General features: G+C 31.7%; 2 protein-coding genes across 4 annotated transcripts; one reads left to right on the top strand and one right to left on the bottom strand.

Annotated features, from left to right (window-relative positions):
* Nucleotides 1-13,834: 13,834 nt before the first annotated feature.
* LOC145968518 (uncharacterized) lies at nt 13,835-18,196 on the bottom strand. Of its 2 annotated transcripts, none has more exons than XM_083094054.1 (5): nt 17,962-18,196; nt 17,356-17,503; nt 17,202-17,233; nt 16,273-16,414; nt 13,835-15,303 (listed from the first exon to the last, which is right to left on the bottom strand). In XM_083094054.1, the coding sequence occupies exons 1-5, from the start codon at nt 18,025-18,027 to the stop codon at nt 15,095-15,097; spliced, it is 597 nt and encodes a 198-aa protein (XP_082950180.1). In that variant the 5' UTR covers nt 18,028-18,196; the 3' UTR covers nt 13,835-15,094. The 2 variants fall into 2 exon arrangements, with proteins under 2 accessions (XP_082950180.1, XP_082950172.1); XM_083094046.1 differs by having other exon boundaries at nt 13,836-15,303; nt 17,202-17,284; nt 17,962-18,194.
* Nucleotides 18,197-20,552: 2,356 nt separating this feature from the next.
* On the top strand, nt 20,553-41,045 carry LOC145975998 (ATP-dependent DNA helicase DDX31). 2 transcript variants are annotated; one of them, XM_083106813.1, is made up of 10 exons: nt 20,553-20,720; nt 20,904-21,378; nt 21,472-21,737; nt 21,811-22,077; nt 22,161-22,381; nt 23,665-24,259; nt 24,358-24,588; nt 32,509-32,851; nt 37,119-37,317; nt 40,745-41,045. In XM_083106813.1, the coding sequence occupies exons 1-10, from the start codon at nt 20,646-20,648 to the stop codon at nt 40,881-40,883; spliced, it is 2,811 nt and encodes a 936-aa protein (XP_082962939.1). In that variant the 5' UTR covers nt 20,553-20,645; the 3' UTR covers nt 40,884-41,045. The 2 variants fall into 2 exon arrangements, with proteins under 2 accessions (XP_082962939.1, XP_082962928.1); XM_083106802.1 differs by having other exon boundaries at nt 20,904-21,737.
* Nucleotides 41,046-72,089: the final 31,044 nt, after the last annotated feature.

Here is a 72,089-nt window from a genome sequence, read left to right as displayed (position 1 = left end):
CGACAAGTGACTAATGTCATTCTTATCTTTAAAAATAAATTATTTTTTGTTGAAACTGTGTAATAGTCGTTGGATCAAATCGATGAAATATTTCCGGTTGCTATTCAGTTGATGCGCGAAAGCCTGGTAGTGATTTTTCGCGCTAATTTCGCAGCACGGCATTGAGCGTAACGGCGATGCGCCATTGAATGGTAATTAAAATTGCCGCTGAATATTCAGAGCGACCGCTTTAAAGGTGAATTTGCCGTCCGGACACGCCGCCCCATAATTTACATCCATATAAGTGCGCGATATTGTGCGGCCAATTGCCAACAATTACCAATTACGTAGTGCGGTAACGAGGCGGAGCGCGCGCAATTGCTCAAACCGCTGCAAACCGACGTACGTGCGAGAACGTCGATGCAGGAAGTCGAAGGAAACTCATTTCGAGCAGTTCTTTCTCGACCAAGGATAACGATTGCGGCAATTTAGTCCAACGTTGCAACGCAATCTAAATCTTGATGTAAGTATCGAGTGAGTATTATACTGTCGATACACGTACAATATACATCAAGATGTGATACTTCCTTGTATTTGAACAAAGAAACAAGTCATTTCTTTTCTACACTGAGAAAAAGGAATTGTTGAATTAAATAAATAACTTTAGTTGACTTCTATTTTGTTAATTCAATGCTAAAATTGTCTAAATAATAAAAAATGTGTTTTAATTAACAAAATAAGTGATTGGGACACTTGAATCAATTAGTTGAATGGGTATAGTTGCATGAACACCATTATGTGTTACTGGAACTAAAAAGATATGTTGAATAAACTGAATCAAAATCTGAGTAACTGCACATATTGTTAAACTAAAAAATTTGGAAAAACAATTTTGATGGATCGAAACAATCAAATATTCCATTTTATTAATCTTGTTCGCATGTTACGATGAACTAAATCTTCAGTTAGATACAAGATATATTACAACTAATAGTCTGAACTTGATGTAACGAAATAATGATTTGAGAGAAATCATAAAACAATTAAATACAATTTATACATTTGTAGTTAATTGAATCAATTATTGTATTTGTAGTTAATTGAATCAATTATTGTATTGAATTTTCTCGACATTGTTGTATCATTTCAAGACCAAAATTAATTGAATTAAATACGATAATATTCATATACTTCCACGAGCTTCACGCCTCGCCTCTAGATGGCGAAAAGGAAAACGCCTAACCCGAAAGTGACATTCATCTAAGACAGTAATATAAGGCCGCGACACAGGTCCCACGAATCACGGCTTATCGATTAAAGAGCGATATTATAGCCGCATCTCCTATAGCTTTTGCAAGGAGCTCCAGAGCTCCATGTAATTAAGCAAACGGTTAATTTTTTTTTAATTTCATCATATATGCATCTATATACAGAGAACACCAAATCGATCAAGTTTTTGAGAAATGAGATTAAAATAAAAATTTTGTAGTTAGCTAACTTGACGAAAAATTATTCTGTTTTTAATGGATATATTGTCTGTCATAAGGATTATATATTCGCTCAAAACATTAAAACATATACACAGAAGAACAACTCATTTACTTCGCCCAAACAGATTTCTAGTTCTCACTATATCTATTTCAGTTGATCTAAAATAATATTTAGTTCAATTAACTACTTTTCATTATTTCAAACAATTATGTAATCTTATTATTCAGCCTGTATATGCTGTTGGCAGCCCGTGACCGCCGGATTTAGTTAATTCAACAAAATTTTCAATGTTTTTACAAAATTTTTTTCTCAGTGTACGGAATAGTATAAGTATTGCTCTAAAATTTACAGCAAATTAAATCCGAATATTTAGAATTGTTTAATTTAAAATATATATAATATTTATAGTATATTTTTATAATGTTATATTTATGATATATAAAATGTTATAGTTATAAAATATTTATAATTTTAAATTTACACTTATTTAATTTCTTTAATATTAATCATGATAGTAATAAAATTGAAAATGTCTATTAATTCCTATAAATATCTATTAAAATTTCAATATGTATAGTTCATACATCAAAATGTGCAACTTCCTTGTATTTAATATATAACAAAGAAACAAGTTATTTCTTTTTTGTGAAATAGTATAAATATTGTTCAACAATTTACAATAAACTGAATCCAAATATTTATAATTTTTAAATTAAAAATTTGTAATATATTTAAAATATTATATATTTATATGGCATATTTTTTTAAATTCCTTAATGTATATATATATATATATATATATAAAATGTATATATATGTATATAATATGTTTCTTAATTTTAGTCATAATACATGCAATTTAAAATATCTGTTAGTTATCGGTGCGATTGATAATTTAATTTTTATCATCTCACATAATACAGAATAAGGTAAATATTGGGGTAAGGAAGAACTCCTGCACAGAATCTTTTTCAAGCTTATATCAAAAGATAGGTCTTGATGGGAGGACTCGAGGTATACTACTCCCACTTTTTAATTCCTACTTCAAACAAGATTATAGATGAAAAACTGAAGTCACTTGAAACGTGTATGTTTGCATCGATCTTGACAAGTACAGGACTAGGAACTATTGCTCTGTATCCCGGATAGACTGAAGACCGTTGCCCACCCTTCACCTGATCCCGGAGTCCCTCGTAGGGGGATATCTATGCAAGTACTTTCCTTGTGAAGCGAAGTCCGTCCTACCTTTCGGACACAGGTTGGGTTAGGTTATATCTTCCGGGGGGAAATGGATCTTCCTCGTAAGGGGGGGTGGAAGTGATCGCGTCAGTACAAGAGGGGCTCCACCACTTCCTCTCCATCCCTTCGAAAAAAAGTTTCCGTTTGTACAATTCCGTTGTACAATTTGAAAATACAATGCAAAAAATTTGAGCTATACATTGTGTCCGATAATTTTTTGCACATCCGAAGTGTGAAAGTAGATTGGCTCAAATTAAGAACGAAACTTCTCTACCATTTTGTGATTTTCGCAATAATTAATAAAAAATTGATTAAAAAAGATCGACCAATCTGCGTAAGTAGCGCATGGCGACGAGAATAACACCAGGCGCGCAGCAAAGCGATGAGTGGGAAAGGAGTGGTGAGTCCGGGAAAGGCTTTCCCGGAGGGCAGGCTCCATTTCCGGAAGATATAACCTAATCAAACATAATCGATTTTAAATAAAAAATAGGTTTGGGTTAAATTAGCTTTTGCATCACATAAATGCATCACATAAATGCATCACATAAATGAATGAATCAAGATGAGGTCAATTGTTCATTTTATGAAACGTACATAATGCCCGAAAATTACGTAAAATTTGTGAAATTTTTCTTTCTAATAACTTTTTAATAAACAACGAGCAATGGCTAAAACTTTTTGTGAGTCACTCAGGATAATGATCTTGACAATATATGTCAAGATCAAAATTATTGATGGTAGATAAGTTAAAGTAATAAATATTTACTCACTCAGAATAATAACACAAGCCTGCGAAATTTTAGGTTTGGTTAGTTACAAAAAGCAGAGTAGGTTAATTTGGTAGATTTTTTGACGCTGAAAACGAATCTGGCCGCAGAATTTCCCCAGCACGTCAAGTTTTTGAATAATGTGTGCTTAAATAGTCCAAAAATATTTCGACAAATTTCATGAATTTATTAGGAAGAAACCTAATTTTTTGAAATATTTTTGCCAATGGCATCGTATAGTATTAGTCTTCACCTCATCAAATTCATTTTTTATTGCTGCCGTACGATTTTTTTCAACACATTTTTTGTAATTTGTAAAATTAAAATATCACTACACAATTGTTAAAAAAAAATAATTCATTTATTATCCCTCAAGAAATGTATAGCTAAAAAATATTTATGGATGAATCTAAAATGTTGCTGTAAATCTAATGTAACTTATATAGAGTATAGAAATCAGTATATTCTGTATAGAAATCAATTTTGTATAAATACTATGTAAATTACGCAATATAAACAACACTATAAACTATGAAATAAAAGTAAACTATAAAGATTCCTTCTTTTAAAGCGAAAAAAACATGTACTCTTTTACATTGCATATAAACGTAAAATTTCTATCCGGAAAGTGAGAAGGGGGGATAGATATTTCTCGATAGCTATATCTAAAGAGAAGTTTGTCACGGCGATCACAATTGAGGTCATTCTCCGATGTGCTTAATGTACTATTAAACGCAGTCATTGTGTCGATGGTCGTCCATTGCATTCACAAATTTATTTCCGTTGCCTCCTCTTTCTATCCATCCATCCCTCCTGTCTCCCCCCCTTTCGCGTTCGTTCATCGAAGGACAAGACCACGTGCCACCCTCGTTCCGAATGAGATATACGAAAGAGCGATCCCTCTCGCTCCCTTCGTTCGTCAGATCTCCGGTCATCGGCATTCGTGTTTTCAAATCTTTATTCTATCAAGGAAAAAAAAATCATACATTTCACCAGACAGAGGTGGCATTCATATGCTAAGGCGTTTTGGTCGAAGATCCTTTTGGACGATCCTCAACTTTTCAGCATGGGATTCGCGTAATTCATCCCCTTTTATGGATTGAAAATTTTCAATTTCTTTGTAAGGCTTATATTTATAGATCATTCTTTGATTTTTATCGATACCGATCTCTTATCTTATACTTTTCTCATGGGTGTTCTTATATAACAAGTATTTTAAATAAAATTTATAGAAACAAATAGAAGTCAAATCTTTTTTTTTAAGATTATATACAAAGATTATATATATTATCAAAATATAATGTAATTTATAATCCTTCGTCACATCAATTCGTCACATTATACATATCTCGAAACGTAATTATTATGATTAATTTCCTCTCACGATGAAAGATTCGTATGAATATGAAAATGATTATTTATTTATCAAAATTTTAAATTTTTCATTGATTTACATGTCATTTCCCACTTTTGGAATGAGTGCGTACACACAAATTTCTAGTAAATCAAATAACAAAAATTCATGATTATATCAAATTATTAATTAATATGAAAGAATAAAATACTTCTTATGGACTTATTTTGCGATAAATATTTCGTTGCGATAACGAATTAAATCGATATGTTTACAAGTAATTTATCAATTACACGAATTGATACTCGCTAATTAAAAGAAACGATCTTTTAATATTATTTGTCATAATCGTATTTAGGAAATATTGAAACTACGAGCGGCTCGATACTTACCACGCGAATGGCAAGATTACAGTGAATCTCGTCCGTGTATATATATATATATATATACAGGGTGACCCATTTTAACTTAGGCAGCCAAATAACTCGAAAAATAAGCAAGATAGAGAAAAATGTTTTAGACAAAAGTTGTATGGTTTCGAGGGGGCCATAATATGGTATCATTGGTTTGACCTTGAAGAGTCATTTGAAGGTCACGTGAAGGTCACTTCAATTTTTTTAAATGGAATACCCTATATATTTTTGTACATTCTTGTAGCTTATTTCGAGAGCTTTCCAAAACACTATAATTAAGTACCTTTCCGTTAAGTACTTTTTGAGTTATGATGCTTGAAATAATTTCTTAATTTTACATAAACCGTAAAATATCTTGTAAAATATTCATTTTTCGATTATCTTACCTTAATACTTTTATGTACAAAATAATGAGAGGAATCAATTGGTGTAAAGAAAACACATAGTTGTTTTTAAGAAAAAATATGGAATTGTTAATTGCAAATTACATATTTTTTCTTCGAAACAACTATGTGTTTTCTTTACACCAATTAATTCCTCTCATTATTTTGTACATAAAACTATTAAGGTAAGGTAATCGAAAAATGAATATTTTACAAGATATTTTACGGTTTATGTAAAATTAAGAAATTATTTCAAGCATCATAACTCAAAAAGTACTTAACGGAAAGGTACTTAATTATAGTGTTTTGGAAAGCTCTCGAGATGAGCTACAAGAATGTACAAAAATATATAGGATGTTCCATTTAAAAAAATTGAAGTGACCTTCACGTGACCTTCAAGTGACTCTTCAAAGTCAAACCAATGATACCATCTTATGGCCCCCTCGAAACCATACAACTTTTGTCTAAAACATTTTTCTCTATCTTGCTTATTTTTCGAGTTATTTGGCTGCCTATGTTAAAATGGGTCACCCTGTATATATATATATATACAGGGTGTCCCATTTTAACTTGGACAGTAAATCTAGTATCTCAAAAACTAAGCCCAGCAAACAAAAATGTTTCAGACAAAAGTTGTATGGTTTCGAGGGGGACATAAGATGGTACCATTGGTTTGACCTTGAAGAGTTATTTGAAGGTCACATGAAGGTCACCTTCAATTTCTTAAACGAAACCTACTATTTGTCATTGCATATTCTTGTAGCTTATCTCGAGAGCTTTCCAAAACACTATAATTAAGTACTTTTTCGTTAAGTACTTTTTGAGTTATGAGACTTGAAATAATTTCTTAATTTTACATAAACCGTAAAATATCTTGTAAAATATTCATTTTTCGATTATCTTACCTTAATACTTTTATGTACAAAATAATGAGAGGAATCAATTGGTGTAAAGAAAAAACATAGTTGTTTTTAAGAAAAAATATGTAATTGTTAATTGCAAATTACATATTTTTTATAATTACAGATTATCAATTCATGTGATTGATTAATTCCCATTTATAAATATATTTATAGAAAATTATAATTACAAATCATTTTGAATTTAATGATAATTATTTTTTAATCTCCTATATAGATATTTGAATATATCTAGTGTTCCTTTTTGCTTTAAATATAAACACTTTTTGATTTAAACATAATTCGTCTACATTCATCTCGAACCGAGACCATAAAGTAATACATCGTATAATGGAAAGCCGTGTTACATTATTCCCAGTAAACACTGTTACATTAATATTATATAAAAGCAATAAAACGCAATGTTACAAATAATATACATTAATGTTATCGGTAACTTACTAGGTAATTGTAATTTCCCATTCATAAATGAAACATGTAATATAATAGATAATATAATATAATAGATGTTATATCGTAGTTACATCGCTGTTACATCGTAGTTATATTCCATGTAAAATTTTAGTTTATATAGAATATTGATCATATATAGAATTGTTTAAGTAAAATGAATAAATAAAATAAATTATATGTAACTCTTATAAATTACATATACACTTTTGTAAATTAATATACTTTTAACGTTCTGCGCCACATTTACTGTGCTTGACTCATATTGCCATATTAAACTTGTTATTTAAATTATGTGTATTTAATTTATAAAAGATTCGAGATTTTTTTTTAATTTATTTAGAAATTTGATTTTGGTAAAAGTTTACTTTAGGTTACACAGCTCGAAAAATTTTTATTTTCACATATGTTGTAGAGGATACGTTCCTAAGTAATACACCGTTTGAATTTTGCGGCGATCTCTTTCCGTTTCTGAGTTATGCACTTTTGAAGTTTCATACTTTTATGTCATATTTTCGTTATCCTATTTATATGTTCACATTTTTTGTTTACATTTGCTCATCATGGTTCATATTATATTTTACTTGTGTGTTTATATTTTTTTGTTTACGTTTGCTTGTTGTCGCTTCCATGTCGCTAAACTATAGAATTATTGTTTAGTTTCGCTAGAAATCTTGAAGCCAGCATAACAAAATGAAGCTGTACGAATTTCTAGCCATTACAGAAAACAAAGATAAACTTACCGATTATCTAATTCAACATCGTGGTTACCTAAACTTTTAATAAGTATTTGTATATAACTTCTTTCGTTTTGCAAAGTACACGTGTGGATCGTATGTTCCGCCCCCCTCTCCTATGGGGGGGCTCCACTTTCGGAAGATGTAACCTAACCCAACTCGTGTCTGAAGTGTGGAATATACCTGGCTTCGCATAGAAAGTTGCAAACTTATATAAACTCATGAACCATATGAACCATGTGAAGCGAAATATCATATGTCAAGATATTTCCTACACTTCAGACACAAGTTGGGTTAGGTTATATCTTTCGAAAGTGGAGCCCCCCCCCGAAGAGGGGGCGGGACACACGGTGCCCACGTATGTACTTTGCAAGACAAAGCAAAGTTTACAAATACGTATATTCTATTAAATATATTTCTTCTTAAACATACATAATGTGATAAAATTATATTCTATTCATGAAATTTTTTTAATAACTATTTAATAACAATTAAATTATTAATTTAATAACTATTAAATAACAAGCGGCTAAAACCATTTGAAAGTTATTCAGAAAGATGACCTCGGTATATGTGAACAGAAAAATATAAACATATTTAGAATGTAACGAAAAGATGATACAAGTAAGTATAAAATTTCAAAATCGCATATCTCAGAAACGAAGATAGACCGCCGCAAAATTCAAACGGTGTATTACTTAGGAATGTATTCTCTACAACATATGTGAAAATAAAAATTTTTCGAGCTGTGTAACCTAAAGTAAACATTTACCAATTATTTAATATTCGAATTCTTTGTTGTGGGATTATATTAAAAATTAATATAAATACTGATAAAAAAAAGACCTTGGTCCATATTCCGAGTTTTCTTTTATTGGTAAAAGTGCTTCTAAAAGTTACTTGTAGCCAATTAGAAGACTTATAGAGTGACTATCTCTTAGAGATACTTTTATCGATAAAAGAGGACTTAGAGTACGCGGTCTTTGTGTGGATCTTAGTACCCGTTTTTTATATCTAATTCATGAGAAATTAAATACGAGTTAGTTAAGTCTGGTTTCGTCGCGGGTAAAAGTGCATAAAAGGTTACACAGCATCGATTTTATCGCCGTTTGGATATGTTATAGAGAAAGTTGTCCTGAATAATTCCCCGCGAAAAATAAGTGGGGGATGGCATTAGTTTAGAAGATATAACAAGTTAAAGTTTGATAATTTTAACGCTATTTTTACGCATTATATAGACTGTTCTTCGACATTGAGAACATTGTATACGTATATAAGGTTTGTTTACATCCTAATCTATTTGACATCTTCTACAGTATGTATATGCGTGGACACAGTGGGTTCCGCCCCCCTGCGGGGGGCTTTACTTTCAAAAGATATTCGCTTTAGCCTCCTTGTCGAAATTTTCTTTAAGGAAACGCTTTTGACGGAAAAAATATGATTTTTAATGCAAAATAAAGTTTTTTGCATTGTTACAACGGATAAGAATATTGCACGATAGCGGCATGACATAGCGCCGTAGCGGCGGAGCGCTCACGTACACTATCAGGCGCGCGGCTCACTGATGTACGCCCGTCTAAAGGTCGGTGCTTATTGGCGCAATTTTACTCAATAATTACCGCGTTATTAAGTATTATAGAAAAAAATGGTTCAGGACTTTTCGACTCGATTTTTAATCAGGAATAACGCTATTTGCTCCGTGGGCGCTTTTTCAGTTACACCCTGTAAATATATATATATATATATATATATATACACACACATATATATATTGCTCGTAATCTTTTAGATATAAATTTGCTTCATATCAAATTGCTTGATATAATATTTATTTATATATTGTATGTTAATAAAATTAACAGATTTTTTTCAGCTATTCAATTGCCTTACTTTACTATTACTTTACGTCAAAAATCCCACTATTGATTCGAGAGATGAATGTATTATCTTTCTTTATGGTTTACCTAAATTTAATGATATTCAGTTCAGATTATCAATTTAGCGGCAAGCGACGCGCGATAAAATTTAAATAAGGGACAGTCGCGTTCGGAGAGAAAGAGAGAGAGAGAGAGAGAGAGAGAGAGGGGAGAGAGAGAGCATACCTCTTGCCATCGTTACTGGCAGTTTCCTGCGATAACCCCGGCATTATATGTATTCGTCCGTGTCCCCGGCGAACGGGGAGCTAGCTCATAATGGTCCACAATGACTGGGCCAACATTACAAATTAGGCTCGGTTACGCGTTTATTGCCGATTCCGGTTCGGGGGCAGCGGCGTCGGGTGCACTTTTCCACGTCGACGTCAACATCGGGGTGTAATCGACGACCGGGCATCTGCGACGCCACTGCCGAGACGAGAAGTATTAGCATTGGTTAGCTTTATGGAGCGTTCAGTTCCGCCGTTTTCTTTCTCTTTCTCTCTCTCATTCCGATTTCCTAGCCCTCACTATTTCGACACAGCGAGATAAAGAGAGAGAGAAGGAGGGAGAGAAAAAGAGAGAGAGAGAGAGAGAGAGAGAGAGAAAGAGAGAGAAGGAGATAGCCGCCGTGGTGCAGATCAATAAAATCTGTCTGTCTAGAAAAGTAATACCAAATCGGTGCTCCCCAGAAGAAATGCCACAAAAGAAGCGGAACAACGAGTAATGGTTTAAACTTCGTCGCTAAGTTGCCGATTTCACTGTCAAGTTTCCGCTGCTCGCGGGGAATTGCGGAAATGATTATCTCATTCGAGGAAATATTATCAAAGGGGAGAGAAGAAGAAATATCGAGATTATATTCCGAAAGGGATTTTCTTAAACGAAGTATTCGACCGAATGCACATAACATACACACACACATACAGATGCGCACATACATATAGTATTTACACAAAAATAGTACCAGCTACAAACATTGAGAAAATAATAAGAGATTGAAAATATATGCTGTCTGAATAAAAAAGAAAATTAATCGCCGCCAATTTAGATAATGAATAAATATTACGTGGAATATTCGGAGTCCTTTTGCAAGATTATTGATGTACGAATTCTTTTTTTCTTTCCCTTTCTCCTTGGAATGACTGGCGAGAGTCCGAAGGGGAGGGTGGAAATTGGAGCGCGATTATTAATCAATTTCCGTATTAATTGTTTTCTGGACGGCAAGCTTAAGTGGTATGTTGTGTTCTGGTTCTTGGCAAGCTATACCCTGTAACCAGCTAAAGTGTCATGCGAGAAGATTAATTACGTCTACGACTACGTTTTACGTGTGTCATACGAACGGATACTCTTCTTCGGCCGTTCGAACTACGAAGTAGGCGAGGTCACGTAAAATCAGTTTTCAAGAAAATCATCTAAGGAAGAATGCTTTGAGAGACGTAGAATATAATTAGATATATGTTGAAAGTTTTGGGGGTGCAACGAGTAGAGACGTAAACAGAAAATAATTAATAAATTATGTAAATATGAACTATAATGTAAATAGAAGAAAACAAATATTTTTTTATAAAAAATAAATAAATGATTTTTTTGTGAAAAAAATAAGCCTCGGTTTTTTCAAAGTTTCATTTTTTTCCATATTTAACATCTTTATATTTTGATTGCAAGAATGATTTTTCATTATTGTATATAATAACTTTTTATTATTTTTCATTTTTGATGATAAGTTTGAATTAATCATTACTATTTTAAATATAGATCTAGAAATAGATAGATCTAGAAATGTAGATTCTAATTGACTATATAACTATGTAATTACTAGTTTTATAATTAGGCAAATTCTTCAAAAACAAATCAAAATTAAACTTGAATGGATTGTCTTTATGATAGATACAAAATAGTTTATAGTATATACATAGAGTTTATAATTTTTAAAAATGTATTTTAGTTACTCTATTTTAATATAATAAAAAACACTAAAGTTGAAGTTCTTATATTTTTAACTAATTTTTTTTTTTAAATAATTTCAATGGATTAATGAGATTTTTGCGATTAAAATGATACTAAACATAATATAATTCGATTAATTTTCAATTAAATGTATAAAAAAAAATTTTGTTACACATTTAACTAAAAATTATTCGAATTTTATCGTATTTGATGTAATTTACCACATAATCTTCTTAATTCATTAAAATTACTTTTGAAAAAAGATAAATAAAAATATAAGAATTTTAATTTTTTTATCATATTAACAAAAGAATATAAAGAATGTAATGTTATATTTAAAAAATAATGAAAAAATCAAATCTATTTTTCTTTCAATGAAAAGAAATATTTTTTTTTCAACGGTTGTTTCCCATTAAAAAAATGTATCTCGCCGCTTTTTTTACATCTCAAGCGACGAGATACATTAGATCTAAATTTATATCGATTGTAATGAAGAATTAAAATATGTAATATAAATATTAATAATTTAGTACGATAAAATACTTATATATAAAAACGAGAACCATTTTTTTTCGTAATTGAATCTATCATCAATTCACAACGAGCATCTTTAATATATTTATATTCTTAACATCCATATTAATTACAGAAGAATTTGTTTGAATAATATGTCGTATTAAAGTATCTAAAAAATGATAACAATATGCAATTTTATATATATATATATATATATATATATATATATATATATATATATACACTGAGAAAAAACTCTGGTTGTATTAATTAGAAATCTGGTAGATTCAACCAGTATGTCTGTTGGAAAATAGACGAATCAGAATTCCTTTAGGAATTGCCAGATGAGTATGATTAATTTCGTCCTGTTAAATTTACCAAATTTTCTTAGTGATAATACTATATTTACAAAAAATGGCATCACTGTGTCTACGTTTAATTAATATAACAAGACATTTTATAGATTCAACTAGAAAATACTAATTAAATTCTTAAAACGTCCATAAAACGTTCTAGTTATAAAAAATCGAGTCTTATCGTGATAACTAGAAATTCTACTTAATTTAATCAAAATGTTTTCTATCAGATACGTCTTATATGGTACAATTAAACGATTTTTCTTAGTGTATATATATATATATATATATATATATATATATATATATATTGTGTGTATTTTTCTAAACTAGAATGGAAACTGGCTAGTCAGGGTAATGATAACGGGTTGCGATACTTTTGGCAACTAAGCATGAATCTTGTAAGGCAAAGGTCTCTCATCAAGCGTCTTTCTCAAGGCAAACTTTATCATTTCTCCGAACAGACATGACTCGTCGATTGTACTTAACAACTGTCGGACTCCCTCTTTTGCAAGGGAGGAAAGGGGGAAAAAGGGTACATGAAAATAAAAGAGATCCGCGGGAATGAAATTTTACCAGTACTCTCGAGCCACGCGAAAGAGCCAAGTTAGTTTTATTTTACAATCCATCGGTTCCCGCGACACGCAGGGGTGGGCCTCGTCCTTTGGTGATGGCGCGGTCGAAGAGAGACAGAAGGGAAGGGGTGGGAGAAAAAAAGAGAGAGAGAGAGAGAGAGGGGAAAAGGCAGAGGGAGAAATCCTTCAGGATGGTTGGCCGGGGGTGGAACGGCTGTCAACTAGTGTTTTAAAAGTTTGCGACAGCCTACAAATTGACTCGCTCAGTTCTTTTTAAAAGCACCGGCAACCAACCACGTCGCGCAAGCCCCCGTGTCCCTGGCATCAGGATCGTGTCGACGACTCTGAAAAATCCAAAAGTATTACCTCACCGCGTAGTTAGACGATTTTCGTTCAACAAATATATTTATTTCTGTCTTCTCTTGAACTTATTTCAATCTATTCTCTTTATTAAACTAATTTAATGTATTTGATCAATTTTCTTGGTATAAAAAATTTGTTTGTGCGATAAATTCTTAAAGATAAGACAATTATATTACACAAATTTTGCACTATATGCAAAAATTTTATTTTATTTGCGTATCTTGCAATATCAAATATATCATTAAAAATATGTACGTATACAAACATTTCTATTTCATTTTTAAATTTATATTAATTTATTATTAATTTTGAATACATTTTAAGTTACAATTAATTAAGATTTAATTAAATTCCTATGTTTGAGGATAAAATAAAAAAGACTTGTTAAGATTATAAAAGTAAACTTTTATACGAAAACATATAAATAAACTTAGAAAAAGAGACACTTAAATATATATACAAAGTTGCGGAAAGTTTTATATCATTCTATACTTATTCTTGAAATACTGAATGAAAAATTGCCAATATATAATAGCTTATGTACCATTATTAAAGTATATATCTTTGCATAAATAACGAATTTATTATACGAAATCAATACGACAAAATATCTGTAATAAATTGTATCGAGAGTCTTCCTCTCCATCATCTATTGTACGCTCGATCACTATTCTTAGGAATATTGTTGAAAAGTTGGAGCTATTCTCGGATAAATCGACTTCCATCCGAAGAGACGATCGATCCTGCATAGTGAATATGTTTGCGTGCGATCCAAATCCAGGAAATTTAAAAGTATTTCGATGTAAAACGCGGCCGTTTCTCATATTTTTTATGCAAGTCGAGGGCGCGTTTGATACACTCTATTAGTCGCCTCTCCCGACTGATTTATGTGTAGTTTTACTCTCTGCATTATTATACATCTCCCTCATCTCTGGCTTACCGTAGCGAAGTTTAGTAGCTCGCGAATATTCCACTAGATAGAAGGAATGTATCAAATAGTCTGCCGATCTAAATTTTCACAGAAATATTGTAGCTTACGAAAATAGAGATAGATTAAAATAAACTCACAAACGAAATATTTCATATATATTTCGTATATTAAAAGATTTCTACATGTTTTATCTCTAGAACTCACACTGGACATTGATTTAAAATTAAATTCGAATTTAATTCCATTTATCTATATGTCTTTAATATCTATATGTCTTTAATAAAATTTTATTTTGCCCCGAGAGAGAGGGGGGGGAGAGAGAGAGAGAGAGTTATCTCATAGCAAACTTTATCATGTGGAATGGAGTTGCTATATGTCACGCAAAATAATGTTAAATAAATTTACAAAGTAGTAGTACTTCTGTGAATTTCGTAAAAAATATTTCATCAGTTGTATAAAAGCATATATGCGTGAATGAATTTATTAATCGACAATCTTTATTTATAATACAAAAAGGAGTCTAGAAAAAAATATGCTATATGTAAATAGCGCAATCTCTTTCGCGAATTATAATATCAATGAGTATTCACTCGTTATTCACGATCAAGGGCAAAATCCCTTGGCTTTTCTATTTCATATGCATTATGCGTTTCTTCAAACATCGTCCTCAATTTTATGAGTTTTGATAATAGCTCACTTTGTACGATTTTATTAAGATCCTTTAAGAATTATCCACAGTTCTTCTCGTAGACTTTTCCTGTTATTTGGATGGAATCGTTGGCGATCGCGGTGATTCGAACATGGAAAAATTTTGCGAGAGAAATGACGGTGACTTCAAACCACTGTTATTCATGGGTGATACTGATAAAGGATCCGACAGCCTTGGTTCGCACTCCACATGATGCTGCTGCTCCTCGTACAATTGTTTTCGAGCTGCTTGCACAACCGTCCACAAATAGATGCTTAAAACTGAAATTATTGTCAAGCGTACAAAATGTTCTTTTACGTAAAATATTCCGTTAATATTTAGAGCGCTTTATAAAATTTGAAATTAATTTGCCTTTATGAAAGAGATTTTTCGCACATTATTATCTTTAAAAAATTCATAACGGAGAGTAAATACTTTTTCTATTTAAATATTTGCATTATATAAATACACACACACACACATACACACACACACACACACATACATACAATTAACAATTACATTTTTTTTTCGAAACAATTATGTGTTTTCTTTACACCAATTGATTCCTCTCATTATTTTGTACGTAAAAGTATTAAGGTAAGATAATCGAAAAATGAATATTTTACAAGATATTTTACGGTTTATGTAAAATTAAGAAATTATTTCAAGCCTCATAACTCGGAAAGTACTTAATGAAAACTAACTTAATTATAGTGTTTTGGAAAGCTCCCGAGATGAGCTACAAGAATGTATAAAAATATATAGGGTGTTCCATTTGAAAAATTCAAGGTGACCTTCATGTATCCTTCCAGCGACTATTCAAGGTCAAACCATTGCCACCATTTTATAGCTCTCTTTAAACCAAACAACTTTTATTTGAAACATTTTTCTCTAAAATGCTTTATTTTTTAGATATTCGACCATTTCCGGACTTTTCGAAAACCCTGTATGTATGCAAGCATGTATATATTTACTTTAATGTTAATTGGAAACTGTAAAGTTTTGATTTGTTTGAATGATAATGATTATTGAATGATATTCTCTCAATTTTCTTTTTGTTAAAAATCAGATTGAGAACAATCCTTATTTGCATTTATAAATATAAAATTCATAAGGAATATAAATTCATAAGAATGATTTAAAATACATTTATGTTTAGAATTTAACGATAGGCAATTATGATTTAAAACCTTGAATTTTTTCACTAATTGTAGATAAGAAAAAATTAGAAATATATTTGTACTTACTTAAATAGATGCTGCATGCCATGGATTTAATTAAAGAAACATTTTGTCGATCCTGTATTATATGATCAGATAGCGCCACGATCTGATCTATTATGCTAATCATTTGCAAATACATCCAAGGCACGGCGTACTTATGTCTTCTCTGTGAACGTATGCGGAAGTTAGCGTAGTCGTTAGCAAGCTAAGACAAGGCTGTTACGTGCCCGAAATACATTTTGCGAATAAAGAGCGTTTGACAAATTTGTATTCGATCGGCGATGAGGTCGTTATTCACGACCTTTATCGCGAAAGAGAAATAATGAAAATCATACACATTCACTATAAACTTACTTATAAACAATGTATGCAAAAAGTTTCTTTAAAAGTTTCTTTAATGTTTAATATTTTTTTAAATAAAAAAAGCCGAAAATAAAATTTTGATAAATATTGTGAATAATATTTTTTACATAATATTATTCATGATATTTATCAAAAATCAATAATTTATAATCAAAAATTTATGATAATACGTTCAAAATTAGAGAAAAGAAGTAGAACATATGATATAGAGACATACATATAATGTAGACTTGTATAAGATGTACATGTGTATTTGTAAACAATGTATGCACAAAAGTTCCTTTAATGTTAAATATTGTTTTAAAATTTAAAAAAATCACAAATTTTTTTAGAATATTATTCATATGATATTGAAGGTTTATCTATTAATGGTTTATAGCGATACGTTCCACATTAAAGAAAAAATATCTCTCTATATGATAAAGTTTTCTCTTTCTTCTTTTTTACTCAATCATTTACTTGATCATTCGAGTCGATTGACTCATGAAAGTCAGATAACTTTCCGAATATATGTATATGAGATGTTAATTTAAATTCTTACCTAATTATAAGCAGTTAATTAAAAATCTATGATATTTTGAAATGCTTACCGAAATCAATCCCAAGGAGAGATACGCACTGGCTGTCAGAAACAAAATGATGTATATTAGAAAGCACACCATGGCTGTTTGCACTGAAACGTATGTCGTTATCATATTGTTTTCGTTTGCGGAATATAATTCAAGCATCTTCGCGTTTTTTTACCTTTATTCTGTAGATGTGTATATCTAAAAGCTTGCATCCAATTTAATCCTAGTATTGCCCAAGTTTTGACGGATTCGAAAAAATCTTCATCCTTATTCCTTGAGAAGAAGTTGCTTACCAATACGTTTATCATTAGAATCGAGATGGACTAACGATAAAGAGACAAATAAACATGTGGCAACGAAATATGTAAATTTTCAAAATAATATGCGCAACTCTGTATTCAAATATTCGAACTAGCATCAATAAATTCCGTACACCATTGTAAATTTAATTTTTTCCTTTAGAGTTGTTCCGTTCATGTTTATAAAAATTATTAAAGCATAAAATAACAACAATGAAATATAATTTGATAATATTTATATATTTTTGTTCACACATTAAAGTATAACTACTTCCTTGTTTCAATGAGCAATGCGGTACTTTTAACTGATACTGTAAATATCTTCGATATTTGCAATAAATATAGAATTAATGTTTCCCGAGAATACTCTTTTTTAATTACTTAGTCTTTCATACTGTCAATATTCATACAATATGCAAATCGAACGTGTGGATGTTACCTTCGAAATAAAAACGCACCAGATAAAAAAATCACTTGCTCACCATCGTATATGCTCCGATTATTCTCGCCGCTGATGATACGTCGATGCAGCTCTTGCGAGTGACCATGCCGAGAACTTTGAAAATTCTTTTAGTCCGATCGCGTTGCTTTACGAACACGAAATGTCCGATTCCATCCGGCGCGATGGCACTCTACGCATTACCTTGCAAAACAACACACCTACATGATACCCCATAAAAAATAAAAATAAACACGCTTGGTTGGAAGTAAATACTTCGAAATTGATTTCGCCGATAATTGTCAAACTGTTTGTTGACGATCATTGTGTTTTGATGTTCATGTACATACGTATGCATGTGTGTGTGTGTGTATATATATATAAGATTGTTATGAGTTTCTAATTCTCTCGCCTAGACTGTTTCAAAGAAGCATTAATGATTCATCGTCGTAAATAGTGATAATCAAGTTTGTCAGCATATTAACGCTACTTCATGCGAGTCTTTTCAACAGGTTTTATACAAAGTCCCTTTCCTAATGTTTATCAAGCGGTTTTCTGTTATAGGAGTATAAACATATTATTTTATCTGATTATATATCAATTTTTTGTATTTATGAAAATTAAATTTTAGTATATGTAAATTTATATGGAAATATAAACATATTTTTTTGTTATTTATTAAAATTTTATTTTTCAAAAAAAACAATATAAAAATTTTTTTACTCTTCTTACATTTATTTTTTTTTAAAACAAAACAAAAAATTCTAAAACAAAGATTATATAAAGAGGAGGAAACACACACACACACACACACACACACACATGTAATATGTACAGAATGTTTCATTTTAATTGTGCAGCTCGATTAACATCGTAGAAAGTGGTCGGATCAAAAAATGTCTATCTCGTATTTAAGTTTTAATCATGAGAATAAAGCTTGCAAAGTTCGACAAATAAGATAAAAGATGTACTACTTCAATTTAATTTCTGAATTTCTCAATGGGAACTTCAGATATTAAATTGATTTTATAACTCGGACAAATAAATGTTCAGCAAATAAATAGAAATGATGTATTCATTATCTACTTAAGATGTATAAAGTTCAATATGCATATAAATAAAATTAAAATTTTTAATTTTATATGAAATAGATAGAGGTTTATACAAATACAAAATACTTTAAGATTTTTGTTTAATAGTGCAAAATATAATTTTTTTTAAATAAGTATATTATTTTAAAATATTTGTATATTTTTCCATCTGTTTTCATTTTCTTTTAATGTAAATTAGAATTCCGACTGTCTTCTCTTTTATCATGTCAGGGATTAAAGCATGTCCACATAGAAAAAAAATAAATGTCAAATCAAAACTTATACATATATATACTTAAACTAACGCGTTCATTGTTTCGTATATACGCAACAATTTATAATCTTCTTAGAAGAAGATTTAATAATTGTAAATTTCCACAATATTATAGTCTTATTTTAATATTGTAATTGTCACCTCAAGAATAAATAATTATTTAATTCTACTTTAAGAAAATTATAATCTTTGATTTAAAAATATTATTTTCCATCTAACATTGTTTCTTTTCCATTCAAGGAAATTAAATCTTAAATCAGAAGAATATATTTTTCTTGATTGAACTATATATAATATAAAATAGCTTCATTCAAGTAAGCAATTATTCAAGCAATAATATTTTTCTTTAATTAACGCAATATACTCTCATTTCAAGATTTTCATGTTAAAACTAAATATATTTTCAAAACAAGAATGTCCTTTTTTTCTGTGCACCAATTTCATAAATGGATATATCGCGTCCGTAGAATATCCGAAAGACGTAAAACGGACGGTCTGGATACTTCAATATCCTTAAAGGATGTATTCGGATATTCGTCTGTCTGGGCGCATACTAGAATCTAAGCAAGCATTAAAAAATTAGTTTTATAAGTCCTTTAAATAAATGTATAAAAAAATAGTACACTAGGCGCCAATAATGCCTTAACATATGAACTTGGTCGCATTTGGGACTAATAATAACTAGTTATTATTAAGTTATTGTTAGACTCGAATGCGACCAATTTCATATAATTTAATCAATTATAATATTTATCCTATTAATGCATTGCTGATAGTGACATTGGTCCATATTCTGAATCCTCTTTTATCGATAAAAGTGCCTCTAAAAGTGGCTTACAGCCAATCAGAAGGCTTATAAGCCACTTTTAAAGGCATTTTTATCGATAAAAGAGGATTCAGAATATGGACTATTTTGTTTAATATAATAATAATTTAAAGGCATATAGACATATTAACATAGACTGCTTTGAGATAGTGGAAAACGGGAGGCATCCTCCTGAGAAAAAAGGATAGCATAAATTTACTTGTGTGTCTGTCTTCTTCCTTTGACGCACGCATAGTGCAATTTCAGGTTTTAAAGCCGCTCATACTGGTGTACAGGTACGTTCACTAGAAAAAGACACACAAGTAATTCACGCTATCCTTTTTCCTCAAGAGGATGTTCCAACTTCAGGCTGCTCTACTTCATAAACAGTTTATGTAAAGGCACCTTTAATTCGCGCGCACTGAAATGCGCGCATGCGCACATGCGCGCAGTTTGTCACATGTTCCGCAACGTGTTCGATGTGTTTCTGAATTACGTTACGTTTTATAATTGTTATATTGCCGAAAAGTGATTTGCTAATAAAATAATTGTTTTGTATGTACACAATGGTAATTCAAGACATGGATATTTCTTTAAATGTAATAGCGGGTCCAGCTTTCTCAGCGAGAACTGTAAGTACTTGATTATAAGTTAGTTTAGGTTAGGAAATCTCTGTAAACACGTGCACAGATGAGTACATATGAAACATGTGCAAAAATATAACAAATTTTGTATCATCATTAAATGAGGCTTGAATAAATAATATATAAGAAGGGAAAAGTAAATTAATTTTTCATAAATGTTTGTGCATTTAGAATAAACAGAGAAGAACCGAATTTTTGCAAACTTCAATTAAAAGATTGAAAAATCAATCCTTAGGCAAAAAAGGTATAGCAGTGAATAATAAGAAATCAAAAGAGATCAATACGCAAGACACAAAATCTAAGAAAAGAATTAGGCAGAAGTCATTATCAACTATTTTTGTCAAAAAATTGAAGGAAGCCAACACTATCGCTCATAATGCACAATCTCAAATTCCATCTCGTGTTAAAGATGTAACGATAAAAGTTCCAGAGTCAGGAAAAATTAAACAACAATCCGATGACACAGATAAGAAAGATTTGAAATTTAATAAAGTTTTATCTGTAGCAAACTCTAATTCTAATATTACAAATGAACAGATAGTATCCTTTACAAAAGTAACGAAACAACATATGGGTGAGACATTGTTGGCAAAAAGGAGAGATACTTTAATTGAACAGAAAAAAACACTTTCTGATATATTTTCAAGTCAGTTGAATGAATTGAATAAAATTGAATTAAATATATCTCACAAACATGACATTGATAAAGATAGTAAATTAAATGAAAAATTTGATGCAGTAACTAAGAAATCTCCTACCTTGAAAATAAAGCAGATCGGCATTTTGAATAAAAGAAATGAAAAGAAACACAAAGAAAAAACTGTAAATAATCACAGAGAATCAGATAATACTCCAAAATTAATGCGCAAAGGAGGTGGAAAAATCTCCTCCTTATTTGGCAATAATCCTGATGTACCGATTATAGGGCAGAGGCTTGTAAAGCCTGTAGATGAACCAGTTTTTACAAAGATCACTTTTGCAGATCTCGATATTCATCCATTTATGGTTAGTATTTTCATATTCATTTAAAATGAAAATTTTTGCGTGAAAGTAGTAATTTATATTCTTTCTCTCATAGATCTCAAATTTAGAACAAAACATGCATATAACCAAAATGACAACGGTTCAACAAAAAGCGATTCCTGAGATATTTTCAGCTAAGGATGTTTTAATAAGATCTCAAACAGGATCTGGGAAAACATTAGCATATGCTTTACCTATTGTTGAACTATTACACAAAATTAGACCAAAGTTAAATAGAAATAGTGGTTTATCAGCCCTTATAGTTGTACCAACAAGAGAATTGGCCCTCCAAACATACGAGTGTTTTATAAAACTAGTTAAAGTGAGTTAGGCGAATATATTTTTTGATAAAAATATTTAATACTTATATGTGTTTATGTTAAAGCTACATTATGAACATTTTAGCCTTTTACATGGATTGTACCAGGATATATAATTGGTGGAGAAAAGAGAAAAGCAGAAAAAGCTCGATTACGAAAGGGATGTAATATATTAATAACTACTCCTGGTAGATTATTAGATCACATAAAGCATACAAAAGCATTGAGATTAAATGAAGTTAGATATTTTATATTAGATGAAGCTGATAGAATGCTTGAAATGGGATACGAAAAGAATATTTCTGAGTGAGTCTTTTACTGTTTTCAGTTATACAGAAGAACAACAAATTATCAACAGATTTTAAATTTTTGATATAAATTTATTAATTATTATTTTTTTGTAACTTATATAACAGTAAGATAATATAATTAACAATTATGAAATTATATATATATATATATATATATATATATATATATATATATATATATATATATATACAGGGTGTCCTAGACCACCCGTACACCCCTTTTCTTTCAAAAACTAAGCATTTTAGAGAAAAACGTTTTCGACAAAAATTGTATGGTTTTGAGGGGAACATAAGATGGTGTCATTGGTTTGACCTTGGATGGCATCGTTAAGGTGAGGTCAAGGACACCTTTAATTTCTTAAATGGAACCACCATTGTTTATTGCATATTCTTATAGCTTATGTCGAGAGCTTTCCAAAACACTATAATAAAGTATTTTTTCATCAAGTACTTTTCGAGTTATAAGGCTTGAAATAATTTCTTAATTTTACATAAACCATAAAATATCTAGTAAAATATTCATTTTTCGATTATCTTACCTTAATACTTTTATGTACAAAATAATGAGAGGAATCAATTGGTGTAAAGAAAACACAAAATTGTTTCGAAAAAAAAAATGTAATTTGCAATTAACAATTACATTTTTTTTTTCGAAACAATTATGTGTTTTCTTTACACCAATCGATTCCTCTCATTATTTTGTACATAAAAGTATTAAGGTAAGATAATCGAAAAATGAATATTTTACTAGATATTTTATGGTTTATGTAAAATTAAGAAATTATTTCAAGCCTTATAACTCGAAAAGTACTTGATGAAAAAATATTTTATTATAGTGTTTTGGAAAGCTCTCGACATAAGCTATAAGAATATGCAATAAAAAATAGGTGGTTCCATTTAAGAAATTAAAGGTGTCCTTGACCTCACCTTAACGATGCCATCCAAGGTCAAACCAATGACACCATCTTATGTTCCCCTCAAAACCATACAATTTTTGTCGAAAACGTTTTTCTCTAAAATGCTTAGTTTTTGAAAGAAAAGGGGTGTACGGGTGGTCTAGGACACCCTGTATATATATATATATATATATATATATTAATTTCATAATTGTTAATTATATTATCTTACTGTTATATAAGTTACAAAAAAATAATAATTAATTAATTTATATCAGAAATTTAAAATAAGCTTAATAAATAAGTTAAATAAGTTTTTAAATTTTAAATATATATATATATATATATATATATATATATATATATATATATTACAATTTAGGATAGTAAGTGCTTTGAAAGTGTCAAATTACAACAATGAATCAGGATACGACGCTATGAAAATATTCAAACAAAATATTAAAAATATATCAACTGATAAAAATATTTCAAAAGAAGATGATATAAAATTTTGTAGTAAAATAGAGAAAAGTCACATAAACAATGATAAAATGAGATATATGTATCATTCAAATGATGACAATAAAGATGACAATCAAGTTATTATCAAAGGAAAAGAAGTTTCAAAAGGAAGGGAGAAAGATACAAAATATTCAAGTATGAATCAAGAATTTGATTCGAAAGCGGAAAATGCACAAAACATTGAGCAAGATTGTAAAGATGTAACTCAATCAAAAAGAACGACAATTTTATTATCCGCGACTTTGACGCAAGCTGTTGAAAAATTGGCGGGCCTCGCAATGTACAATCCAATCTTCGTTGACGCGGCTAAAGAGAACTTAGAAACAAGCGGAGGAGATACCAGCGAGATCAACGAAGATCTAATAGTTCCACAAAGTGTAATTCAGAGTTACATAGTTACTCCACCTAAATTAAGAATGGTCACTCTGAGCGCTTATATCGTCAGTAGATGTCAGGTAAAGAACTCTTTGCTTTCTATTTCAAGAACGATGTAATTTTATTCGCAAACAACTATCTCTGTATATTTGTGGTTGTTTGTTATTGTTTATTTTAGATTCCTGGGCAGCATAAAATATTGATCTTTATGGCCACGCAAGACATGGTGGACTATCATACCGAAATTTTGTCCTCTATTCTTACGAAATCAGTAGATGACAATGACAAGGACTCCGATCCGTTGGTTAACGTAGAATTCTTCAAACTACACGGTAACATGACACAGAAGGAAAGGACGGAAGTCTTCAAAACTTTTAGTCGAGCGGAGAGTGGAGTACTATTATGCACGGTGAGTGATATGTTTTAAATTAAAATAAAAAATTGGTTCAAATAATAAAAATAAAAATTAAAAATTGAGCAAGTAAGAGCTAAGACGCGTAGTAATTGGAATACAAGGTAGAAGAAAAATGTTCCGGATTATTTTTCGTCTATTTTCAATGTAACATTAATATTAAGTATTGGAGAATATCAGGCAATAATATGAAATTACATTAATCATTTCACAATCGATATGCAGATAGATTACAATGTTACATTTCGCAATAATCTGACGAACACATTTTCCTGAACAATTCCAATCATTATACCAGTGCTATTATTACAGTATTCAAATTCTGCGATTTTTTTGCACAAATTAATATATTAATGACAAATATATATTTTACATATTTTATATATTTCAGATATATTTTAAATTACTATAAATATTCATGAAATTTTTACATATATAATTTTTTTTTATATAATTTTCTTTGATTGCACGTACTTTATAAATACATATTTAAATTTCTAACTTGTCTAACCTCTGAATACATGCATATTTTTACAGTACACGTCGAAAAATGTGATATATCGACTAAATTTTTCTTATTTTTTTGACTAAAAATCTCTATAAATATTAAAAATTGTCTTAAAATATATATTGCACATTTGTAAAGTGCTTTATTTGAGATAATACATTTAAAAAAGTATATATTAAACAAAAATTAAAAATTAAATATAATTAAAAAAAGTATTAAGAAAAAAAAATAAAAATTATACAAAATTATATATAATTTAAGAAAAAGAGAAAAAATAAACTGAGATAACGAAAGAAAATTTACAAAAGGATATCTGTCGGCACTCTCTGAGCTGTAAATTATACACACTCTCCATGACTTATTCTTTCGAGAGGGAATTTAATACCTCCGGACTCACGCTGCGTTCAGAGGTTAAAAATTATACGAGCACATGAGGCCTTGGTAATGAGTATAATTATGATCATCCGTTATGTGTTTTCTTCGCTTTCTAAAGAAATCGTTTAACAATTCAAACTTTGTAACATAACACATTAATTTTTTATAAGCGATTACTAATTTTCTTACGAAACAAATCATGCTGCCAACAAGATATCCTTAGTGAAAGGATACATTTTTTTATTCGATTTGTTAAAATATTTATAATATATTTATAGAAGCGCTTGTTTCGCTAATTGCATTCTGTGAACGGCATAATTAATCATGGCATTATAATGTTCGCCAAGTAATGGATAAGTAACTTTCTTTCGCCGCCACTAATTACATCCGTATTGCATCGGCCGAATTAATCTGACGTCGAATAACAGAGCAACTTTCTGATTCGCATTCAACTCTCGGTGACTGCTTTAACTGTCGTAATTACCGGTGAAAGCGATCGATTTCGTCGTGGGGATTGTCGAAAATAAAATCCGCGCTCTCATTATATCTTTCCTCATCGCTTAATTCTAATTTTACCGTGAAATACTGTTATTGCTTTCATTTATTGTGTCCGAAAGTATCGCAGGGAGAATGTGTACATAAGTGAAGGAAAAAAATTTATCGATTAAATTTCGATAGCGAGATTTGTAGATGCACGTTCGACATCGACGCGAACGAATGATAATTTTTTTAACGCGTCGTGAAAATTAATTCTTTCCCATCAGGCGAACGTATAAGCAGTTCGACCACGAAATTCGCACGAGTCCTTATTATCTTCCTCTTGTCATCTTCGTTAAACTTTATACATATATTGCAATTAAAATGCTTTAATTAAGATACCTATATCGACTAAATTTTCCTTATTTCTTCGATTAAATATCTGATATTTATCTGATATAAATATTTATCAAATCCTTATTTTTTCTTAAAATACATATTACACATTGTAAGATGCTTTATAGATATACCAATATATTAAGACAAAAAAATTAAAAGTTATTTAAAATTAAATATAATTAGGAAAAAAAAAGAATTAAAAATAAACTGAGAATATATATAAAGGAAAATATATACATATATAAATATGCAGAATAATTCTTCATATCAAGAATAATTCAATAAATAAGTATCAAAAATTTAAGGATATTCCTTCATTTATTTTATAAAGAAAATATCTTATGAAAACATCTTATGTCTTATATGTTCTAAGGTTTATATTTTCAAAATATAAAGTGTCAAATTTGAGAAAATGAAGGTATTTATATTATTATTTTTTAATTTCAATTTTTTATTTTAACTCGAAAACAGCTAACCGCACAAAAAAACCACAAGGAATAATTTCTGTTGAGTTTTAGTTTGGAATTTCAAATAAAATTGTTAAACTTGAAAAAAACAGTGGCATATCATTCTTTCATTAAAAATAAAGCTTAATATGATTATACATACGTACGCCCTTGGTAGATATAAAAATATTTCATCTATACTGAAAAAGGGTTTTTAAGACAACATGCATGCATATCAAATTTGAATAAAATATCTCTAAATAAAATCTAAACGTTTTCTTAGATTTTCGAAATTTTCATTTTCTATCTCAAATTTATTATCTTGTATTTTGAAAACAAAGTACTTTAGGATATACGTTTTCATAAGTCACATTTTTTTTTATAAAATAAGCCAATTCCTTTACATTTTTGATACTTACTTAAGAGTCCTTGTACATATATATATATATATATATATATATATATATATATATATATATCAGGGTTGGGAAGTAACTCGTTACTCGTAACGAAGTTACAGTTATAGTTACTTTTTTTTGGTAACTCTAACTTAACTCAGTTACATATTTTCGGTAACTAGTAACTAATTTAATAGTTACTTTAATAGTTACTTTATATATATATATATATATATATATATAAAGATATAAAATATATAATATATAAAGATTTAAAATATATATATATATATTTTTTTTTTAATCTTTGCAAATCGTATTGGACCGCCTTACACTTGCGCATAAACGCTTTTATCGATACTTTATGATCCAATGCATATGCTCCCATTTTTTATTAATAAAAATTTTAAACATATTGAATCATTTAACACATATCTTAGTATTTCATGATATGTGTTACATATGTATTAATCATTATAATATGTGTGTGTAGAGTATTTCATGTATGTTATAAATATTAAAAAAACTAACTAAAAAAATATAGTAATAAATATTTGTAATTTGGATTATTCGTGATGTATATACAGGGTGGCCCATTTTAATCCATCCAGTCGAATATCTCGAAAACCAAGCCCGGGAGAGAAAAATGTTTCAGACAAAAGTTGTTTGGTTTCGAAGGGGCCATAAGATGGTTTGACCTTGAAGACTCATTTGAAGGTCACGTGAAGGTCACTTCAATTTTTTTAAATGGAACACCCTATATACTTTTGCACATTCTTGTAGCTTATCTCGAGAGCTTTCCAAAACACTATAATTAAGTACCTTTTCGTTAAGTACTTTTTGAGTTATGAGGCTTGAAATAATGTCTTAATTTTATATAAACCGTAAAATATCTTGTAAAATATTCATTTTTCGATTATCTTACCTTAACACTTTTATGCACAAAATAATGAGAGGAATCAATTGGTGTAAAGAAAACACATAGTTGTTCCAAAGAAAAAATATGTAATTTGTAATTAACAATTCCATATTTTTTCTTAAAAACAACTATGTGTTTTCTTTACACCAATTGATTCCTCTCATTATTTTGTACATAAAAGAATTAAGGTAAGATAATCGAAAAATGAATATTTTACAAGATATTTTACGGTTTATGTAAAATTAAGAAATTATTTCAAGCCTCATAACTCAAAAAGTACTTAACGAAAAGGTACTTAATTATAGTGTTTTGGAAAGCTCTCGAGATAAGCTACAAGAATGTGCAAAAATATATAGGGTGTTCCATTTAAAAAAATTGAGATGACCTTCACGTGACCTTCAAATGACTCTTCAAGGTCAAACCAGTGGTACCATCTTATGGCCCCCTCTAAACCAAACAACTTTTGTCTGAAACATTTTTCTCTCCCGGGCTTGGTTTTCGAGATATTCGACTGGATGTATTAAAATGGGCCACCCTGTATATACACATATATAAAAAATATAGTAAAAAAGTAAAGATTAATTATATACATATACTATCTATCTTAAAATAATGAAATTATAAGAGCGATGCAATAAAATTATATTTTTTATAAGTTTTCTTTTACATTAAATAAAAATTTTTGTTTTTATTTAGTGTGTTTTAGAATTAAACTGTTTTTAAATTAAAATAAAATATATATTTCTCTCTTTAAAGTGAATGCCAAAAAATTCTAAAATTCTAAAATTCTAAAATTCCCTATAATTTGCAAGAATTAAATTAATACCTTATAAGATTGTCATTAAATTTTTATTACTGCGTGCAGATTTAACATTTTTATTTCCATTCCAAGGAAGTAACTACAAAGTAACGACTCGTTACTTTTTAAGTAACTGTAACTGTAACGCGTTACTTTTCAGAATCGGTAACTTGTAACTGTAACTAATTACATTTTTTACTAAAAAAACTGTAACTGTAACTAATTACTTTTATAAAGTAACTTTCCCAACTCTGATATATATATATATATATATATATATATATATATATATATATATTATGTATATGTATATATTTAATATACTTTGTAAGTGTAATGAAACTTTTCCTGTATTATTAGTTGCTTTTGATCAGAATAAATTAAAACATCAAAAATTTAGCCAATTCGATGGAAAATTTTCTATTAAATTAGTGTGGGGCCCTTTAGCGATTTTTAAATGTAAATTTATTTAAACATGGGTAAAAATGAAAAATTCTTCACTAAAAAACTACTAAAAATTTAAAAAAATCATAATATTAAAAATTTACAACTATATTTTCTGCCGTTTTATTCTAAATTTTTAAATTAAATCTTTATACTAATGAATCTTATTCACGGTCGATCATATTGATACGACGCTTTCGACATCGAGCACCAGCAAGAGAGGAAGAAAGCAAAATAATTTACTGTGTACTTGGAGAGTAAATATCAGGCATATTTAATTCATTAATGTTGAACTCCGCGGAATGCGTGGTGGTAGCCGCCCACGTTTTACGGGATCACCTACCACATGTAGGTTTTATGGCGGTATTATTAATTTCCACGTTGAAAAGCTACGAAGGGGCATCCCCACGGCCGGCAATACTCCCGCTTTCAGTCGGATCCACCGCCGTGTGATCTATGATCCGAGTGAGATGTTTTGAACGGCCGATCAGTTCTTGATCCCGCGTCCCGCTGAATCCCCCGGTCCATTTCTTTAAACGATCGTTTGTCTTAATCGCCCCTATCGATTGCTCTTCGGCGCTCTTTGTCTCTCTTTACGTGCATCGAAACCAGTGGCTTGTATCGTTTTAATGCGCTAAGTTATGATTACGAGCATCGATTACAAATTGATTTGAATCGATTGGCATTGAAGAAGTATACATTGTGTGATGAGATATTTTATCTAATTTATATATTTTTTTATCTCATTTTCCGTAGCTGTTCTAAGATATTTGCACAAATTATGTAGGATATTCTTAAATATGTGCGAAAAATTTCGGAGGAGGTGATTTCTTGAGTAATTTCTTGAAGAAAAGTTTATATATATCCCAATGTCTTAAACAATATAATTTTCGAGTTATAAAGTATTTAAGATTTAGAAAAATGAGATTTCAAAATATATATTTCGACTTTAGTCTTGATTCGCAAAATTAGAGTCATTGAATTCTTTTCCCTTAAATTTTTAGTTTATATCACTTCGATTGAAAATATTGAAGATTTAAAGAATTGCACAATTGTAGTGCAAAACAATCTGTTATACATCTGGTATTTTTGAACATATTCGCCAATCAAGAGAGGAGAACAGATTTATTAATATATATTATGGCTGGAAGTGGGGTCATTTCGAACAATTTTTATAATTTTATTTAATTTTGTTTTTATCAAAATATTTTTTTCTTTGAAATCATTCAATTTTTTAACTTTAAACATTCTACATTTCGAAAACTATTAGTTGTTTAGGACATAAATACATGTGAATTTTTCTTCAAGAAATTAATTAAGGAATTACCTCTCGAATTTTTTCGCACATGTTTAGAAATACTGTATAAATTAATCGATACGGTTCTCTTAGTATATGTGTATATATGTATATATAAAATTTAAAATGCAAATTCCAATTTTCTAGAAATTGAGCCTTTTTTGCACATTATTTTTTTGCACAATTATTCTGTTTCCGCGTTATTATTTTTAATCACGCAAAATAAATAGCTAGAAACTGTTTCATCAACATTAATCAAGCGATAAAATATAACGGAATCATGGAGCGAGTTGGACAGAATATATCCGGTTCGATCGATATTTATTTCGAGAGAGAGGGCATAGAGATTGCTTTCTTTCTATTCCTTCATGCTGGCGCCCGAATCGCGCCGTCGTCGACGTGTGTTGAATTAATAGCAGGAAAAGATGTAATAAGAATACACGGATATGTTCGTATCGTGCCGCGAAAGAATTCCCGGGGGCCGCGACGCCCCCCCACTGGTGGTCTGGGATTAGTCCTTGAGGCTCATCGAGAGGGAGAAAAAGAGAAAGAGAGAGAGAGAGAGAGAGAGAGAAAGAGAGAGAGAGAGAGAGATACTCGGAGTACTCTCGCCGCAGTAAATCATGGGCTAGCCAAACGCAGGAAATCAGGGCCGTGCTCAAACGTTCGCCGTTGGGGGGCGCAGCAGGCGCCCGCCCTGCGCATTCACGTCGCCACAAAACAAGAAATCACCGCGGTTTGTAAGACATTTGTACCAGCAGGTCGCGCAGACTCGTCGCCTCTTGTTCGTGGAATCAGGCACTTCTAAACATTAGGGCGCGATAAGATTGTTCCAACAAAATTGTAGCGCCAATAAGAAATTATCACTCCTAGTAAATCCTGAGATATATTTTAGAAAAATATTTCGAATAAAATTTCTTTTTATTTCCGAAAATACATTTTGTGATCAACAGGTCAATTTTTGCCCCAAAAACGTATTTCGAAAATTATTATTTTTGTATTTTTAAATCAAATTAAATATTTTATTTATGCAAATCTTTTTTTTTATTATGCATATTAAAGCTAAGGTAGAAAGAAAACTAAGATGGAGTCATTATAGTTGGAAAAATCTATAGTTTATATAAGATACAATTTATATTTTGACATAGACTATGAAATACAGAGTAAACTTGTAAATTCTCTTGTAAATTTTCTTTCAACAAATAAATCAAAATTTTCTAGAGATTAATAAGTAGAACTGACTGATGACATATCTTCATACAAATGTAATATCGCATTTGCACATTTTTTCTTAAATGTAATTATAAATTTTTTATTTCAATGAACTCATTATTGAATGTAAAAATATTAAGATAAAATTATTGAAAAAAATGAATATTTTACAAAATATTATAATATATCGAAATAAATTATAAAATATCTTTTTAATTGTTGATCTTTTAATAATTCTATCTTAATACTTTTATAGAACTTTTATAGAACGAAAAAGAAAATCGATTTACGAAAAAAAGAATGTGGTTTTGTTTGAAAAACAAAGATGACTTTGAAATCTTGGAAGTGCTTCCGTCTGAAACAAAATTATGCCGATCACAATGTTTTTGAAATCAAATAATTTTTATTCAAAATATTTTTCGAGAGATAAAACGCAAACCTTAGGATTTATTAGAGTTGTTTTTAATAATAACCCACCCAGTTGTCTAATAATAACTTTTCTAATAATAATCACTCTGTATTATTGATTGAGTAAGTTAGATACAGAATTTTGTTTTTTATCTTGTACAAATCGAAGATTCTTTGGAAAATATTTTGCATGCAATTCATTCTATGTAAGATGTATTTCTTTCCAATTATCCAGGACATCGCAGCGCGAGGTCTAGATATGCCAAAGGTAGATTGCGTTATTCAGTATACAGGGCCAATTTCGACTAGGGATTATGTTCATCGAATCGGTAGAACAGCGCGCGCAGGATGCTCCGGCACAGCAACAATCTTTCTGACGCCCTCGGAAGTCGAATTTGTGCGGATGCTCGAGTCAAGGCGCATCAGAATCAAACAACAGAATATGAACGACATTTTGGACAAGCTATTGGGACCTCTTTCCAAGCATAACTCTGTGCAAGCGGCAGCTATCGCTCTGCAAAACGATTTTGAAAATTTAGTATTGGAGAATAGGCAACTTGGCGCGAAAGCGTATAAAGGTAAGTGCTTTGTAACGCATGAAATTATAATTTTTACCATTTTTTAAACTTTATAAACCCAAATTACTATCAGGAGATACGCAAAATTGGATGTAATGAGTTAGATATTGTAACATTAACTATACAATGTTATATAAGGATTGATATATAGGGTGTTTCATTTTAATCGCTCCAAGCAAATATCTCGAAAAATATGAGATATAGAAAAATATTTCAGAAAAAAGTTGTTTGGTTCGAAGGAGGACATAAGATGGTGTCATTGGTTTAATTTTAAATAAATATGCCAAGATCATAAGGAGTTTAACTTTGTTTTTTTGGAACCCTTTATTTTTTTTATTGCACATTCTTATAGCTTACCTCGAGAGAGCTTTTTAAAACATTATAAAGTATCTTTCCATTAAGTATTTTCCGAGTTATAAAGCTTGAAATGATTTTTTAATTTTACATAAACTATAAAATATCTCGTAAATATTCATTTCTCGATGATCTTACTTCAATACTTTATGCACAAAATAAGAGGTATGTAATTTGCAATAACCAACTATGTATTTTTTCTTAAAAACAACTTATTTATTTATATTTTCTTTACACCAATTGATTCCTCTCATTATTTTGTGCGTAAAAGTATTGAGGAAAGACCATTGAAAAATGAATATTTTATGAGATATTTTATGATTTATGTAAAATTAAGAATTCATTTCAAGCTTCATAACTCGGAAAGTACTTAATGGAAAGATAGTTTATTATATAATATTTTGAAAAGCTCTAGAAATAAGCTACAAAAATATATAATGAAAAGTAGGGGATTCCATTTAAAAAAATAAAGTTGAATTCCATATGACCCCGGCACATTTACTCAAAGTCAAACCAATGACACTATCTTATTCTCTCTTGAACCAATTTTTATCTAAAACGGTTTTTCATATCTTTCATATTTTTCGAAATATTTATTTGGAGTGAAACATCCTGTATATTTACATGTACATTTTAAGAGGCACACGTGCAATAAAAGCTTAAATCTTTGTCTTCGTGCAAGGCAAAGTGTTGATGAAGAACTGCGAGACATGAGCGAACATCTACTTTGATGCAGTTGGATTGTAACGAAAGCGAACTGACTTCAGGGTAGACTAAGCCAATTCCACCGGGCACCCCACTCGCATATAAAGCAAGCAACCCTTACGCGTACATTATGGGGCTCTTATTCTGTCTCCCTTCACATTCGCCTCATTCTCCACCTCCTTGGATATTTACATAGTCTATCGACGGGGAGGGATGATCCTGTTTGCTATGCCATGGTTACTCTATTAGGGTCGCTACAGAAAGGAATTTATTTGCTACAATAATAAATCTATTATAATCGACCCAATACTTGTGAAAATGAAGACATTAGCCCTCTTCATATTCACGATGACTTTTTTTTCCCTTGCGAATTTCCCTTTCATATAAATATCGTATATTAACTTGTTGCTCTTAAAATATTTTTCGATTATTTCGTATACACATAAAAGTTGAAGAAGCGCTATCGTTTATAAATATGAAGGCTCTGTTTATCACATGTTTGAAGAATTTTGAGAAAATTAATCTTTTGTTAATGCGATAACAAAAAGGCAACGTAAACAATTCTTGGAGATTATTTTTGCGGAAGTACATTAACGGCTGTGTTACGTCGATTGCGATAACCGCGTGAACGAGCAACGAGCAATTCCAAAAAGGAAATTCGGAACCATTAATCTTTCTAAAAGGTTTTCGAGCTTCGAAATTGTCCCGCATCAGCCGGGGCTTTACACGAAGGTTAGCCACGGTTTTTGAGCGCTTAGCCGCCCTAGATTTGAGTGACGTTACACAGCTAACCACTTGACCGTTCCTCTGCACGTAGCTAGTGATTGATAGATTAATTGCTGCCGTTGCTCGTGACCCCCAGTATTGCACTTTTCGCATGGGAATTGAGGTTTGGAGGGAGCAAATGAAAGGAAAGTAGGAAGTGAATAACAAATTAGCTAATATCTCTTAATATATCTATTGAGATTATTTGCGTTCATACTTTGTCATTTATTCGTCCAGATTATACGCATTAAAAAGTGTTTGGAAAAAACAGCATTTTTATAACAAATAAAAATGCATGAAAAAAATAAATATTTGAAAGTATGTTTTAAATGTTTTTATTTATTTTAAAAAAATGAAAAACGTACAAATTGCAGTTTATAAATTGCATTTCATAATTGCTTTTTAAGATACTTTAATTATTTTATATAATATTATTAATTTTCAAACATTTAAATGTTTTTTTAATTGCATTTTTAATTTTATATAATCATATATTTTACAATAATGAAAAAAATTCAATTGTACTTAAGTTTTAATGATAGTATTTTACACCAGTCATAATAAAAGATATACTTTTCAATGTTGGAATTAAGTTCATAAAAATGTTCGTGTGCAATAGAAATACAATGAAAAATAATGTGGATGCTATTCTCGGCAACAATTCCGAAATTTATTTAATTCGTGACCGATGCGAAGTCGTTGGTCGACGCACGAGCGGAGAAGTGGAAATCTCGCTAATTCGTAACATTATTACCCCAATAGAGCCGAACAGCCTTCAATAGCAAGTACAGTTCTATAGAACGAACCCCCTCGAACTGCGACCCTCGCCACTAACCCAAGAGATTCATCCACTCCATTCCATATATATGATTTAAGCCTCGTGTCGGTGCTCGACTATATTCTATTCATCGTAATTCTCTGCAAATATTTTTTTTAATATTGTAGTTTAACAATCAGTACGATGCATAATAATTGGGTCACTAGACGTTATTCGATTTAATCAAATTACTTAATAAATTATTTATATTTTACCGAAATAATGTGTGTGATGCATAAATTGAGACACGAAATAAATCACATTCATATGTGAATTTAAAAAAAAAGTGTAAAATCTACTACATTTTACATTTTTTTCATTAAGTTTTAAGTCGATTTTTTAAAAATAACATTTGACTAAAAAAAAAAACAATATTTCATTAAATTTTATTATCATAACAGACGCTGATTTTTCCGTGCTCGTCGCAAGTTAGATCGAATTTAGTGTATATCGCTCGCGCGTCTTTCACAGAGGGAGGTGGCCGACACAATCCAACCACTGAATGTGACTTCCGCCAAAACCACTTACGCTTTGTGGCGAGAGACTCTTAACAATGCGATACAGGATACAAATACAATAAGACGCAGTTACATCACTTAGGAACAATGCTACCCCACTCTTACATCTCTCCTTCCCTCTCTCTTCGTTCTGACTTCTCAGCTAGACACCGCCCCCACATGTGATTTATGCGCTAAATGGAGAAAAACATTTCTCCCTTTTCAACACTGACACCAAGCCGCAAGAAAGACTGCAGCGGGGTTTCTTACGTACGGAAGGGAGGAGTTGAGATTAGAAGCAGATGGAAATCAAGATGGAAAACGTTGAGACATGAGACTGAATTATGAAAATTAGAAACACTTACAGGGGATCCAAACGAAACTATTTGATTAGATAATTTCGTTATATATCAAGTAATAAATATATGTTACACTCTCTCTTGAGTAGATGTCAAAATAACGTTCAAGAGAATTTAAAAGCGATCTCTGCGTAATTTTATTATTATCATTATCCATAATAATTTCATTGCATCAAAACATTGGTTCAGTACCGTTATCTTCTTACTTGGTCAAACATCAGAAATTAGGTGATCTATATATAAACAGCCGGGAATCAAATTTGGAGTCTACCCTATCAGGTTTTTCGCACGGAACATAGCCAGTGGCCGTGTCAGTCGGCGTACACATGTCGAGTTCTCTCAGGACTAGAGATCCCCCGGGTTTCTCACCGGTACATACAAGCAAGAGACGTTAAGAAGGGACGCGAGGGTGACTATTAGCTGCAGCACTTGACTCGACTACCTCCTCCTTTACCGTTAATGCCTCTTAATAGCCCGCTACGGGGCGCGCACACACCCTAAGCTTGGAATCAGGGGCGGTCCAACCCCCCGTGGAACCACTTAATGGAACTGCGATTAATAAGGGCGCAATACACGTAACTGATTATTACATCCGAGTTGCACGTGACCTCTTAAACGTAGACGAGGCGAGTGTACTTGACATACTAAAGCGTTGCATCTCAATTTTATCATTTCTAGAAAAACAAATTTCAATTTATTAATATTGACTAATTGCGAGTGTAACTGGAAATGTATAATTATCTTTACATTATAATCTCTTTATTCCATAGCGTACACCTCATGGATGCGTTTCTATTCAAGTTATCCGCGTGATATGCGTGAGATATTCAATCGAAAGGAACTTCATTTGGGTCATTATGCCAAAAGTTTTGCGTTGAGAGATTCGCCGCACCGAATCGGTGGAATCGGTAAAAAACTATGCGAGAAAGAAAGTCTGAAGCCTAACCATAACAATCGCCTACACAAGCCGTAAGTATCAAGTTTTCTTTTTCTTTGAAGATTGTTATAATTGTGTTCTTAAAATTTTGCTCATTTTCCACATTAAATTGTCGCATATAAATGCAAAATTCGAGAAACTAATGTAATTTTAGAAACATACACTTGCATATGTGTAATGCATAATTGCGGTAAACAATATGTTTACATTTTGGGAAAGAACTCATAAATGGATTGACTGTTGAACGCTCTCAGATGATGGTATTTCAACCGCGCGATCGCGGAGCCTATAGTGACTCCGTAGTGACGGTATTAATGACGGATTCATGCGTGGCTTAGCGTGTTAACCGCTGCCTCCTCCTCTGCTCATACCGTCTATCCTGGCGTGCGTAGAGCACAGGCCGAGTAGGATGGCTCGTGCGATGGCTCCTAGAGAGGTTGGCGGACGCATCAAAACTGTCGCTCTGTGTCATCCGTCATGTACGACGAACAAGCGGACGTGTTCTACGGTGGCTGGTGACCATAAGCCATACGGCTCTCGTCGTTCTTGTCGTTGTGTTCTCCGCACGTTTCCCCCGACTGTATATTCTCCATTTCACTCCACCTAAACTCGCATTGCCTCGCTCGCTCGCGACAAATGTGTCTCATTTTCCCTCCTCTCTCTAGCTTTCTCATTCTATCTTCAGTGGTGTGCATTTCACATGGCACTCCGCTGCCCTTCTCCAGGTCTCTCTCTCTCTCTCTCTCTTTCTCTCTCTCTCTCTCTCTGTCTCCCTCTCCCTCTTCCCATTGTTCATAATTATACAATACGGCTATTAAACAGACTGATGCGACCGCCATTTCCGGCCGTCGCTACGCCATTTACGGAAACCACAGGACAAGCACAAGCCTCCCTCCTCTCTTTGCCCCCGTCGTTTCATCTCTCGCTCGCATTTACGAAATCCTGAAACTGTCATCCACCTGTATTTGCTTCTCCTTGCTTGTATATATCCTTTTGCACGCTCTAACTTTTTTTTTTTGAAGGAAACCTCTTTTCCTCGCCTTTCATTCATGCATTATTCTGATTTTAAACGCAAAAAGAGTTCTCTAATTTTCTAATTTTTATTATTTTTCTTATTTGTACTTTATTTACTCTTTTTATATATTTATTAATGAATATAGAAATTACTTATCTTATTTATGTATCTCGATATTAAAATATAATCTCTAAACCGAAATTATATAATTACATTAACATAAACATCTATTAGTCTTATCATAGTTGCGTTAAAATATTTCGCTGCTTACGGTCCACTGCTTTTTCTTTTCACGACTTGACGCAAACGAGAATCAAGTCTAACTACTACGGCGTCGTACTTATTAATTTCTATGCCAACCCTTTCCTTTCTGCTTCATGTATCACGTCGTCTGGATCACACGACTGCAGACCACCTTCTGTGTTTTTACTAAGCTTTATAATTCCCGTGTTCTCCGGCGATCATTTGCCTGTGCTCTCTGCCATATTCTTCTATCTCTGTCCTTCTCTCTTTCTCTGTATCTCCTCTCTCGAGTTGCCCTTTTTTCACGTTACGCGCGGCGAATCTTTTTCCCCCCGAGACCGGCATTACGCATTAACGTGTTTAATGCGATTTGAATGGGCGTGCTTTGGATGAATACGACGGGCAACCGACTGGTGCTCTTCGCACAGGGAGAGAACGAGTCAGTTTTAATGGGTGAAAGGCGGGCACTGAGCTGACGGTCCAATGGATCGAGAGACGACCACAGTGTACGCCTCTGTGGATGCGATTATCTTACATGCTTTTGTATGCGTGTCTTAGCCCAAGTGCGTTCTGCGACTGTGTGCAGGTTCACTCCTTGCTATTCATTTGCAAGATTATTGTAGCACCGAAATTTCGTGTCACCCAACTCGTCAATTCATGCATCGCTGCTTCATGCGTGCTACTTTGCAGTTGGAATAATTAATATTCCGTAATTTCTTATGTACAAAGAAGTAAAATAATAAATTCAGGAAGAGTAGAATAGTAGAATAATAAATTCATATTTAGAAGTAGAATAATAAATTCATATTCCATTCTTTGAAAAAAAAAAAGAAACATGGAAAGTCTGGAATTATTAGAGATTTTTCTTGTATGTATTTGAAATCTTGTCAAAATATTAAATATAAATACGCAACCATTCTTTATTGAAATTTTTAGTGATAAAAAGATAAAAATGTTATACAAGTGATAAATGCTTATGAAAATTATTCAGGTTTTTTTAGTATTTTTGCAAATCTAGCACTTAAGAAGCTTTATTTTTCTTTCATACGAGTAAAAATATATACAATAAAAAAAAAACTGTTTTGAAAGGTTAAAAAATCTTTAAAATATTCTCTTTACCTGTAATATTGAACGAAAATATCTGGAAGATCAGGGACTTTTCAGGGAATTTTTTTACAAGACTTGAATAGATATCCTATAAATTGTTTTTTTATTTTATTCGTTTTAGAATTTATTCCTCTCTTATATATATAATCAGAAATAATTTTACTTAATTTATAATAAAATTAAATTGCTCACTTTTAACTTACTTATCCGTTTAAAAATTTCTTAATCCAAATTCACTTTATAGATTTCTATTCCATCAGATAGTGTTGCCAATTTTGTGTTATATCTTTCACTTCCTTTTTTTGTAGAAAATTTGTATGTAATATTCTCGGTATGTAGTTGAAGAAAATTCATTGATCATTATTACGGAGTGAACAATAGAATCTATGTAAAATACAAGATTTGAGGGAACACCCTGTAAATTGTATTTTTATTCTATTTGTTTTAGAATCTGATTGAAAATACTATCTCTCTGTTAATCAGAAATAATTTTACTTAGATTGTAGTCGAATATATGAAAATTGCTCAAATCATTTTCATCTATTTATTTTAATCTATTTATCGATTTTAAAATTCCTTAATTGAAATTCACTTTATAGATTTCTATTTCGTCAGATAATGATCAGATAACTTGGTGCAATATTTTTCACCTTTTCTTTTGAAGGTAAAAAATTTCAGTATGTAATTAAAAAAAATCATCCTTATTAGATCGATCCTTATTAGAGAATTAATAATAGAACGTATATATGTATGAAGTACCGAAATTAAATGAGAGATACCATTATAAAGCAAGATAAAATGCGTGCTTCGTGCGTGACGCTGAGCGATGGACAAAAACACGGAGCGACGAACCTAATACGAAATTCGGTACGGCAGTTGGTGGAAGCCCACCTTCGTGTCCGGATATATCGAGTGTATATCGTCGCTTTGCTGATGCATTCTTCTTTTTCTTTTTTTTCCACAATTTCCGATTATCGCGCTCTGTCCTCACCACATGTCGTTTACGTCGAATTACCGAAAATTGCGGGTTAGTCCTAATGCGAGAGAATTAAAGTACGCGCCCCGAGTGCTTCCTCTCTTTCTTTCGTTTTCAGATCCGATGGGGTGCCGCAAAAGGAGCAAAGGAAACAAAACGGCGACGGGCAAAGAACGGGGTTGTTGAAGAGGGCGAGGATGCTCAACACGTCCGAGTACGATAGCGGCCTCGGACCTATAAAGAAGTCAAAAAAGTAATACTGTGTTTCTATTGTCTCGACATTATAGTAATATAAACAGAATGATTTCACGTTTGCGGTCGAAAAATTGTAAATAAACATCCGCACATTAGATTAACATTTATTTAAATGTTTTGTTAAATGTGTATAATTAATAAATTAATTAAAAATTTTAACTTAACTATTTATAATGTGTTATTGACCTATTTCACTTATATCTTTGTGAAAATGCCTGTGATAATTAATTTTTTAATATTTTTTATATAAAAGTGCATCTTACCGCTATTTATTTCATTTTAAGTGTATTTTATTATTTTATCAAATGTTTCATTTTTTAGTAGGTTTCAGAAAATGTGCAATTTTAAAGCTAATATATAATTAAGACAATTATACGACATTATAATTAAGAGATAATTTCGCAAAAAAAATGATAACTGGGTCTTTATTTTACGTCAGTTACATTATTTTTATCTCGATAAATACTTTTGATTCAAAATTATCGTTTAACATTGCTCTTATAATTGGTTCTCCTACCAGTTTTTCTGCGATTGCTAATGACACTAATCGGTGGCAAATACGCTGCGGCAAAGTGCAGTAAGAAAAAAATGTCGAGTTTAGGGAAATTAAGTATAACGATATCGCGCTAATCGCATAGCGGGCTTTCGCGGTCACGAGATTGCGCGACGTTTAAACTCCATTTTCGCTGGTCGATTACCGCTTATCTAATTCTCCTGACGATAATTAGTAATCGCCTTTTGATATTACGTACTTATAAAACTGCTACTTGGCTGGCGTCATAACGATATCACGCTAATTGCGCTTTCGTTTCCACTTCAGCACGCAGTCACGAAATTGCAGATTGTTATTAGAATCGAATTCAACGGCCGAACAAAAACAAAGATATTTTATCACAATGAAAGATGTTATTTTATTTTTTTGTATTTCATTTAAACATTTTACAGTTTGAAAAATGTGCATGTTTATTTAGAAAGATTAATTTATTACTTTTTAATTGTATCTCATTCAATTTTATATAAAGCTCTACATATCTTAATTTTTTAATTATAAATGTCTCTCGCTAATAAGAAAATAATGCTTTTTTATACTAAAAAATATAAATATATAAATATGAAATAATTATGTTTAAAATTTAGATTTAGTGCACATTATAGAACAGGCATTAAAAAACTTACACTTACTCATGTATATACATTTATGTTTTTATGCATGCAAATGCAATAACTCTCCAGGAAAATTTTTATCAAAAATCCGAAATCGGTAAATGTTTACTTTTAGGTTGAACAGCTTAAAAAATTTATATTTTCACATATGTTGTAGAAGATACATTCCTAAGTAATACACTGTTTAAATTTTGCGGCCGTCTCTTTTCGTTTCTGAGATATGCACTTTTGAAATTTCATACTTTTATGTCATCTTTTCGTTATATCCTATTTATGTGTTTACATTTTTTGTTTACATTTGCTCATCACGGTTTCATATTATATTTTACTTGTGTGTTTATATTTTTTGATTACGTTTGCTCGTTGTCGCTTTCATGTCGCTAAGCTATAAAAGTATTGTTTAGTTTCGCTAAATAAAAATTGTATTTTTTATTTTACCTAAACTTTTAATAAGTGTTTATATATAACTTCCTTCATTTTGCGAAGTACATGCGTGGACACTGCACGTTCCGCCCCTCCTACGGGGGGGGCTCCACTTTCATAGGATATAACCTAACCCAACCCGTGTCTGAAGTGTGGAATATACCTGGCTTCGCATAGAAAGTTGCAAACTTATATAAACTCATGAACTATATGAACCATGTGAAGCGAAATGTCATATATCAAGGTATTTCCTATACTTCAGACACAGGTTAGGTTAGGTTATATCTTCCGAAAGTGGTGCCTCCCCGTAGGGGGGGGGGGCGGAACACATGGTGTCCACGCATGTACGTTGCAAGACAAAACAAAGTTTACAAATACATATATTCTATTAAATATATTTTTTCTTAAACATACCCCTGGCGAAAATAAATATCGGAGCGTAAGTCGAATGTAAAGAAAGAGTAACAGAAGTGTAAACGAAGCTTCTAGGAGGCGTAAATTGAAACAACGAAACGTAAACGAAGCGTTAATACTTCGTTTACGTTTCGTTGTTTCAATTTACGCCTCCTAGAAGCTTCGTTTACACTTCTGTTACTCTTTTTTTACATTCGACTTACGCTCCGATATTTATTTTCGCCAGGGACATGATGTGGTAAAATTATATTCTATTCATGAAACTTTTTTTGTTAATAACTATTTAATAAATAACAAGCGGCTAAAACCTTCTGAAAATTATTCAGAAAGATGACATCGGTAAATGTAAACAGAAAAATATAAACATATTTAGAATGTAACGAAAAGATGATACAAGTAAGTATAAAATTTCACAATCGCATATCTCAGGAACGAAAAAAGACCGCCACAAAATTCAAACGGTGTATTACTTAGGAATGTATCCTCTACAACATTATGAAAATAAAAATTTTTCGAGCTGTGTAACCTAAAGTAAACATTTACCCCGAAATTTTCAAGGATTTATTTTATATCTGCAAAAATCAGAATTTTCATGGAATTTTATTGAGATTCGAAAAATTTTTTGATAAATTCTATATTTATACGTTCTTTCTTTGATAATTTTGTTCTTATTATAAACAATCGGCAATAAACCAAGTTGTGAATTATATGTAAATATATTATAAATATCTGTTTCTGTGTGTTTATATATTTAAAATATTGAATAAAATGCAGTATTTATTGTAACTTTTAATGATAAAAAATGAAAAATTGAATTTTCAAGTGAAAAATGTTTATCTTGTAAAAATTATTTAGTTTTTTCCATATATTTGCAAATCTAGCAAATCTTGAAGCTCAAGTGATTCTGTGTTTTCCTTTTTTATACGAATGAAAAACATTAGAAAATACATACAATAAAGAAAACTTATTTCAGAGAGAGAGGGAGTCGTACCAAAAAACGTCTTTTAAATATTCTCTTTATCTAGAATTTCGAATAAAAATATTCAGGAGATAAAGACATATTTTTAGATCTGAGTCGACACATCCTAAATTTGAAATTTCGTCGTCGAGACTAATTTGTCAAAGAGCGCTAAAGAGCTGACGCTAAAGTTGCGCAGTGCTCCTCTCCTGACTTCCTCGGATTCGATTTCAGATTGCGCAGGGGTTGTCTGACAATGAGAGACACGCATGCATATCACAAAGAGTCTCGCACATGATTGCGCTGGCAACGAACGGGAATATATTTTTGCGGGCCTCTGCGAGGAGGACCATGACGTGCGAAGAAAAGGGAGGGAGGGAGGCTGCCCCCTCGAGAGAACCCCTTGCGGAGGAAGAGCCGTCACGAAGATAGCGGTGGAAAGGTACGGTGGAGAGTATGATTAATACGCGAGCATTATTTTCGGATTTTTTGCCTCGCGATCCGCGAGCGCAAATTGCTTACAAATAAAGGCGGCGTCGAGTGACTATCGCCGCCAGTAGAACGGCGGCGAGAACGACGGAAAGGAAGTCACGGAAGGAGGCCGAGAGCTCGCCCCGAGCTTAATTTAATTTAATTATGCCCTCTTTCTTACGCTACCAGTGCGCTCGAAGATAGATGGCGGCCACAGAATCTCGTACATCTCGTCTCGTCTCGGCTCGTCGCGAATGTAACCGTAATATTTCCGCGACACAAGTTGACCTTCATTCAAATTACGTCAGTACATTTATAATTAAATCTTTATATATTTTTTCTTCTTTTTCGTATAAATCCCACGATAATTAGAATTAAAGATTATATTTTTTTCAAAAAATGTGTGGTACTCTTTAATGAAATATATTTATTATAGTATGTTGTATTATATTTTATAATAATACATATATTATACTATTACTAGTATATATAAAAATACGCTATAATAATCTAAATATGTTTATTACAATGTATATTATAATTATTTTCATAATTTGTTTCACAAATTTTCTAATTAATTTATTACTTTCGTCTATAAAATATTTCCGGTTTTTTCAATCGATATTTTCTTATTAACTAAAGTAATTCTATCTGTCGATCTAGAATCTATCATTGATTTTTTTCGCTTAATAAGAAGAGCAATGCGAAATCTTTAGCATACTGTTTGTAGTAATATGCGACAAAATTTCCGTGCGTACGTTGCATTTTCCCTTCAATACATGATTTAATTCAATATTGTACAGGTTTCCGGATATGTTATACATAGTTGAAGCGCATTGGTACCTTCGCTCATCGGCGATGAATGAAGGCGGACGCACGAAGATTGATCGCGGTAATAAATCGATCGTCTTGGGCAACATCACGCCGACATATGTTTATCGCGCGATCTGATGAAAAGCCGCGTGTACGCCAATTTAATTTAATCGCGCGTTATTTCGTGCCGACCGCCGAGTGCACACACATTTTCGAAACCCACCCAAGTGGCGGCCGCATTAGAGACGCGCGAGCGGAGCAAAGAGTGCGATATTTATTCGTAATGCGCATCGCAATTCTTCGTGCCGCGGCATCAGTCATAGTCATCGCGAGCGAGTGTGCGCGCACGCTCATAATGAACCGTACGATTAGGATATCCCGTAACGTTCATACGTTCGGCGAATGCGTTCCAGGGAAATAATATAAGAGTATCAGAAAGAGAATTTTATAAAAAATATTCCGAATCCCCCAATAAAATTCGATGAGAATTCCCTGATTTCTCCAGATATAAAAAAATCCTTGAGAATCCCGAAAACCATGAAAAATCTGGAATTCTCTTAGAGATTAGAGATTTCTTTTATATCTGGGATAATTCTCTCAAATCAAGGATAATTCTCATAGAATTTTATTGGAATTCAGGAAATTTAAAAAAAAGTTCTCTTTAATCATGTTCTCTATTGCCAACAATCGGCAAGTGAATTATGTGTTTAAAATATAAATATATCTCTCTCTATTTATATATTCAATGTCTTAACAAAATATTGAATATGCATATTTTTTTATTTTCAGTAATGAAAATGAAAATGTGTTATACAAATGAAAAATATTTATCTTATGAAAGCTATTTAGTTTTTTCAGTACATTTGCAAATACAGCATTTGACACTTAAGTAGTTCTATGTTTTTTCTTCGTATGAATAAAAAGCAGCATTGGAAAATATATTTTTTATTTTAGAAAGTTACATTGAAAAATTTTTAAAACTTCCTTACATAGGACTTGAAGTAAAAATATTTGAAAAATTAGGAAATTTTCAGGAAATTTTTTTACAAGATTTCAATGTGTCTATAGACATCCTCTATACACGAAAAGAAGAGCGGGTTTTTATACGAATCGATCTAAATTTTACTTCAAGATTGTCAGTTGTGTCTAAAACGATTTTTCGGTTTTTGAAATAACAATTTTACACGATTAAACACACATTATTGGAGAAATTATTGAATCATTTTCTTCAGCGATATTTATCAATATTTTTCAACTTAAGAGATATAGTAGAATAAAACAAGATTTATTTTACTTTGGAATAAGATCTGTTTAGATATACATAATTAAGTAAATTAGAAATTTTCTCAATTTTTTACAAGTAAATGCGTAAAGAACAGCATTTTTATTGCATTTTAATTAAATAAAAAAACGATTATGATATAAATAAACTTTTTATAGAAAATAAAGAATTTTAGAGAAATAAATTTTAGAGAAATAAATAAAGAAATTTTTTATCTTGATATAATAGATAAAAATAAATGACAAGGTAAAGAAAAATATGGGATATAATAAAATTATCTAATAATGACTTTTATATGTGCGTGCGTGCGTGCGTGCGCGCGCGTGTGTGTGTATTGAATAAAAATTATATATGTATATATAAATTGTATATGTATATATGTATATATTTTTTTGTTTATCTCATTAAAATGTATGAAATAATAAATGAATAATATTTAAAATATGCCTAATGGATTTAGACAATTTTTTATGGATTTATTTTTATGGATTTAAATAAATTCACATTTTATGAATGCTATGAAACCATTTACGAAACAAAGAGATATTTTCTCTATAGTGGTTTAACGAATTATCAATTTTAGAGTCCGAAAAGTCACCATCCGCCCCTGCAAAGAGGGGATAATCCTTATTAACGCAAGATATGCGCAGAGTCCGATTAACGCGATGAGAAAAAGAGGGTCCTGGATAAAAAAGGGCCTGCTGTAGAGGGATCAAGACTTGTATCCCCGCGTCGTACGAACACACTTCTTACTCGGTAAAACACCCGCGGTGAGATACACGCGTGTGCGTGCGTGCGTTCAGGTTTCGAGCTCTTTCTAATATGAGGCACGTAAAAACGTAAGCACTTATAAGAGGCGTCGATTATTCCACGTGATTACCGATTTCCGACCAGTTAACGACTTTTTCGAGTCTTAGTTTATACCGCCATCGCTTATTACGCGTCATTACCGTCGCGTATTCTCGCTCATTGCTTTTGGATTTCACGCTTCGAATTGCATCGATCTCTCTCTCTTTCTTTCTCTCCCTCCCCTCCCTTCCCTCTCGACTATGGCATCGTGTATTCGTTCGGAATCGAGATCGGAAACGCACCCAGCTGTGACGAATCTCTCGGCGGCGAAATTCTTTGCATCATCACTTAAATTGTATCGCGACGTTTCATTAACCAGTGGGTATAATTAGCTTTTAATTTTTTATTTCCTAAACGGATCTATTTAAGTGCGATGAAAAATATTAGCTAATTAGAGGGGAGTATGCTTTAATGGCTGAATTTTTTTAATGACGTTTATCTAAGCATGATTCAACTTATTCTGGTCTTTTTGAGATCATTCGAAATAAATGATTTGACATCAACGTGCTTACGAAATTTATAAGAATTGAGCGAAAGTATTTAGTTTACTATATTATACATTTTTTTTCAAATCAGCGGTTTATTATTCGTAGATATTTGTCCTAAGATACATATTATTTACTCAGACAAAAGATATTGTAAATGTTACGGATGTTAAAATAACATACAAGCCTGTGCGTGACTGTGTTGTTTCTTAAGCATTAAGGGTCTAAAGTCTTCATCGTTTTCCGATTTCACGCACGGAATTAGCGGCAATTTATAACGAAACTTACCCACCGTATTCGACTCTCACTTTTTCCCATCTTTAAAAGTGCTTCTTCAGTACAAGAATTTCTGCAAAATTCTAAAAGATTCAATTAACTTGCATATCGATAGTAACCTTCAAATATTTATTTGTGAGTACGTTCTTAGTTAGGACAAATTAATTACCATCACTTAGCATTGGTTTAGAACAAGATGTTTGATTCCGCCAATAAACTTTCGCATTTTATGACACGCATAAAGACGATGGAGATTAAAATTTCCTTCATCTTCTCGCTATTTTGACGATCGATAGAGAAAAGATAATAACAAAAATCTCAATTTTGTTTGTAAAAGTATTTTAAATATTCAAAAAAAATATATATATATATATTTATACAAAAATTTTATTGCGATTTACTTGGTTTTTCGTTTTTGACAAATAACAAAAGTTTACTGGAACTCTTAGAGGAGTTATATATTGAAATTTTTATATCTATTTTTAATTACATATCCAAATTCGAAGAATGTTATCTTCTGTGTCGAAGGTATTATAAAAATCGAAAATGACAGTCGTGACGGCGAAAGAAAAAGAAGAAGAAGCGGAACAAAATCGACTCTGTTTCAAAGACACGCGTCAGAAATCGGTGCGATTAGCATTTTATGGGGATTGCGCGTATCCCGTGGAAACGTTTTATTGGCATGTGTCGTGCGAAGAAGCCATAGCCTCCTGAGCCTGCTCGCATTTTTTCATGTATATGGCCGGTGATTTCATGGCTTTACTCACTGTGCCAGTTAAGCCTCTTCCCGTCATTCTTTCCATCTGCTATTCCATATTTATATGTACTTCATCGACGTGTTAATTTGATAAGATGACGTCACGAGCAATGAATTAAATATGTGTGGGTGTATGTATATGTGCGTGTATGCATGTGTGTGTGTGTGCGTATTTCTCTTAAAGAGGTATTCTCGTGTAAAATTTCGAAAAAAATCTATTTTTTTTGTATTTTCTTAAACAATATACAATAGTTTTGAAAATATGTAATGTCATGATCTTGTTGTATATGTGAGATAACTCGTATAATATATGCATCTTTACAAATAACTTATTTTATTGAAAAATAACAAAAATTATATATAGAAAATATTTATGAAATATATAATTAGTTAATAAAAATTTAATAAATATACTTATATACACTTTAGAGAGTATACTTATATACAATTCTTGCTATTTTTCAACGAACTAAGTTATTCGTAAAAGTGCATGTATTATATGAGTTATCTTGCATACGCATTAATGATTTAAGAGCATATGATTTATTTTTTACTTGATATCATTATTCCAAAAATGTATATTGCCCTTTTTTATATAAATTTTTTTATATAAGCAAACTTTTATGCATAATATTTAAATTGATTAATAATTTTGATTACTATCTTCATACATATGCTCTTAAACTAATGTGTATGCAAAATAACTCATATAATACATGCACTTTTACAAATAATTTGGTTCATTGAAAAATAGCAAGAATTATATATAAGTACATTCTCTAAATTATATATTTACTAAATTTGTATTAACTAAACAAATAATATATTTTATAAATATTTCATACATATAATTCTTGTTATATTTCAACGAAGTAAGTTATTCGTAAAGATGCATATATTATACGAGTTATATATTACATATGCAATATATAACATCATACACTAATGATTTATTTTTTATTTCATTGAACTATTCACAAATTACATAGCTATTTTTTTGTACATATAAATATTTCTATATAAGCAATTTTTTTCTGCAATATTTAAATTAGCTTAATACCATTAAATTAACTGACTAACTGCATTAGTACATATGCTTTTAAACCACTACTGCGTGTAAGATAACTCATACACATTTATGAATAACTTTATTCATTGAGAAATTATACAATAATTATACATTGATATATTCCCTAAATATGTATATCATAGTACATAAACATTTAATCACTTAACATCTAAAAAGAAAAGAAAGAAATGGGCTCTAGTATACCACTATACATTATATCTACTATAAAAAAGAATGATATAATCTCTAAAAACTTACTTTTTCATAAAAAAGTAAAAAAGGGCGCCAAGTACATGCGCCATATAAAATTGTATTTTAAAACTTAAATTAAAAAAGCTATTGTAAAAAATTATGTAAGAACTACTGTAAAAAATTAACTTGTACAAAATATTATCTTAAAAAATTGTGAAAATTACTGTAATGTAAAAAGTTACATATACAAAATAGTGTTATATTACAGTAATTTTCACAATTTTTTAAGATAATATTTTGTACATATGCATTACTGAACTTGCACTATCACGAGAGTACAGAATCAGCCGAAAGTCAGCAATTCCCTATTTTTTGTTAAAAAGTAATTATTATTCTCTGGCATTACGCTAAAAACAATTTCCGAACCCGGAAACAATATTGGCAGTACTTTTATTGCATTTCGGAAGATGCTCTTAGAAATTGTAAGTATTAATATTTTTAATTCAGTCGCTCTTTTTAAAAGAACATGGCCGATACAACTTTAAAATGAAATAGAGAATTTGAGAGAGAACTTCATATATAACAAATATCTTTAATTAAATTTAGAGAATGTATTATTTAAATTAAATTAAATTTCCGTAATTTAATAATTCGAATCGAAATCGTGTGTGTATCGAGTCAATATCTAGCGAAACGTCATTGTACCTGATTCAAGACATGCCATATTTTACTAATTCAATCAATCATGTTTATATATATCTGATAAAAACTATGTCTTATATATTTATTTATTGCTTTTCCATTCGAATTTTATTTTTCGTCATTTTCTGTCTAAATGACGACGAGAAACACGGCTCGACATAGTGTTACATCATTATGCACAATGGTAGATTTGCCAGGGTCGATAGGGTTTCTCGTGCATTAGCGCGTTACTTGTGCTTGATCGCGATAAGTAACAAGCTGTAAACTACTTTTCCCGGCGCAGGGACTGCGCGCGATTTTGTTGGACGGTATACATATGATAATCGGTCCGCGTACAGCGCGGTTACTTAACGCTCATTATAATTAACACGCTCGATGCGTTAGCTTTCCCAGGAGGAAAGCGAGAATAATGTGAGCTTGTAATCGTCGGCTCGTAGCATTTAGTTTTATCGCTTCCTCGTGCTATTAATCATCGTCAGGAAATTATATAAATCTTGTCGAAGGGAGAGAATCGACCAAGATGCTTTTAATCTTCGACATATACTCCAATTGAGAGATCCTCCGTTAAAAATAGATGAAATGGATTTGAGGTTAACTGAAAAATAAAATTCCTTCCTCTTGTATTATACTCTTAAAGATTGGTTTGCGATTTTTCACTCTGAAAATAATATATTATATTTTTAGTGTTTTAATTTAATTTAATTTTCTAATGAAATATATTTATTTTATTAAAGTCTAATAAGATATTTTATAAGAATTTTAATAATGTGGAATAAAGTTTGGTTTTCAGTAATCGTTTATGAGATATTGCTGCTATTACTTTTAAATATGAGTAGAAAAACAAAATATCTTTATTTAATAAGTGTTTATTAATTTTTTATTTGAAAAAATTATTTTTTGATGATGTTTAATTAAAATAAAATATAATAATCATACTTGAGAACAACACAAGTGACGAGATTTCATGATTGCTTCGAGAAAGAGAGAAAGAGAGAAAGTATACTTTATTAAATTCTTTATAAAATGCCTTATAAAATAAAATAGATATATTTTATTTGAAAAAACACAAATCCTTCTATTGTGCAAAAATCAAATTCGCGCATCATACTTGTCGACTTGTTACGTGTGAAAACTCGTGCCGTAAACCTCGTAAATCTCGCGCCGCAAAATATAATACATACGGTATATTTCCGGTGGAATGTAAAATGCACGCCGCCGGATCGCTTAAATACTCCTCGCCCACGTGGCCCCGTTCCACTTGCAAATGCATCTCGGCTTTAAATATTCATTGTGCACTCTCGCGAGATTTAATGTCCGTATGCACATACGTGTATGTAACGGAAGCGAGCGCGGCGAAAGCGACGACCGTTCCGGGCGTCTTTGACGGCGGCGGCCGCTCCGGAATCCGCGCATCGCGTTCTAGAACAGTTAACCGATGGCAATTAAGACGTCTAAATTAATTCGTTATAAGCCGGCCTGAATAAGAAGGGAGCCCGTAATTGCCCGGGTTCTCACACGAGTGGGTGTGATGCACCGAAGCGCTATAACATGCAGGCGACTGTAATAGCGACAATTACTTTATTTCGCCATCCTTTCTTCCCGGTTCCCAAAGCCTATCTCCAGGCAATGTTGTTTGCGTTGAATTCCGCATTTTAAATATCCTGCCTCGAGGAAACGCGCCGACGACTTTCCTTTCTCGCCAAACCGCACCTCGTCCTCTCGCGCTCCGTCTCTCTTTATTCTGTTCCTCTATAAGCGCGGGACACTTGGCTTCTTATCTCTTATTATCCCGCGGTGGATGGAAATTATTATCCCGAAACAATGCGCCGCTTATCCGCGAATATCTTCGTCGTTATTTATGTGTTGCTCTCGTCGCAAGCTGCTTTTTCCTCGAAACTGATTCTTGACGGAGGTGCCACGGGAAATTCGAAACTCGCATCGTGTGCACAAATGCAATTATGTCGAGCATTGAAGAAGTAGCGTGACAGCGGAAGCAGTTGAAATCCAGAGTGATTCTCATAATACTGGAAAAAAGTTTGTAATTATTTTATATATTTTACCTTCTTTTTTTTATGTGTATATGTACTTTTTTATCTTCACATTCGAAAACTTGTAAAATTAGACTATTTATCGCGATAAATAAATGTCGTTGGATGATAATGTATATTAATAATTTGAAATAAGCAATAGATAATTATTATATTATACAGCGACTATACTATATGTTTGGTTTAAGTATTAAAAAATATACGTATACAAATAAGTTATATAAAAATTATTTTTGTTCAAGAAAAGATATATGTTGTATGTATAATATGTGTATGTGTCTTGTTTGCATACGCGCTCGCGCGTGTGTGTGTGTGACTTAAGTGAAAATTTTAAATTTTTGCTTCAGAATATTTTCAATATCAATTTTTGTTTTTTGAAGTATGAAATAATATACATTTTATAATAAATTTAATAATGTACAATAAAGTGTAGTTTTCAGTAATCGTTTATAAGATATTGTTCGAGATATTACGCTTAAACATGAAAAGAAAGACAAAATATTTTCATTTAAAAAAATATTTATTAATTTATTATTTAAATTACTGTTAAAAATTATTTTCATAATACTTAATTAAACAAAAATAATTATGATATATTGTATACATACATACATACATACATATATATATATATATATATATATATATATATATTTACATACATACATACATATATATATATATATATATATATATATATATATATATATTTTTACAAACCACACAATGATAATATTTTGACGATTACTTATATTTGAACGACTACTAAAAACAATTTAATACACATTCTTGAATATATTACATTTTCCCTTTTATTTAATGATTAAATATTTTCAAATAATTAAATGTTAATTTGTCCAATCAAGTAAATTAATCTTTTAAAACATTTTCAAATTTTTGCTTAAATTATTATATAAATCTGAATAAATAAAACAATTTCTATTGGAAGATTTTTTTACGATTCTATTAGTTAAGAAAAATATAATAAAATAAAATATAATAAATAAAGTGAAATATAATAAATGCATGTCAAAATTTTATATTTAAAACAATATATATATATATATATATATATATATATATATACACATATATATTTTAACTACTTTTCGTATCGAATAAATTTTTCTAAAATATTATTTAACTAATATTCTCGAAATCCAACAGGCAGTATAATTATTATTATTTTTCGATTTATGTCAAATTCGAGCATTCGCTTTTTCTAATTTATTGCCGGATAAACTCATTCTCGTACTATTACAAATATAGTATATAATTCGCAACATTTTATGTAATAATTTAGTTATCACGCAGAGCTCATGGCAATTTCTTGACGCGATAACATCGCACTAATTGTCGTTTTTCACGTCCATTGTCTCATTTTTAACTTCTCTATTCGCGATATTTTAATGCCAACTAGCAGTAGTTTAATGATGTTTTCCCGTAGTTTCATTGCTGGCTGGTCGTAGCTTCATTGCTGGTTTATCGTTTCAACGACTATTCATTCTCTTTATTCGAAAGCAATCATAGATTCGCGCGAATTCTTTTGCAAATTAATATTTCGCGTCGAAAGATGCCTCTGTCATATTATATTAAAAAAAAATATATATATATATATAAAATTCGTTATGAAAACCAAGATTCGTTCGCACTGGAAGATAAATTCACTTGATTGAGATGAATTAACATCTAGTTATTTTAAAATATCTAATTATTAAATAAGAAAGAATGTGTAATATAATTTGAAATTTATGAATATAATTATATTTATTTAAAATTATTAAATAAAAGTAGATATATAACATATAAACAATTTGAAATGTGGTTTTGATTTTTTAAAAATAGTTTTATTTAATTCTAATACTCATCTAAGTTTACTCAATAAGTATAATGTAAGGTATACTTTATTTTATTTAATTTTTTATGTAAATTAATAAACCTTTCGTATCGAAAGATGTCTCTGTTGCATTTGATATTGTAAATTCATCATTATAAAAACCAAGATTTGTTTGCTCTAAAAGATAAATTTATTTATTTGGATAAATTAACACTTAATTATTTTAAAATATCTAATGATTAAGTAAGAAAAAAATGTGTACTATAATACTGATTTGAAATTTGGGAGTTTGATTATTTAGAAATAGTCTAAAAGGATTTCATTCAATTCTCATATTCATCTAAGTCGATTCAATATTCATGATAACTGCAATATAAATTATATTCTATTTTAAGGTACTGTGGGACAATAAAACGCAAAAAAAAATTATAAATAAAAAACCATTATCGATGTCCTTTTTATCTATATGTTAGATACCGAAATAGCTATTAATCTGCACCGAATCGAGAAACGTTTAACAAGTCGACAACGCAATTTTCACCGTACACTTCGCCGTAAAAGTGGCCAAGTCAAGTAGGAAAAAAATGATATCGTGGAAAAAAGGAAGAAAGTTTCGCGCGCGTAAGCACGACGATTCGGTGAAGAGAGAAGGAGAGAAGGGGAGGGAGCTCGAAAATTATTCCGATATGAAACTCATCGTGCGGTGTATCGCGTCAAAGGAGCCAATTTTAAAAAGCCCCTTCCAAGATTATCAGTGCCTCGTTGCGGCGGGATTAAAATACAAAAAGATGAGTCGACTAGCAGCTGGGAGTTAAAACGACACAGAAAAGAAAGGGGAGGAAAGAGAGGAGAGGAGAGAGCGAAAAGTGCGAAAAAGGGGAAGTGCTTGGGATTGGTAAACTTCCTCGTAATTTGTGTCCCACCGTATCGCTTTGAGTTTCTTTTTTAAGCGATCGTGCATCTTCTCCCCTTCCCCCTGCATCTTTTTACCTTTCCTCTTTCCCATCGTGTTCAAACGAGAAGGTTGGAGAAATCGGTGGGGGGATTCGTAAAAATCGATCGGCAGAGACGGGAAAAATAGCGCGGGAGATGGATAGGAGGAAGAGAGTGGAAGAGAAAAAGCTCGTGATTAAAGATGTTTCAGCTTGTTGAATTATTTCACGACTAGCTCTATTGAAAGATCTCGTTGCGAAGAATTTCACCGTTCATCTTGCAATTATTCATGAACCTAATGAATTTGCATCGGAGATCTCGTTTTGACATTTTTCATTATTTTCTCATAGGATCATCTACGATTTTATCCTTTTGCGTTGACAGATATACGTTAATATGCATCGTAGCAATTTGCCAAATGTATACCTAGATTTCTTCATCAATCTTCAAGTGATTTATAAAGTGGAAATCGTTTTAAAATTTATTTTTGACGGTTTACATCGTATTTAACAATTATCGAGTCTTTAAAAATTTCGTTAAAATTGACTTTCAATCGATCGAAAAATCCGTCCTAGAAAAAACCTCTCGACATATGTGAGATACCCTGTATATTCGGAACTGCCATTATTACGAAAGGATGAGTGAACGCGTTCGACTACCAAATTAACCGCTAATTTGCGTACGCTAAAGTTTCGCCGATACCTCGAAGGCACGTTTCGAGAATACCACCCGGAATGTGTGCGATAAACGCATTACGAGAACTATTCATCGAGCGCAGAACTCGTTTACGACGCCTTTAACCCGAAACGTGTTTGCAAAGAATTCAAGTAGAGGATATGCAATGGACTTCTTGGAAAACCAAATGCTATCATATAATACATTTTCTTATATTTCCTCATAATCTTCGTCTTTCGATATCAAATATAATTTCAACGTATAAAATACTCTAATTTTAAAACTTTATAAGGTTTTTAAATTACATTGATAAACATGAAAAATATTTCCGCCTCTAAAATAGTTAATTCTTATTAATTTTGATATAAAAATATGATAATTAAAATTTTTAGTTAGCTTTAAAATTAAAATTTATAATTAAAATTTTTAGCTTTTATTTTCGTAATATAGCTTCTGTTAAGATTTAAAGAAAATCAATTTTTTCAATTTTCTCAAATTTGAAATTTTGTGTTCAAAGAATTTAAGTTGGTATCAGCAAATATAAGAAAATGTATTATATGATTATATGTATTATATGACTATAACCTAATTTAAACCTATCTCTGATTTCAAACTAACATTTGGTTTAAATCAGAAATAAGTTTGGGTTAAGTTATATCTTCCGGAAGTGGAGCTGCCCCCTCGTAAGGGAGGCGAAACCCACTGCGTCCACGCATGTACTTTGCAAGATGAAATTAAATTTATTTTGCATCTAACCTTGACCCTCGCTAAGAGTAAACTTTATTTTGTCTTGCAAAGCACATGCGTGAACACATTGGGTCCTAACCTCTTTTTGTTGATAACTTATATCGTTAATAACGAGCGCGAGCTAAAATCTTTATAAAATTATTCTGAGTGTTGACCTTGTGTGTGTGTGACAACATGAAAATTATTGAAATCGAAAGTAGCTGCCTATATCTGCATATTTATACTTATGTATATTTCTTGTAATTCATGTGCAGTGAATTTTCGTGGCTAGTTAAGAAATAAAATATGGTCAATGCCATTCCTATGATGTGGCGAATCCTTAAAAATCTTATAAATGATTGTTATTTTTGTATGGTACCTTCTTTTTAGTATGAAATGTCGAATTGAAAAAGTGAATTATCAATTATTCAAATATTTCATTAGTTATACGATCACATAGAGACGATTTGTCCCTATACCATTAGAAGAGCATATCTTGAAGCCTAATAAAGACATGGGAATTGGTTGGAAAATAATATTTGAGCTTTAATATATATTAAATTCTTCCCCGAAAAAAGCTTATTAAGTTAAATATTTTATTTTCTTAAGAAAGTGTTAAGAATATTGTTTCGAAACTTATAGAACTTTCTTTTTAATAAAAATATTGTCAACGTCTTTTTTTCGTCCCATTTTTAGAAAGAATTGATTTGATAAAAGAAAGAGAAAATTAATTTTTATATATTTTTTAAAATTCTTTTTTGTATTATTTTTAATTTATCCATTTTCTTATTTTTATTAGTATAATCTACGATTTTTATTGGACAATAATATATTAAAATTTGCTTAATTATAACATTGACTGGAAAAGAATTAAAAAAAAAAACATCAGAGAAAGCAAATAGGATTTGCTTTGGTTTTCTTTAAAATCGCGTTTCTAAAACATTATATTTCTAATTATTATTATTATATTTCTAATTATTATTACTGATTAAAGCAGTGACATTTTATTGATTCCGCTTAAGAGAATTCCGTTTAAGAGGCTTCAATTGGAAAGTCTACAAAGATTTAGATAAAAAAATGTAATATCTTAGATATATGATTTTAAGATAACTAAATATTTCACTTATCCTCAATTATCAAAAACACTTTAAACTATTTTACTCCTCCATCTCATGCGTGTATTTTGCTGATGTGACAATAAGATTTTATTGAAAAATTAACTATTAATTGAAGCTATTTCTTTAAGATTTTACTGTTTGCAGCGCTATACTTATAATTGAAATTACTGTCAGATAATACTTATCAGATAATACTCTGATTCTATTTAAGAGATCAAGATATTTTTGGAGAAAATCTCACAAAATTCCAATTAAATCAGAAATTTTCCTATGCAAGCTATAATTTCTTCTCTCCTCCGGCCATAATAATATATCTTTGTACCATATATAAGTATACAATAAGCCAGCCGGAATTACATAGCTCTCATTTCTTTTTGTTGCCGCGTTATGGATCCTGCGACTCGTTAATTAAAGCGGCGACAAGCAGAGGTGCCCGTAGCTTAAGTATACTCACTGAAATCGACTTGATTAATTGATCGATGCGAGGTGAATGATCACGGTCGTGATTAAAGTGCCGAGTATATCGAATCGAAATACTTGCTACCGGTCATAACCGGCATCGCAGACGTTCGTTGATTGCGAAAATGTACTTTGCTTGAAACAATGATAGGTGAGACTTTTGACAGAATGCTGAACGAGTGTATTCTCGATTTTTAATTTTCGGAAAAGTCGATTTCTCTTCGCCGATTCCCGTAGCTGCGCGTGAATTGTGCGTAATATATTATTATAATTAACAGAGAGTCCGTCTCTCTTTCATGGCGTGTGTTTTATACATATGGAGAGGCGGCTTTCTTGAAATGATTTCCTGCTTCCGCTTTCACCTGCCACCATCGCAGGGAACTACGGAATCGCAGTAATTAATTTCGTAATGAAGATTCGTATCTCTAAACGTAAATTACATTTCTTTCCACATACAATGCGCAAGTTTCATCTTTATATATGTACTATTTTATTTTTTATTTAATAAAATTATTTTCCATCTCTTTTAAAAAAAGTAAAGATTCTGGATAGAGATGTAAAAGAATCATTTTTCTTTCTAATAAAAAACGAACGTTGAAAGAAAGTAAATTTGAATTTTTTCATTATTTTTTAAATATATTTTTATTTTGTCTTTCTTCATATGTCTTTATTAATATAATAGAAAATCTAAAATAAGTTTTTATATTTTTAATTTATCTTTTTATGAAAATAATTTTAATGAGTTAATGAGATTTTGCAATAAATTACGTTAAACATGACATGATATGGATAATTTTCAGTTAGTGCACAATAAAAATATTTCTATTGTGTACTTAAAAATTATTCGAATTATGTCATGTTAGTATTATTTTAATCGTAAAAATTTCATTAATCTATTAAAATTTCCTTTGGAAAGAATAAAAATATTAGAATTTCAATTATTTCTATTATATTAACACAGCGACTAAAATATATTTAAAAAAATAATAATAATGAGACAAAGCTCTTAATGTATATACGTTTCGACATTCTAACTTGTGTTTCTTAAATATGTGATTGAAGAGACACAAATTAGTATCGAAACAAATTAGTATCACTTATTATTAAAATACATATTGTACTAATTTTAATTGTCAACTTTTAGTCTCTTAAAAATGTCTAATACTTTTAAATTATTTATATTTTTAAAAATTACTATATTTCTGTGTCTAATAAAGACAATTAATCCAAGTTCAATTTTGATTTGTTTTTGAAGAATTTACCTAATTATAAATAATAATTATAAATAATAATTATATAACTATATAGCCAATTGGAATGCGATCTATATTTAAAATAATAATGATCAGTTCAAATCTATCATCCAAAAAACCAAAATGTAAAATCAATTTACAATCAAAATATAAAGATGTTAAATATCTGGAAAAAACAAAATTTTGAAAAAATAAGACTTCTTTTTTCACAAAAACTTATTACTTGATAAAAGAAACATATTCTTTTTCTACTTATTTTTTTAATTCTGGGATTTTTCTTTATAATTGTCGCAATGTGCCTTTTTATTAAGTTTCCTTTAAAGTACTCGAGGAAAAATCTACCCCAATTTCGTCGGAGAATGTAGCCAAATTAAAATTGAATGCCTAGTACGACACTCCGCACATATGCACATACACCATGATACGTGTGGCAGCGTTAGACGTTTGATTAATAGCGTCCGCGCTCATTGGTCACGCTACTAATAAAGGAGCGTTCACACGTATTAAAATCCTGCGCCGCTCGCGAGCGCGCGAGCTACGGCCGAGAACGACGCAATATAACGAGGGAATGGCGTGCTTCGCTCATAATTGAGGCAAGCACCTACAATCCAATCGCTCTTAATCATTCAAATTCATCTCGCCTAGCGAACTGCAGCAGCCATTACCGCGCTACGACTTGCGGAAACCGATCTTTATGTTAAGCGCGATGGAGAAGAGAGAGAGAGAAGAGGAAGAATCGAGACTCATTGATACAGATATACAGGGGGTAGACAAAATAATGTGAACATCTGAAAAATACACTATATTTTATGTTTATTAAGAAGATATTGGACCACCATTTGCTTTTTATACAGCTTCTCCAGTGGAATCGTACTATTCCTGGGATCTTTGAGAGAATCCGACAATCAATGATTCGTTGCTCTGAACTTTGTTTAGGTACCAATGGTAATCACTTTAATTCATCTAATTGCGTAAAATAGGTAGCCGCTGGTACCAGCAACAAAATGTGTTGTGTGCCTTCTCGCCTTCCGAAATAACGAGGCAATGACAACGTTGCTTGACAAAAAATATTCGTTTTGCTCTCCTCTAGCATTCCCTTAAAATTTTGACACTAACAACCTGTATATATATATTTCTAATTATATAATACATAATATATTTCTGAATATATATTAAAGGAGAGAGAGGAGAAAGTAAAATTTTTTCTATCATCTTAATTGTCTTTGTAATCATATAATATAGTTCATTATATATTACATACACACATATATATCTTTTATATATTATATATTATATATATTTTATATATTTTATATATTTTATATTTTATATATTGTAAAAAAATTAAGGAATAAATATAATCAGAATAGAAATCTTATTCTTTTATTCTTATTTTAATTCTATCATTATATTTTATCCAATTATATTATTTATTCTTTAATTTCTAATATATATATATATACATAATATATATTATAGAGAATATAAATAAAATAGAAATAATATAATTGAAGATATATAAAAAAGGAGATATGTGTATGTTTACGTTGAAAAATGATCTCATCGGAATGATATTAACTTCTTATCATGTGTGCGTGCGATGGTCTCTCCGCGAGAACGAGACCGCGAGAAAGGCAATTAATTTTGATATCCATTTTTTATTAGTAATTAACGGCAACCATGGCACCCGGTCTCTTGCGGCGTCAGCGCATCGGGCCGATTAATCTTCTTCTCTCTCTTTCTCCCTTTCTCTCTATCTCTCTCTCTCTTTCTCTCTCTCTCTCTCTCGCGGATTTTCCGCTCGCATAAAGCCGTCGCCGCTCCTTGGAAGATTCGGTCGTGCGCGCGAACAAGGGAGCGCGTCCGGGAAAAACGCTCGACCGGCCCCTTTCGTAAATTAATTTCGCTCCCGTTTTGCTGTGCGCGCGCGCGGGCGAAAATGGCGGAGATTACGCGAAATTATGTAAATGCGCGGCATTGTAAACGGGGATCCGGTTTTTCGTTTTATTGAGGGGGAGGGGTCCCCAGAGTCGTACCCTTCTTCCCTCTCTGTCTCCCCTTCTTCTTCCCGTTCCCAGGGGCTTCTCCGCTTCTCTCTCCGGGCAGTCCTCGGTCATATAACTGAGACAAAAGCTCACCTAACGCCGAAACAAAGGGTGCAGGGGCGAGTAGAGATCTCTTGAGGGCACACATGCAACGAATTTAACTGCTTCCCCAGGCATTACTCTTGTGCTGGATTTCTTTTATTCGCCCGTTTCCCTTCATCCTCTCCGACTGTCTTTTTCGTTGTCTATCTCCCTGTCTTTTTCTCTTTTCGCTTTTCTCTCTCTCTCTCTCTCTTACTTTTTTATTATAACACAGTTATTGATCTTTGAGAGGATAATATATATCAAATTCTAGCCTGAATAAAAGCTTCCGATGAGAATGATAACGCAAAATTTCTCTTCGAGGTATTAAAATTTCAATATCCTTTCATTTGTATTTCTTCAACAACGTCAAACTGTGTGTACCATTGTTCAAAATACCTGTTGTACAGAAAGATATTAGCTCTTTATATTGTATGGTTAACAATTTTTTCCATTGTTGAAGCAATTTTCTTCGTTTTCGTACATATAATCGCTATTAATAATAAAAAAATTGCCCGCATCAAAGTCCGAAAGGTATATATTGTCATCATTTTCGTCCGCGATTATATATGAATACATAGTGTGCTCTATTGCGACGATTTATGAATCGATGGCAAGCTCTTTGAAAGGACTTCTCTCTCTCTCTTTCTCTCTCTCTCTCTCTCTCTCTCTCTGTTATTCAGCAACATTCATTATTTCCCGGTCGGCAAGTCGCGCTGCCTTTGCAACGGCTTTTAAAAGGTGACAAAATCCCCTTAGAGAGTGCGTTGCTCGAGGGTGAGCTAAGTTACAATTAATTAATTAACTCGAACCCCTGTAATTCATGCGGTAAGTCAAACCTAATTAATTACCGTCCGGACGCCGAAGAAAAGATGGAGATGGGGGAGCGGAGGGGGTTTACATAAGTCGAAGTATCTGCGATATTTTTCACGTCGCATCGAAAAATTAGTGTGATAAAAAAATGCACAAGTATAAATTATTTTATTTTCTCGTGATTTTAGCCTCGAAAAAAAATAAAGAAAAAAAAACAACGCCGGTTTATCGTTTTTCGACTTACGACGGGCACTTTTGAAAGCGTCGAGTTTATTATTGGTGGATTCCCTTCGCCTACGCCAATGAATTACGGCGAAACGTCACTCCGTGGAAAGGCTATTAATTACAAACCCTACCTACTATTGTACCCCGTCGCCGATAATTTTTCTATTATCCGTCTAAAAGGGATTTAGGGCAGAGTAGTTCTTGTGCCATGTTATCCTATCTCTCAACATTGTTACCTTAATATAAATCTGTTAAATGTTATAAATATCTTGCAATTTTCCATTAGTATTTTTTTAGTATTTTTTTGCGCGCAAAAGAATTGGGTTATCCGTTTCTGATATGAAATAGATATATGTCAATAGACAATTTTTATTATACTTTCTAAACATTATAATACATCTGTGATATGCATTTAATGTTTCCAACTTCCTGAAAAATTCGACGATAATTTCTATACATTCTATCGTGCGCGTGCGCTTCCTGGTTCATAATTAATCAATATTATCATCCGGAATTAATTACATCGCGGGCTATTGTTACCATTTAGTAGCACTTTCTCTTTCGTTATAACTAGATTGGTAAATGATTACAGCTTTAATTGCGTGTTATAACGAACATACATTTTTTTTTCAAACATCTCAGAGTTGCATGTTGTTGCGAAGATCTTATCGGCCTAATTTTCATTTTGCCAATAATTTTCCTCGCGAACCGTTCCGATTCTTTGCAACTTTGCAAATTTCCTTTATATAATATTCTCTATAATATTTTCTCTATAATATTTTATACAAAGATAGCATTATGAGTTGATGGTTACTTCCTAGATGGTTACTTCTGTTGTGTAGTATGACTGGATTCATTATATCTAATTATTTCGACATTATAATTTTATATAAAACGAGGGTATAGTTTTATTAAAAATTCTTGTGTTACATTGGACTTTTATTTAATATTCTAAATAATAATTAAATTCATTATAATTCAATCGAGAGAGTGTAGATGGTCGTTCAATATATTTTATATGTGTATTCATAGAATTGGAAATTATAACTAGTGTGTTAATATATTTTCAAGCACAAATTGTCTCCAATTTTTTGACACGTGACAATGGAATGAATATCACATCAGGGCTTTCGTAAATTAGAAACGGATAATTATCGATGATCGGAAAAGATAGTTATTAACCCTTTCGGTTCCATCCATTGTCCACGAGTTTCATTACGTGGCCGGGCAAGTTCTGTTCAGTAGGAATAAAAGAGAAAAAGAAGAGGGTAGAGGCAGAGAAAAATAAGAAAAGTGGGTCGGGGTCAGGACGCGGCTACCGTGAAGGAACTGTTCCGTTCTCCAGAGGCTGCCGATCGTTGAAGGGACCTCAAAAAGGCCGCCTCGAAGCGGCTGTCCGAAGCTCATTTGTTTCCGCGCGGCGCGAGACTGACGGCATAGAAAGATCGATCGACCGGTGTCTTAACCTCGGACTCCTACGAAATCGCCTGGTTTCGATAAGAAAAATTCTAGGACATTAATTGAACGGCCAGTAATTGAGTCGTGATGGAAAACTGATAGTCGTTCTCTGAGAGCGACTCGTAATTTACTGTTCCGTCGCGACGAAGAGCGTCGTCCCTTTTCATTTCTCGAATAGCTGTCATGTTGAAGATTGGCCGACGGCAATTAAGTCGCGTCGAAGATAAGAGTCATTAAACAGCGATTAACTCAACCTGTCCTTTCTTCTTACCGAGATCAGAGCACGAGGTACTTTATAACCGCGCAAATGGAGAATATAACAAAATTATGATGGATGTGTGCGAGAGTGAGGGGGTAAGCAGCTAATAAAACATATCGAACAACTCGATTGCCTTAAATGAAGATGAAGATATTGTGAAGAGCGTCTTGTATCAAAATTTGTTTAGCATAGTATATATTACAATAAGATGTTCAGATATACCCACTTGTAATATACGATCTTGCGGGAACAGTTGCGGAATGCAGTTTGCTATTTTCGAAAAATTCTTGGATGGTGGGAGGAATGCGATACGATGACGGTATAGGATCTACGAGGAGAGCCACGAATACGGTAGTCGAGAAACGAAGTGAAATTATCGATGCGATTGCCACTCTGTTCGACGGGGCTACCGACAAAGGTCGATCAACGATTCTCTTCCATCTCAGCCCCCTTCCATTCGCCTCTCTCTCCTTTTTTTCCGAAAGATAACCCACGATAGCCACCTTTTTGTTTGCTCAGTGAGATTGCTTGCTCGGAAATTGACCGAAGATTGCGGCCGACCGACGTTTGCTCTGCGGCCACGGCCTTAACTTTGCGCTACCGCAAAAATATCATTGGCTTCTCTTTCCTCATCTTCTTCCTGACGCATCGTCTTCTCTTATTCGGTTTCTTTTCCGCTTGGGAACGAGCCCGCGCGAAGAGAGGCCCTGCTTCATACAGTAGCTTCGTGAGAGCGCGCCAGAATATATTTCTTTTTCATCGTGCATGTGCTTTGTAATATCGTGTTATGTGCGTGAAAAAAAAATTTATCGCAGAAAAAAATGCACGGGTTTCATCGGGTATGCTCTTTTCCTCCAGAGTTTGATTTAAGAGAACTTTGGACCAATTTCATACTTTTTGGTTTGGTGTGTATTTTGTTGTAGTAAATCTAGCCAAATATGTTGTTGACTGTATTACACGTAACTATCATTTACAACATTATTTTGTAACAAAGAAATTTGTTTAAAAGAAAAATTGATCAGCGATACTGGATTCGTGACAATAGTTTTTTTTCAGCGAATCTGACAGGCTTTGAGTATTATCTAGAATTATGTCGCAGTCACTTTAACACATTTTAACCGAACGTTTCTCTTTCCTCGTCGATTCAAAGATGACGTCTGGGCTTATTATTATCAGATTCTCTCTTCCTCTACGTCCCACTCGTAGGATCTGATCGGATCCGATGGAGCGCACATAAAACTAACCGCCTAAGAAGTATTATATATCTTAAAATATCTGAAGAAATCTCTTTCTTCTCTTCCCCCAGAGCAGTTCTTCGAAGAGCAATGATTTTTATCCGCGGCGATGTTGTCAGAAGTCATCATTCTTAATGGATCGTCATTTTGTAACTATAGCCGCGAAAGATAAAGTTGTACAAATACTTTGATTTTCTATTGAAGCGGAAAATGAGTTTAATACAAGAAGCGTATTTAAAATTAAAAATAAAATTATCCATTTTTATACTTATTAAATTATTAACATTCAGAATAATAGCATCATTCCTTAATATCACATATTTGAGAATCGCTTTGTATAATAATATTAAAAAAAAAATAAATGAGAACAAAAGAAAATATTGAGACGATAGTAGATAAGTATATTGACTTTATATATCAAATAATTCATGACTTAAAAGATGAAAGAAATTTTGATAGGAAAGCTATTAATAGCGACAAAATCGTTAATCAATAAATTCACGGATTGTGCCCTTCTAAGGTGCGTTTCACGCATGATGCGCATTATGCGCAGAAAATCTATAGTTTACGTTACGTATATTATAGATTTTTTGCGCATAATGCATGAAACGGAACGCAGCCCTAGACTAATTAATTGGATTCTCTGTAATTCGTGGAATTATATTATCAAACAAATCGTCAGGGTACTGCTTTATAAAAGGACAGTTTGATCGACGTAGTACGGCATAGTAAGCCGATCGGGAGCAATGACGACAACCGATCGATCGACTGATCGATCGGGTTACCGGCACGCACAATCCTTGCTGCATCGCGAATCATATCGACGTTATAGGATCGATTACGGAACGAAAGACGGCAAGAACCCACGTCGACAGACCGGGGGAGGAGGAAGGAAGGACGCTATTGAATTACCATAAAGCGCCATGATTAATGCAAGGTAAACGAATATAACGCCGCAGATACCGCAGCCTGTCCTATCGCAGTTAACGAATATCCTGGTATGGTTTCCTGTATATTTACACCGCTCCACCTTTTATCGCGTTGTTACATCTACGTCCATGAGAGCGTAGTATCAATTACAATACCGAGTTTCATGTTAATCATCATCTCGCTTAAAATATACGAAAACTTTGAAAAAAGCACTTGGAAATCTAATAAAAAAATTATGCCATCAATTATGCTAATTACTGTCGAAAATTATATCAAGAATAAAAATTACACGCATGCATGAAAAAATTGAGAGAATATTCAGAAATATTTCATAAATAATTTTATATATTACTCTGTGTTTCTTTCTTGTTTTTTCACAAGGTTCTATGAGAAAAATATATATATTTAATATTAAAATCTCTTTCTCTTTCTAAGGTACAAAAAATCTTGGAATATAATTGAGAAATTATTATGAAATATTTATCTATAATGAAATATTTATCTATAAAAAAGTGTAAGCTAAATATTGGATATATGTATAAAAATTGTATACAAATTTATGTGATTATGTATGTAAATATTAATTTATATATGAGATTAATTTATATCTGATAAAACGATATGTGGTCGAAATGCATCTGTTAAGTTAGCAAGTATGTCAATCTCTTTTTAACCGGACGACAAGAAGATGTAAGCTGTCAAGTTAAATATAGGAATTGAATGAGTCAGTACAAATACGAGTATTTCATGCATAAAAATCGCCGTGTGGCTTCTCATTTGCTTAATGTGCCACTATATATAAAAGTATTTCTTATGTTAAATGTATCACGCGAAAATATTTACATTGAATATTTTTAATGAGATACACAAGAATATAATTTTATAAAAATCAAATAAAATTTCAATATAAATTAATAATAATATTAATAATAATATAAATTAATAATAATATTTGTTTTACTTTTATATAAGCACAATACTTGAGTTTTTTATTTTGTGTGTGAGTGGAATTATTTATATAATCATTTTATGGTAATTCCCTAATAATATGCATATAACAATAAATTATGTGTATTTATAATTAAATAATGATGCGACTTCTTTACAAAAAAAAAATATACTTTTTTCATTTTCATTTTTTCATTTAATAATTAAGAAATCAAGAGCGCTTGAAAATTTTTTTAGTATTTCGAAATTATAGTGATTAAACTTTTAGCCTGTCAGGCGCCTATGCTTTCGTATTTTCGCAATCGACTTTTAAGCGGATGACGTGCGTGAATCCGTTGTGAGAATCAGCGCGCGCGTGCGTGCGTGTGCGTGGCTGTCAACGTACCGTAGAACACAACATATGATACATATGGGAATCTTAGTCTTTGTGGTTTGAAGCCCGTAACGTGTGGTCGCATTGACGATGTCGACGACTAGAGAGAATAAGGAAAGAAGTGGAGACACGGACTATCACACGCGATACAGAGTGTCATTATATCAGCAAATGCAGTTTATTTACCTTACTTTATGTATCTTGTTTGAGACCGACTGCCATCAGGTAAAGTGGCGGACCTATTTGCTTTTTACAGGAGCTATTTCATAAATCTTCTCGTTCAGAACGAGAAGGAGACGACAATAAAAGCGAGCGAGAAAAGACAAGAGCGAATGATTTTCGACATCGATTGCTAAATGTCGACCGACATATCAGTTGATAATACCCAACGATTTATATATATAATATAAGCAATTATTAATTGCAAATCAAACTTGAAAAACTCTCAGCGAAAATCATGAATAAAATGTTTTACATCTCATTTGGAAAATAACTTTGGGGAAATCTTCCAAATTTGATGCTTCAAATACTACAAAACAAAAAAAAAATCAAACATCCCCGTAATTTGCCTCCTTCAATCATTTCCGAGCATTCGATCATTTCTCGTGCGGTCGAAACACAAGCTCGCCAAGCACGATTCTAATTTTATACGCGCAACAACGTCTACACGAGCGCTAAATTACGTGGTTTGAAGTTCACGATGTGTGGTCAGGGTACGCGGCGTTGAACGAGAGGGCTTGAAAGGGGGCTGCTGCTGCTTTCATGAATATACGAGCTACATTGCGCAAGCTGGCGGAGAGAGTCCATTGGCTGATCGCTTATAAAGTCACTCTTTTGCGGCAAGACCGCATTCCGTCTTTGACCGGTCCTACCGCAACAACCTCAGCTCTGCTCGATCTTATTCAATGAATCCGCCGATCCGATCGATTTTCATGATCTCCGGAATGTTTGCGTAGGTCAGTGTAACGTGCGAGATAAGTTGCTTGAATCAAGCACTTGTACATTGCCCAAGTATTTGAATATACAAGGAAAATAGAATTTTCAACGCTTTATTTTCAAATAAATATTTGTATATGTGAATGATGTCTTTAGATAAATGTATGTACGTTCAAAATTCTTATACTTCAAACTTAAAATTATGTTTTGTGTCTCAACTTTTAACCTTACTATAGTCCCTTAGATAAAGAAGAACTCCGTATATAATCGCATATAAATATAATAATGTTCATGTACGTTCTTTCTTTTTGTTATACAAGAAAAATAATAAGAAGAATAATTTAAAAATAATTAGAATCTATTTCATATTGTTTTTTTAGAGAAAATAGAGTTTGCGCGATTATATTATAAAATATTCTATAATTATTATATCTAGAGTTATACATTATAATTTTATATATATAACTTTTTTAATCTTTAATTATTTTAAAATAATTCTTTTTATTATTTTTCCTACAATATTCAATTATAATTATATATTAATTATATAATAATTATATATTTTTTAATCGAGATGCCATCTTCGCTGGCAATTTGACGTCACGAGCACATCTTCTAAAATTGAAAATATTGTTATTTTAATTGCCGCATTCCCGATGTTTTGCGAGGCGCCATCGCAAGTTGACTCCCATCCGTTATGATTGATAAAATGATAGCACTCCCGCGTGCCAGCACGCATCCGCGTAGGAACGTAGGAGAACTTGATGATCCCGACTGGTGCCAGGCAAGTTGGCAAGATGGAAATGGATGGAGTTTGCGCGCGTAAATACACATCGCACATATGGATATATACCTCCTTCCCTTGTTACCGCGCCGTTCTTGCTAATGACGTAATCGTCTCGAACGAGAATTCCAACCTGGCCAACGATATCGTTTTCTACCCGCGCGGCTCCCTCAATCTCGGTAATCGTTTTAATCCTTGCTTGGGATGCATCCGGCTAAATTGAGAACTCATTGCCCTCCGTGGTCGCATCGCGTCATCAGTGTTTTCCCTTTCCTTCTCTGTTTTTATCTCCCTTTTTTATGATCCTTCGATTCTGCCCGGACCAGACCGTCATCTTAGTCTTTTGCATCTCTCCTCCCTTTCTACTCCATCAACCTCTGCGTTGTCGAACTATTCGCGTTTTAACACCGACAGAATTGAAAGTGGAAGGCAAGAACGCAAACTGAAAGGATTAGATATTTTATTACAGTACAGCCAAAAATATTGCAATATATTTAATGAAAAACATTTATAAATATACCAAATTAGATTTTATTACATAAAATAATAGAATTAAATTAATTACCTAAAATAAAACTTTTTTCCCGTGATTTATATCTTTGGTGTACAAATAGATTCTCGCAGCCATGAAGGATTCATGTCCCTCGAGATGTGTCTTGACCTTCTCAGTCGACAATCTCGCTAGAAAATTTTCGTATCGTTCTCTCGCGTGGCCTGCGTCCGTAATAAATCAAATTAATTCGCGTAATAATGTAACAGGCGCATCGATGCATCGCATCTGAGACGGCAATCAGATCGTTGCCCGAGGAGACGAAACGATGGCGAGGGAACGACGCAAAAACCTCACGTTCCCTCTCGAAGGGATTAATTTTTCATTCGCCTTCTACGGCTTTTATTTTGTCCCCGCTACCCTCCTTTTCCCCTACCGCTGTGCTACCACTTTCGTACGAGATCGGATAAAACATCCATCATGCACGTGGTGGTGGCGACTTTGAGATGTAGAAAAACTTAATTACCTTCATTAAGTGAGGGCCTCGCGTCCGATCGTGGCTGATCAACCGTCCATTTTGTCCGCGGATGCGCCCGTTGACTACTCTCTCGAGCGAATTGCTGGTTGTTGAGCGTCAAAACGATGTTAATGGAGCTATGTAATTGCAAACACTCAGATGAATTTTTTTTTATGGATGGCATCTCGTATATATAATATCCATTTATATTTTATTTGTACAGATTTATTTGTATAACTTTGAAACACGAAAATTAGACAAAAAGTTAGTTTTGTAAAATATTTAAATGATAATATATCATGTTAATAGCAAAATTTTTATTAATTAGTTATAGGAAATATAATATATTTTTGTTTCGATCTTGTATATATTTTTCATTTTAAATTATGATATTGCTATACATGACAAGTATAGCAATATTATTTAAAAAAAACGCAAAAATAATGGTCGAAATTAAATTATTTTTTACCGTTCTAAATGTCCATCTAACCTTCTTTGTTAGGCTATAGCGTTTGCTTTTGTAATTGTTTGCGTCATTTTATATTGTTTTAAATTGTTAAGACATTGAAAAGGATCTGTATCGGATTGAAATGTACGTTTGTTGATTTGCAATTTATTATTTGAATTTTTCTCTGACAGACAATTTTACTTATTAAACTTGCCTATCTGTCTTAGAATTGTTTTTTGATTTGTCATTTCGTACTGACACCCTACGCTACGGTTCTAAGCCTTTTTCTTTTATTAATTTGATTTAGTTTCGAATATACATCTGAGCTTTCTTCTCCGCGAATTTTTCATTGCTCGAGATTTTATTTTGATAGAAGAGATAGGAAAAAGTTTCTTAAAAAATATATCCCGACATAATTAACGTGAAAAGAACTCGCGCGGTAATTACTAATATACGTCATAAATATTCACGATATTAGCGCAATATGTATATCGAATTCGACTGCTGGCCTCTATATAATCCTTCTCCCCTCCCTCCGTGAACGAAAACAAACACGTAGGACTAGCAATTACAGGCAATTTACAGATATTTTATTGTCCATCTCGTGTGCTACCGCACGAAATACACGGCGCCTTTCGTTCATGCGGTCATAACGCACGCGGGATATTATACAATGCTCTTCTCCCTCCTCCCCTCTCGCCGCCTCGAGCCTTCATCGGACTCTTTCTTTCTCCTCCCCCTCTCTATCTTACTTCACCCCCA

Source organism: Camponotus vicinus, unplaced genomic scaffold, assembly GCF_025532165.1.
Source record: "Camponotus vicinus isolate PSW18456_S1 unplaced genomic scaffold, iyCamVici1.0 SCAF_1, whole genome shotgun sequence".
NCBI lineage: Eukaryota > Metazoa > Arthropoda > Insecta > Hymenoptera > Formicidae > Camponotus > Camponotus vicinus.
The sequence above is the reverse complement of the archived record's forward strand: the minus strand, read 5'-3'. Positions and strand labels throughout refer to the sequence as shown.

What these genes read in the sequence shown, in the direction of transcription:
- LOC145968518 (XM_083094046.1), bottom strand. Translation starts at nt 18,027, where the DNA reads ATGGTCACTCGCAAGAGCTGCATCGACGTATCATCAGCGGCGAGAATA. An exon ending in TAATCGGAGCATATACGATG is followed by an intron (nt 17,504 to 17,961) that starts GTGAGCAAGTGA and finishes CTTTATCGTTAG; the next exon opens with TCCATCTCGATTCTAATGAT. An exon ending in GGCATGCAGCATCTATTTAA is followed by an intron (nt 15,304 to 16,272) that starts GTAAGTACAAAT and finishes CAATAATTTCAG; the next exon opens with TTTTAAGCATCTATTTGTGG.
- LOC145975998 (XM_083106802.1), top strand. Translation starts at nt 20,646, where the DNA reads ATGTACACAATGGTAATTCAAGACATGGATATTTCTTTAAATGTAATA. An exon ending in GTTTTATAAAACTAGTTAAA is followed by an intron (nt 22,078 to 22,160) that starts GTGAGTTAGGCG and finishes TGAACATTTTAG; the next exon opens with CCTTTTACATGGATTGTACC. An exon ending in TGGCGCGAAAGCGTATAAAG is followed by an intron (nt 32,852 to 37,118) that starts GTAAGTGCTTTG and finishes TTTATTCCATAG; the next exon opens with CGTACACCTCATGGATGCGT.